The sequence below is a fragment of the Pinus tabuliformis genome, chromosome Q, assembly GCF_031772625.1.
Source record: "Pinus tabuliformis cultivar Carrire ecotype Pingquan chromosome Q, CPIR1, whole genome shotgun sequence".
Lineage (NCBI taxonomy): Eukaryota > Viridiplantae > Streptophyta > Pinopsida > Pinales > Pinaceae > Pinus > Pinus tabuliformis.
The window spans coordinates 782,788,321-782,860,409 of NC_142296.1; the positions used below are offsets into that span (position 1 = coordinate 782,788,321).

The window sequence follows — 72,089 nt, forward strand, 5'->3', positions numbered from 1 at the left end:
TATATATAATTGATGCCCTGTGTAGTTGTTGAGGCTAATGTTGCAGATGATAGTGTTGCTACTGACATATTGTTTTAGCTAACTGAGGATAGAATATTATTGTTGCTAAAACTTTGCCCATTTGAAAGTCATATATGCAGCTATAGTTTATGGACAAACCCTAGATTGCTTCTATTATAAGGAGAAACCCTAGCTCCTTGATGTTGATGTTGACAAGGTCGATGATAATGATGTAGGCTCTGTGATAATGATACGAACAAGGTCAACTTTTTGATGATGATATATGGACTCATTAATAATGTGGACTTCTTGATGGTCGAGGTCAACTACTTGATGATGTGAATGAGGTCAACTCCTTAACGATGTGGACAAATTGATGGTTGACTCTTTGATGATGATGATGTTGATGTGGCCTCCCTGTTGATGATGATATAGAGTCCCTGATGATGTGTCGTTATGAGTCTCTTGTCTTGTATATCTTGCTTGGTTGCATTTGTTCTTCCATGGCCTTCTAGTGAGGATTGCAGGTGCACAATGAATACGGCCAAGGTTGTGGCAGCAAATTAAGAAGGATGGAAGAACAAAATACTTGTGATTGGATGAGCCTTTGGACTCAGAGGGAGCAAGACAAGATCAGCTTGGTTGAAGCAAGTTTTGATCTATGTGACATCCATGATGAAGATGGCTAGAAGTTTTTTATGTTGATCTGATTGTGTTGAAAATGAGCCTGTGATGATATGTTTCTAATAAGGTCTAAGATCCTCTTTGTCCAATGTAAGAGGAAGTTGATTGAGGAATTGAAAGATTGAAAATATGGCATGAGCCCGATGAAATTTCTGAGGTTGAGGCATAATGGACTGTGTCCATGGACACTTGCTGGATGAAAAATTTGAAGAAGTTGCGAGACTCTGTTGTTGATTCTTTGATTGGCTTGTTGAACCACCCGATGCATGAAACTACTAACTGGACTTGATGAATTCTAGATGTTGTATTGGTCGAAATGACATTGATGACCCTGTTGCTTGTAACACAATTGAAGCTAGAAATGTAGCAGATTTGTGAAGTTGGTTTCTGATGTTTGCTTCTGTAAGAAGCCTTTTATTGTCTGACGAATTCGACTATGGCACACTTTTCTGTTTTCAAGCAGGGTGATGATATTTGCTTATGTGAGAAGCCACTTGTTATCTGTTGGATTGTTTGCTTCTATGAGAAGCTCCAGCTAAAGTTGAATGAATCGCTGGATGTTGTTGTTTGTTGGAATATTTGATAAAGTGCAGAAGTTTTTCGTGGATACCTTTTCTGTTGTTGAGTCATTTGTTGATTATTATGTGATTGAGCTAAGAGTATTACACATAAGGGTGTTGCTTTAGCCTAGGACCTGCCATGATTTCCTAGATGAGCAGGAAGCAGAGATCTATTGCTCTCAGTACAATCGAGGCAGAGTATATTGCAGTAGTATGGCTAGTTGTGAAGTAGTGTGATTGCGGAAGCTCCTTGCAGAGTTGTTTGATCATGTGCTAGATTTGATCTTCATATACTGTGACTGTCAAAGCAGGATCAGATTTTTAGAGAATCCAGTGTTTCATGACAGATTGAAACACATTGAGATCAAGTACCACTATATCAAAGATATGGTACAAGGAGGAGCAATGAGGCTCCAACACATCTCGACATATGAGCAGATTGCTGACATTCTCACCAAGTCGTTGCCGAAAACAAAGTTCTTATTCTTTAAAAAGCAACTTGGAGTGTAGGAGAATGTTTCCCTACTTGAGACGGAACACTACTGATCGAGAACACTAAGCATATGCTCCCCCCAGTCTCTCGACTAGCCATGGACTTGGTGAGGGGGGGTGAGCAGCAAGGCTCCTGGGTGTGAGGGTACTCCTTCGAGTCATGGACTTGGTTGACTACATGCCCCAATATGCATCCTACCCACAAGTCACCTTCGTGTCTTTATTGACCAATGGCCATGGACTTAGTTAAGCTTGCCGAGATTGCCACCCATTTGGCTAGTGGGTGAGGAGACTTAGGTGTGTGTAATCTTTACCAAAGTCAAACACGCCTACCATGGACTTGGTTAAGGTAAATTGATCTCCCTAAGTATTGGATGCGGGTGTTCTACCACTTGATCGCTAAGGATCAAGTTGGGTGAGGGTCAATCAATGGGCATATAGGGTGCGTGTGATCTTTACCAAGGTCATTTATGACTGCCATGTACTTGGTTGTGGTAAATCGATCTCCCATATTATCATTGTGGATCATTCTTCCGAGATGAGATGATGATGTAGCTATCAACTTTTCCTTATGTTGAGACATTTACATCTGAGATGAGAACTATGACATACTTTTTTAGGCCATGGAGCTTCACCTCGAGACCAATAGGGTGTGTGTGATCTTTACCAAGATCAAATGTGATTGCCATGGACTTGGTTGTGGTAAATTGATCTCCCCTATCATCCATTGTGGTTTGAGACATCACTATTCAGCCGAGATGAGATTTATGGAGCAGCCGAAAGAATACCTCCATAGCTAAGACAGAGTGATGCTATCTGCTTTCCTTATGATGAAAGAGAATGAAAATATCTCCATGGCTAAGAAAGAGTGATGAAAATTGTAGCCATGGTCGGCATATCCATCAACGAAAATAAAAGGAAGGAATTGTAAAATTTATAATTTAAATTTCTCCCTCCAAAACTTACAAGTCGGCCTCAAATTGTCTTAGGTCGGCTGGGCCCTAGGAGGCACCCATTCGACCCCCACAAAAGTCTACATAAAGGAGCCTTTCCTCCTCATTTTGGAATATTGAATTTGCCTTGTGAAACTTTGATCTAGCGAATTTCAGGAGAAGATAAGGAGGCCAAAAAAGTGGAGGGTTATGGGATTTGGCTTGGCATTCATCTCATTCTTGGGTATTGGTTTGGCTATTGACTTGATGATGTCTCTAATGTATTGATGTATCTTGAACTCTCTCTCTATCTCGCATAAGGAAGAATTTATGGGTTTTCCCCTTGTGGGTTTTGCCCTGGCCTCAGGCCTAGTTTCTGTGTCTCTTGTCTCATGGTTTCTTAGTGTTTCTACTGTGATTTTCTATTACTCTATCATGTTTATGAATGAACTTTCTTATTATTGTTTCATGACAAAAAATTTTACAAAACCTAATGCTAATGATGATTATCTGAAGTTGTTAAATGTATAAGAAAATTGTTCTAACATTTCCCTATTAAAATTAACAAGTTTCTACCAAGCATGTCTTGAGGTATATCAAAGGCACAATAGATTATGGGTTATGGTAAAAATAGTTTGATGGAGTGAGACTTGAGGGCTTCACAGATGCAGATTGGGTAGGGAGCTCCACAGATCGGAAGAGTACTTCAGGTTGCGTCTTCAGCATTGGGTCAGTAGTTGTTTCATGGTTTAGCGAGAAGCAGACATCAGTTGCACTCGGTTCAGCAGAGGTTGAATACATCGTTGCTAGCTTGGCAGCATGTGAAGCCATCTGGATGAGGAAGTTGCTTGTGGGTCTTTTCAGGCAGGGGTTGGAGCCCACCATGATTTATTGTGACAAGCAGAGTTGCATTAAGCTCTCTGAGAATCCAATTTTTTATGACCACACCAAGCACATCAAGATCAGGTACCATCATCTCAGGGACTGTGTGTAGAAAGGGATAGTAAAGCTATCAGACATTTCCACATATGAGCGGGTTGCATATATCTTGATGAAGGCCTTAGTCAAAGGCAAGTTCGTGTTTTTCAGAGATATGTTGGGAGTTGTAAAGAATCCCTTCCTTGCTAAGAGAGAGTGTTTAAAATGTAGCGAAGGAAAGTCTTCTGGCTTACAACTTAGCCAGTAAAGACCTCGAATTGTCTTTCTCTAGCATGAATGTGAATTCATAAGATAGACTTCGGTGTGATGAGTTGATTTCTAGTTCACTGGAATGGTTGCATGCATAGTGTTGGAGCTTCAATTTGATGGAGTCTTCTTCAGTTAGACTACAGGATGAGGTGGCAAAGAAAAGTCCAGTTAGGACAAGTTAAGACTACAGAAACAAGTTCAGTTAGGACGAGTTAAGACTTCGGAGAAAAGTGACGGGAGTGTTAGACATATGGTGTCATTGATGGCAAAAGCAAAGGCAAATTGATGGCAAAGGCATTGATGGGTGCTAGAAGATTGAAAAAGGAACAGAGACTTCGAAGCCATTCTCAATATAGCAGTTCATTTCAAGTGTTATTGGAAACTGCTCAGATAGATAGAGCTCTGTGTTGAATGGTGTTGTCATTAATGCCAACATACGTTAATGAACGCTCTTAATATTTGTCTGGATTGCATCAAGTTGGAATCTCATATGGAAGGATCGCTGGAAAAACCCTAGCTCTACGGTTTGAATTCCCTGGGTGATGGTCATACCCCACACTTGTTGGAAGTTTCTGAAGAGGTACATTATTAAATTTGCCTTGGAGATCCTCGCTATTGGATTCTCCTCGTCGAGCTGAATACGGTGATATGTGGCATGCCATGAGAGCCTTCAGGGTTTGTGAGTTATGCTAGTTTGAAGTTAAAGCCCCAATCCATGGGTAAAAAACCCCAAGGTGGATGATGTGGCATAAATATATTGGCTGGTCAAATGTGAAGATAAAAAGGGAATAAAATTAATTTCTTTCATGGTCATAGATTAAAGAAACATTAGTAAATGAAGGGTCAAAACTATTTTTGGGATCACTCAAATATTTATATATCAAAATATAAAGATCTTAATTTTATTGAAGTTTTAAATTTTAATTATAATCTATCTCAACTCCTTGTCAGTTTCAAATCTTTTCCCTAAAGTATGATATTTGTTTTATCCTTCAAACATTATAAATACAAGGTATATCTCTCTTCCAAACTGATACATATGAACATTATGCAAATCTAATTTGTGACCTTTGAATTATCTTCAACCTTGTGGATCATGGAGTAAATCTTTTTGGAGGTCGAGAGTATTGAACATTTCGGGTTTCTGAGGATATCTCGCTGCTCCAGTGCAAAAGATCAAATCCTCTGGCCAAGACAATATCACCTGGTCAATTCTTGTTTCTGGCCCAGTAAATGGTTGGTTCTTTGAGTATTTATTACCCTAGGGTTTCATCTATGCCGCAGAGGCTTGAAATAGTCTGAAGTCTTTTGTGTGTAATCTCTGTGACGTCATCTTTGTTTTCTGAGCATTTGTGATCAAGGCTATGTGAATTTGGGGTTAGATTTGTTGAAGACTGCATTCAGACCTCCGGCCCACAGAGCAACTAAAAGGATCCAGAAATGAGTTAATTATTGACTTGAAGAAATGCGATATGGCTCTGTGATACAAGAAAAATTCGAATTGGCTGGAGGCTTTGTGAAGGTCTGTTCAGTCAAACAGAACTATTCTAAGGCCTAAACATTGCAACCTCAGCCATTTAATTTATCTCAAGTTCGCATCTGTCACTAAAATCACTACTGCCATTTTAAGGTACAGTTCAGCTCAGGTATGAATTCTTCGTTGAAACTGATCTAGATTTGCTTGTTTAGTTTTCTTGAGAAAAGGACTTTACATTGAATATTAAAATCCTCCATTTCTTCAATGGTACTCTCTGCTTTCTGATTTTTTCATACTTTGTCCACTAAAGTTTAGACATTCATTGTTCAGCCTACTTTTGCAAATATCAGGGTTTATTAATTACTGTACTAAACTTCAATTTGTATCATATTGCACACTCAACCATATTGATAACCTTGGTCCTTTCAGCCCTGTAATTGGGCACTCTTTGGTAGACCATTGAAAAGGAATTTTGATCAGAACTAAGGTTAAAACAGTAACCCTACCATATTGAAATAAGTAACCCAGAGAAAACATGAATCCTTATTACCTCAAGATGTTTTGAATAATAGGATTTTGTCACAGAAATTCGGGACACTGACTTGTCAAGAAGTTTGATCATTCAAAGTTACATTGACGGCATCCTTTGCATTGTATGTTTCACTACTGCAATTAGCTATTCTTGTAGACGCTGTCAAATTGTTTTGGTTCAAGTATTGGCTACATTGCTCACTGTTCTGAACTGCCGATAGTATAATCCTGAGCATAAACCACTGCAAACAAAACAAGTGGACAGAATTGAAGTTTGGAGCAGGTCTCTAAATGTAGCAAGTCTTTAAGGCATCAAAATACATCTGCATCATACACGTTGAGAATTGTGTGCAGACCTTGAAGCATCACTTTTATGAAGAATCTAAGAATTTGAGTCACCTACAGCTGAACTGATAAAAGTACAAAAACAGTTATATTTTGTCAAATCTTGCAATAATTGTCATTGGATGCATATGGCACAGAGTGGAAGTTTGATAATGTGTTGATATTGTCAATTGACAACAAGCTCTAGGGTTGATCCTTTTTTTTAAACAATACATTGCCACAAAGTGCATCTCAGTAATTGATGATGCTGGTGTGAGTAGCTAAGGTTTTGATTGCGGCATCCTATGATCCAAAGCTCATCAAGGATACAACTTATTGTTGGGCATAGATCGGATTGGTGGCATCTAAGGTTGTGCTCACAGGCACAGGTTAACAGTGTTAGCAGTGGAAGTATTACAGGATTGTGATGCCAGAGCAGATATGGTGCAGGTTATTGCATTAATGATTCGACATACTTCTGATAAAGTTATTGACAGATTTATCTATACGATGAGCAGTGTTGGTTACAGTTGTGAAGCTAGGGTTTGATATGCAGTTTGGACAAAGATAGAAGTGATTGATATTGACAGCTAGAGTTTGATGAGCAGAGGAAAATTTGATTGATAGAGTTGGTGTTGCAGTTATTTTGTATTTTAGTTGTTTTGTATTGATTCAGAGCACAGGTGGATCCAGTCTGAAAATTGTGAAACATGGTTTGTCCAGTGTCGGCTGATCAGGGTGGTTGGGTGGTGCAAGGAAGTAGAGTGGAGTCTCCTTCAGGTTGGAGCCTGAGAACACTTTAGGGCGACAGAGTGGCGCTAGGGCAGGTTGGAGTATGCACAGGGCATTGGAGCATTCGTCCAATTGCAGCTGGTACACAGGGTGTTGGAGCACCTACAAGTTGGAGCTTGTAAACCAGGACGTTGGAACGTCGTCCCAGTTGCAGTTGGTAAACATGGCATTGGAGCATCATATAGGTTGGTGCCTCCTTCAGTTGGAGCCGAAAACTTGATGTAAATCTTTTGAAGACAAATATTAAGAAGCATTAGGTGGTTTTTGTGACGGAGGTGTTTCCACCTAAAAATCTATGTGTCTACTGTCTCTATTGTTATCCATTGTTGAATGGTGTTGAAAAATGTTTACGTTTATCTAATGCTAATAACAATTAATGCTCTGTAAAATTACAAATATACTAATTGATAAGAAATATTGATTCACCCCCCTCTCAGTGTTTCCAACACTTTGAAAGAGCTTTCTAGTGGTATATGGAAGTCTGCAAATAGCCTCCTAGATTAGAAGCAATTGCCAGTAAAAAATCAGAAGCCCTAAAGTCAAAGGTTGCAGCTAAAAATATGATGGTCTTAGTTGGAGTTAGTTTTGGCATTTGGCCAAACTTGGCGGAGCTCTTGGTGGAGAACATTCATTAAACCTCGAGCATGTATGAACGCAGATTGTGCACCACGCATCCCCTCTAACCAATTGGCGGAATTGTGCGAGCCCAAATGCGCCTAAGGGTTAACAACAAAGGGTAATACGCTATTGGCGATATTGCCATACCGGCAATCATAAGATCAACAACTCATATTAAAAGCAGGACCCCCTTTTACCACGAAATCACATGGGGGGTCCACGTTAAAACCACAGCGGTAAACAATATGTGGCAAGGGAAGCATGGTTGAGCAAGGTGGCATAAACAGGTGAGTTGGACCAATTAACAAAGTGTGCCAGGAGGACGTGGCTGAACAAGTGGCAGGATGAGTTGACAAGCATGGACCAACCAGAGAGATAACACATGGCATCATTTATTGGCCGACAGAGGTGAAGTGGACGTATAGGTGGAAACTCAAGTGGATGATGACATCAACATGATGTCAACAGTGATGTGGCACCTATGATGTGTGACACGTGGCATGTTTTTTTCGACATTTTCTAGTGGCCAAGTGGGCCAAACCCGGGTGACACATGTCACCATTCTAGAGCCGCCACGTGGCACATATGGCGTTAACAAGATGATGTGGCATTTGAGCCAAAGGTCGTGTTTGGTAATATTTTCCTATGTATTTGATTATCGGAGATAATTCAAAAACTTGTGCAGAAGGTCGAGACTCCAAGCTAGTCGGACCTCCAACCAGTTGAAGGTAAGTGCCAGCATGCAGTAAGGTATATAGGTTGATCTTCGACCTCTTGAACTGTGTGGAAATTCGCACCAAGGTTGGTATTGGAAAGTTTCCATTCAGAAGTCAGGGAGTTGGAGGAGAAACAAAAATTTGGCAAAGCTTTGACCCCATTCGACCGCTGACCTAATAGCAACTTGGTCACAGCTCTAAGTCATTTGGTGAAAGTGCTAAAGGACAAGCGCTCCAACAGTCGACAGAGGACACTAGCAGTTGAAGAATTTTTTAGCAATGGCATGGATAGAGTTGGCAGTATATTTGTTGATTTTGTCAAATATGGAGATAGCCAAATTTAGAAAGTCACAAATAAAGCCTAATATTTTTTCTAGAATTGAAAATTTGGACAATTAACTCAGGTTCACTCACAAAGACAACCAAGTAGAGATTGAAGACTTACAGTACACATCAAGAGAACATTCCAGAAGCAGAAAAACAAGAAGTTAATGAGATCAAAACCTCAGTGAAATTTAAGTGCAAGTTAACTAAAGTTCGAAAATTAAAAATATCAGCCCTAATTTCTACATAAGCATAATCGAATTTCCAAGGGGAGTTGTTGGTTGTATGGTGTGTTGGTGGTTCAATTATTGTTCAGAGGTGTATATTGGTGGATTGATCAGTGATCAAAGATGGTTGAAGGTGATTTTATGGTGATTGTGGTGAGTGATTGAGGTGAGAAATTTATTTGTTTATGGAAAGAAGTAGCCTTCATGATTTGGCTTTGAAAATTGTATGAAAGATGAATCATTGAGGTCAAGCAAGTGGTAGCTTGTAGATCAGGGATTGTAGCTCCTTTCAATAGTGGCTAGTAAATAGTTAGGGGTTGGAGCTCCTTTCAGTGGTAGTTGATAAACTAGGGGTTGTTGCTCCTTTTAGTAGTAGTTGATAAATTAGGGAGTAGTAGCTTCCTTATAGTTGCAGCCAGAGAACTTTGTAAAAACAAGTAGAAGTTTGTCTTCGTGAAATTAATTGAAGAAAAATTTTGAAGAATCTATGTGTGATATTTGTGCTTCTTATGTTGATTCTTGTGATGCTCATATGAACTATTGTTGAAGAGTTTATTGGTGTCCTGGTATTCTTTACAAGTGAAAGAAATTTTTAAAATTTCTACAACACCGATTCACCCCCCTCTTAGTATTGTCCTGGTTTTTAACAATTGGTATTAGAGCCAAGTTGTTTCAGGATCAGCTTAATAGCTGGAAAAAAGATCAAGGACCTTGGCAAACCAGGAAGGAGGATACGCCAATAGGGCACCGATGTTCAATGGAACAAACTATGTCTTTTGGAAAGTCAAAATGAAGACTTATATTCAATCACTTGGAGCTTATGTATGGGATGCAATGGAAGAAAAATATCAAAAGCCTCAAGCCTTGATTACTAGAGATCAGAAGATGGAATTTACATGTAATGCTAAAGCTATGAATGTCATGCTTGTTGGCCTATCTGAATCAGAACTAGTTAAGATCATGGATTGCTCTACTGTAAAAGCTATTTGGGACAAGATGAGCAGCTGCTATGAAGGTGAAAACAAGGTAAAGCAAGCCAAACTTCAAGGTTTTAGAATGCAATTTGAGTCTTTGAAGATGCATGATGATGAAGATATTGCTAAATACTTTCTAAGAGTTGATGAGGTTGTGAACACTATAAGAGGTCTTGATGAAAAGTTAGAAGAGCCAGTAGTAGTTCAAAAGGTGTTGAGATCTCTCCCTGAGAGATTTAATCCCAAGGTTTCAACCATTGAGGAGATGACAGATCTAAAGACTCTCACTTTGGATCAACTACTTGGTACTCTTACTACCTATGAGATGAGAATTTCTAATGGCAAGCCAACAACAAAGGAGTCAGCCTTCAAAGCAGATAAGAAGCCCAAGGAAGAACATGATGATTCATGTTGTGAATCAGATGAAGAGGAAGCTAAGTTCATGAGGAAGCTTAAGAGAGGCTCAGGCAAGTACAAAGGTAAGCTACCTTTTAAGTGCTTTAACTGTGGTAAAGTTGGTTAGTATGCTTCCAAGTGTCTTGAAAACAAGAAGAAAGAATATGACCCTAGAGAGAATTTTAGAAAAGTGCAAAACGATAGAAAGAAGGCTAAAAATAAAAGCTTCTACACCCAAGATGCCAGCTCCTCTGAAAGTGAAGAAACCCAATCATCAAATGAGGACAGAACTTATGAAAGTGCAAAGGAGCTTATGCTCATGTCTATAAATAATCTGGAAGGAGAAGTTGTTGATTCTAGTGGACAAGAAGCCGAAGTCGACCTAGAAGGTGAGTTGGTCAGTGCTCTTGAAGAGATTCAAAGGTTGAGGAAGAAAAATAAAACTCAAAAGGAATTGTTGATCAAGGACAAAGTTGAATCTTTAGAACATCTGCTCCTGCAAATTGAAGAAGGTAAGAAGATTCAAGAAACTTTGAATCAGCAACTCAGTGAAAAAAATAAAGCATTTGAAAGGATTGAAGGAGAAATTGTTTCTCTGAGAAAAGAGCTTGAACAAGCTAAAACTTAGCTGAACTTCAATGAGAAATTTACAAAAGGGACTAAAAGTTTAAATGAGCTTCTTGAAGCACAAAGAGTCTCCAATAACAAGTCATGTCTTGGATTTGAAGTCGAGTCAAGCTCAGTGGCTGATTTGAAGGGCAGGAAAGAGATTACTCATGTGCATGTAGCCAAAATTGGAGACAGTGCATCAACAAAAGGAGATCCAACGCAATAGCTGAGAAGAAAAATGACCTCGTAGTCTAATATACAACCAAAGGCAAATCATGTGTTGCAAAACAACAAGAGAAATTTGATTAAGCAAAACCCAAACAATGTAGCCCAACAAGACTTCAGAAATTGATTTTCTCCTAGATATGAAGACATATTTCCAGGTTATTGTTTTACATGCACAAATTATGGGCATAACACAGCAAATTGCAAGGTGAATTTATCACACATATAGCACAGGCCATGAAGAAGAATTTATCAGCCAAATAATCAATTTATCAGGCAAAGGATGAGTAGAACCAGGTACAACAATTCGTTCTCTCCTTTGAACAAATTGATTCAATGTTATGTCTGTCAGAATTTTGGCCATAGAGCAACTGATTGCAGACTTAAAAATAAAAGGCTTGATCCAATTATCAAGCAAACAAGCCAGGAACCCAAAGTTTGGAAGGAAAAGGAAAATACAGAGAACTGTAATATTGTTTTATATGCTCAGAATGAAGGAAGTCATTGGTATGTTGATAGTGGTTGTTCCAAGCACATGTCAAGAGACAAAAGTAAATTTTTGTCATGGAAACCAGTTGAGAAAGGTAATGTGACCTTTGGAAATAATGCACCTGGTAAGATTGTTGGTAAAGGAGTTGTCAATCTAGCTAATGGCAGAGGTAAAGCCAAGAATGTGTTATTTGTTGATGGGCTGAAGCATAATTTACTTAGTGTGTCTCATATGTGTGACCAAGGCTATGATGTGTTGTTCAAAGCTAAAAATTGTCAAATCAACTCTGCAGGCACAAGAAAAATAGTTGTTGAAGCTGTTAGAACAGACGGTAATGTCTATGTGCTAAAAGAGAAGACGGAGCGGTGATGTTTGTCAAAGATTGATGAGAGTTGGTTGCGGCATACAAGACTTGGACATCTGAATTTTGATCAAATTGTCAAGTTGGGAAAGAAGAATGTTGTTAGAGATCTGCCAAAGCTTTCAAAGCCTGAAAATTCTATTTGCAAGTCCTGTCAGATTGGAAAACAAGTTCGAGTACCATTCAAATCCAAGGAGAACTCATCAACCAAGCCATTGCAATTAGTACATATGGACTTATGTGGTCCTTCAAGAACTCAAACACCTTCAGGTAAATTGTATTTCATGCTTATCATCGATGATTTCAGCAGAATGATATGGGTGGCTTTTTTAAGAGAAAAATCGAAGGCCTTTAAAAAGTTTAAGGACTTTAAGGTCATGGCTGAAAATGAGACAGGTTGTAAAATCAATTGCATAAGGTTTGATAATGGAGGTGAGTTTACTTCAAAAGAATTTCATGACTTTTGCAAGCAACATGGCATCAAAAGGTAGTTTACCATAGCAAAGACTCCAAAACAGAATGGTGTAGCAAAGAGAGCCAATAGATCAGTTCAGAAGTTAGCCAAAGCCATGATGGGGGAAAGAAATATTCAACAAAGATTTTGGTTTGAAGCTATTCACACAAAGTGGTGATTCTCAACAAAGCACATTTCAAACCAAAAAGTGATAAAACCCCATATGAGCTTTGGCATGGCAGACCTGCAACAATCAAGCATTTCAAAGAGTTTGGAAACAAATGCTATATCAAAAGGAATGATGAAAAGCTTGGTAAGTTTGATGCAAGAGCCGATGAAGGTATTTTTCTTGGATATTCTCAGAATAGCAAGGGCTATAGATGCTACAACAGTAATACAAAGAGGATAGTTGATTGTATTGATATTAAAGTTGATGAACATATTGATTTTGAAGACAATCAGCGAGTAAATATCAGCTCCAATGATCCTGTCACCAATGATGAGAAGGAAGATGAGCCATTTTCAGATGCAGACATTGAAGAATCCCTCAGTCCACACTCCAAAGAACCTGCAAGGTATGTGCAAAAACACCATCCAACTGACCAAATTGTTGGTGACTTAAATGCAGGAGTTCATACAAGAAGAAGACTATTAAATCACCCTACTCAAGTTGTTAAAATTGGCAACTAGGTCCAAACTCCATGTGGGTCACCTCATTTATGGCAACTGATATTTTTCCTAGATTCCTCTTTTCGAGAGGTGTAGGATTGATTTAAAGATCATCCGATTCCAACAAGTATTTATGGAGATATGAATTTATTTGTATTTACTTGACAAATTGTCAAGGTCGGCCAGCAGTTAAATGTGTGGCACACATGCCCAGTGAATCATATAAATACAAGAGAGGTTGATTCATTTTCTCATCATCTCATCTCCACATCTCTTCTCCCTCCTAGTGATCTGGATTTAAACAAGAACGCAACAAATCACAGAGATAACCATATACACAAAGATGCAGCGGAAATAATACTTCATTACATTAATGGAAAATACTGAAATATGCTTACAACCAGAAATGGAAATAAACCAGCTAGGGCGATGGTAGCTTATCTCTGAGAAGAGATGTGATGGCTACATGCCTCTGAACTGTGTTACAATGAGGCTCGAAGGCCTATTTATTGTTGAGAAACAATGGAAAACCCTTAACATTCCAAAACCTAACCCTAGGAGATGAAACGCCAAACTGTGGGCCCCGTTTGGGGGTAAATTGGTACATCAACTTCCCGGGGTCGTAACTTTGGCATATGATCTCCGTTTGACGCGTACAATAGCTCATTAGAAAGATCTATCCGAGCACTATCATTGTTGGAACGGGCAACATCGGTCCATTCCATGGACCCATGTTGCCCCTGGATTCCCCAAAAAACGTCGTTTAGGGCCTCAAAACGGCTCCGGAAGTTCAGGACCCGAAAAACTGCTAAAAATAGTAAGTTGTGCTACAATTAAGGAAACTGAAAATGCTGAGAAAGACAATGGTGGGGGTCCAGGTGGACTTGGCAGGTGGCCACCAATATCCACCTGGATCATTCCTCCCCCCTTAGGAAGCAATGGTCCCCATTGCGTTGAGCTCCTCCATGAGATGAGGAAACTTCTGCTGAACTTGTTCCCTGGTGAGCCACTTGCCCTGCTGAAGGAGTTGGCCTGCTTTGACAACTCGATACAGTTGGATATTCTGTTGGCGAGTGTTCTTGATCTGTGTGTCCATGATCCGATCAGTTGCAGCTTGTTCCATGCAATCTGGATTTAATTCTGTGGGTTTGAGCTGTTCTGCAATGTCGGATGTGTCTAGCAATGGTGGAAAGTATGGCCGAAGGCGGTCCACATTGAACACTGGGTGCAGGCCAAGGAATGGGAGAATGCTGAGCTCAAATGCATTGTCTCCCATAGCCTTAGTAATGGTGTAAGGACCATATCGGAGTGGTCTCAATTTCCGATAGGCTCCAGTAAGGCGTTCCTTTTGCAAATGCAACCAGACTTTGTCGCCCACCTGAAACTTGTGTGGCACCCGGTGTTGATCATGTCGCTGCTTGTACTTAGCATTTGATTTCTCAAGAATGTCATGGACCTGCTGGCGAATATGTTGGATGCGCTCAATGAAGCTGGTGGCCCTATCTGTTTCGGACTGGACATGAGCTGAATTCATGTGAGTAGCTGCAAGGGGCATGGCCACATCAATGGGGCATAGTGGCTGGAATCCCAAACCCACCTGAAAAGGGCTATGGCCAGTGGAGCTGTGAAGAGCTCGGTTGTAGTTGTGCTGAACATAGGGGAGGCTCTCGTCCCATGTGCGTGGATGCTTTGAGTTATACATGCGCAGAATGTGCACAATCATCCTGTTGACAACCTCTGTCTGGCCATCAGTTTGAGGATGGAAGGTTGTGGACTTCGTGAGTTTGGTGTCCAGCATTGACCAGAGACTGGACCAAAATGTGCTGAGAAACCGACTGTCCCGATCTGAGATGATAGACTGTGGGATCCCAAAGTGCACCCACACTCGTTCAAAGAAGAGTTTAGCAGTGGCTTCTGCTGTGATATTCTTCTTGCAGGCCATCATAATGGCCATCTTCGAGAACCTGTCGACGACCACAAAAACACAGTCATTTCCATGCTTAGTGGAAGGAAGGCCTGACATGTAATCCATGGAGATGGATTCCCAAGGTCGACTAGGGGTAGGCAACGGGGTATAGAGGCCGTGCTTCTTAATGGTCGGTTTGGCAATGGCACAGGCAGTACATGACCGGATGTACTTCCCAACATCCTGTCGAAGATTCGGCCAATAGAAATAATTTTGCAGTACTGCCACTGTTTTCTCGACCCCGAAATGCCCAGCAGCCCGACTGTAGTGTGCTTCCCAAATCATCTTGGCACGCTCGCTTGAAGGAACACAAAGGTGACCGAGGTGGCATAATAGGGCGTCCTGGAGGTGAAAATCTGCAACATGCCGACCCTCCAAGAGTGTCTGGTATGTGTGGCCGAATTCTGGGTCGCTTTTGTAGAGAAGTGGCCAATCAGCAGTCTCGTGCCCACAAGAGTTGAGCACGGTGGTTAGTGCCATGATCGGTGGCTGACTGAGGCAATCTGCAACATTATTGGTGATGCCCTTTTTATACTTGATATTCAAGTGAAACTGTTGCAGGTATGTAGACCACTTCTGATGGCGATCATTCTGCAATTTCCCTTGGGTCTGTATGAACTGCAGAGGTCGGTGGTCTGTGTGGATGACCGTTTCCTTCCCCAAAATGTAATGCTTCCATTGTCGGCAGGCCTGTACAATGGAATACATCTCTTTATCATAAGTGGGGTACTTCTGGACTGTGTCTGAAAGTGTTTCACTGTGATATGCCACTGGATGTCCATGTTGAGTAAGGACTGCCCCAATAGCATAGTCAGAGGCATCTGTCTCGACCTCAAATGGTTGTTGTAAATCTGGTAACGCGAGCACTGGTGCCGTGCAGAGGCGATCCTTCAATTCCCTGAATGCCTTCTGTTGAGATTCAGACCAAAAGAATTTTGCTTTCGCCCTGCCTTGGTGACTTGACTCAAGGGCCAAGAAATATGAGAAAACCCCAACACAAACCTGCGGTAGAAGTTGGCAAGACCTAGAAAGCTGCGGAGCTCTGTTAGAGTGGTTGGAGAGGGCCAATCCCGAATGACTTGGATCTTGGCCGGATCGACATGCACCCCCTGTTCATCAATGATGTATCCCAGATACTGAACCTGGGTCATGCCAAAAGTGCATTTCTCCAAATTGGCACATAGCTTGTGTTGCCGCAGTGTTTGGAGAACCTGTCGGATGTGGTGGAGGTGCTCTTCCCAACTCTGGCTGAAGATCAGAATGTCATCCAAGTATACTACTACAAAGGAGTTGGTGAATGGCCGCAGGATGTCATCCATTAGCCTCATAAAGGTTGCAGGAGCATTCGTCAATCCGAAAGGCATGACCAACCATTCGAAGAGGCCCTCCTTGGATTTGAAGGCAGTCTTCCACACATCGGAGGGTTCGATTGGTACCTGGTGATATCTGACTTCAGATCGATCTTGCTGAAATATTTCGCCCCCTTTGGTCTAGGAGGTCATCAATCCACGGGATCGGGTACCTATTACAGACAGCGATCTTGTTCAGCGCCCGATAGTCAATACAGAGTCTCCACGTCCCATCCTTCTTCTGTACCAACACGATCGGGCTCCCACAGGGCGATGAACTCGGACGGATGTGACCTTTCTGCAGGAGCTCCTGAATCTGCCTCTTGATTTCATTGTTCTCCAGAACGGAGCGCCGATAAATTGGTCCATTGGGTAGCGGCGCACCTGGGGTCAGATCGATGGAGTGCTTGATCTGACAGTGCAGAGGAACCCCTGCCGGGGAGGTGAAGATGTCCTCGTACTCCTCCACAACCTTGTCCATCTGTAGTTGTCGTGCAGAGGGACCCCGTTTGGAGGCCGCGGCCACTGTCTTCTTCTTTCCTTGAGGGCGTATCATCAGGAAAACAAATTTCCTGGTTTTGGAAATGATCTTACTGCATTGTTTTGCAGTAATCAAAGAGATGGCGGCAGGTGGTGCTACCTCTGGTATCCTGAACAACTTATTTCCCAATGTAATAATAACAGCACGGGGCCTTGATTCATACACAGCATGTCGCTTCCACAAGTATGGTTGTCCTAGTAATACATCACAAACTTCAAGGGGAGCAATGTCACACAATACCTCATCCGTGAAGGGCTTGATGTTGTATGGAAGGCGACACTGCTGGCTCACGCGAAGATCTCGTCCTTGGTGAAGCCACCCAATGGTGTATGGTTGTGGATGTGCTGTGGTCGGTAAGCCCAACCGCTTCACGACCTCTGCCGAAATGAGGTTCTTTTGACTCCCGCTATCAACAATGAACTGTATCGGGGAGCCCTTTACCCACATCTGGGAGTGGAAGAGACGCTCCTCCTCCTCTGGATCTTCGGGTTCATTTTTCTGGATCTTTGCGGTAGCAACAGTGGCGCTGGGATCCGCATCAATGATCTGCTTCCCTTTTTCATACCCCTTATCGGGTTCTGACTCAGAGTCGGAACATGCATCTGATTCTGAAACCTTTAGCTCAGCCACCAGTGACTGCTTGGCCCGACACTCACTTGTGTTGTGAGTGGAGCTCTTATGGAACTCGCACCATTTTCCAGTGTCCTTTCTCGGCTTCGCGGCGCTGTTCTTTGCTTGCGGCTTCGGCTGGTTGTCTTGGGCTGTCCAGCCTTGGCTTTGTCCTTTGTTCTGTGGTTTAGGGGCACCTTTCCCCTGCTTTGGATTCGCAGATCCAAAGTCTCGCTTCTTTTGTTTAAACTTCTGCTCGACCTTGACGGCATATCGGTATGCTGCGCCGAGCGAGGGGATGTTTAGGAATTGTATTTCTTCCTGGATGTACTTGTGCAGGCAGCCACGGTATTTGAGTATCAAATGTTGCTCCGAATCCTTGATACCCAACTTTGTGCGAAGGGTATGGAAAAGATTGGTGAACTCCGGCACGTCTTGGTCCCTTCCCTGCCGCAGCGTGGTCCACTTTATGTATTCATCCTCATAGCTTCCGACAGGGTAGTACTGCTCCTTGATGGCATCCCGGAACGAATCCCAGGTGGGTGCGGCTGAAAATAGTGAGCCAGTACTTTCATCCTTCTGCTCGCAGTAGGTTTCCCACCAGTCCTTGACGTGGGGGGCTGCTTTGAGAAGAGCAAAAACAATCTTTTCCCGACTCGAAAATTCATGAACAGAAAAATAACCCTCTAGCAGATTTAACCATTTATCTACGGCATCTGCGTCTATCTGACCCTCGAATATGGGGATTTCAAAATTAACTTGTACCTTAAAGGGTGTGGCGTTTCCAGAGTAGCTGCTGGAAGCCGATGCGTTGCTTCTGGGTAGCCGCTGAAGGATCTGGGCAAAGCTGTCCATCATCGCGTTCCGTTGTCGCTCGAGGGCTTCTTCGAGCAAGATTTTGATGGGATCTCCTGCCCCCTCGTCTTTCTTCTCGTCCGCCATGGGAGGCCGTCGGGATTTGCGAGGCTGGTCTTGCAAAGGTTCAACCAGTTCAAGCCCTAACTCCTTATATCCCGACCTTGTTGGGGACATGCAAAGAAAAACAGAGAAAAAGCAGACCGCTCTGATACCACTGATCCGGATTTAAACAAGAACGCAACAAATCACAGAGATAACCATATACACAAAGATGCAGCGGAAATAATACTTCATTACATTAATGGAAAATACTGAAATATGCTTACAACCAGAAATGGAAATAAACCAGCTAGGGCGATGGTAGCTTATCTCTGAGAAGAGATGTGATGGCTACATGCCTCTGAACTGTGTTACAATGAGGCTCGAAGGCCTATTTATTGTTGAGCAACAATGGAAAACCCTTAACATTCCAAACCTAACCCTAGGAGATGAAACGCCAAACTGTGGGCCCCGTTTGGGGGTAAATTGGTACATCAACTTCCCGGGGTCGTAACTTTGGCATATGATCGCCGTTTGACGCGTACAATAGCTCATTAGAAAGATCTATCCGAGCACTATCATTGTTGGAACGGGCAACATCGGTCCATTCCATGGACCCATGTTGCCCCTGGATTCCCCAAAAAACGTCGTTTAGGGCCTCAAAACGGCTCCGGAAGTTCAAGACCCGAAAAACTGCTAAAAATAGTAAGTTGTGCTACAATTAAGGAAACTGAAAATGCTGAGAAAGACAATGGTGGGGGTCCAGGTGGACTTGGCAGGTGGCCACCAATATCCACCTGGATCACCTAGTCTCTTAGGTATGCATAGGAGGAAGAAGACTCTCACGTGGGAAGAAGAAAGAGGACGCAGTTAGGGCAGCAAGCTGTGACGTGAAAGGAGGAGGACGCAGAAAGGTACAGCAACACGTTTTGGGTGCTAGAGGACTACGTTGACCAACATATAGGCTCCCTTGACTGCGGATTTGTGTGGGGAGTCTTTCTCTTGCTAGCCACAGTTCAGATCAGCCTTGTTGACCTCTGTTTGACCATTGTTTTGGGGCAGCGTAGATTAGTTAGGGCTGACTACAGGAGCTGATATATTGACTGCTATTTTGACCATGTTTTGAGGACTGTTTTGGGTTGCTACTTATTGTTGTTAAAGACCGAGTTCTTCAATTTGACTAGAAGTCAATCCGGGGTTGTCTGACCAAGTTTGACTTTGTTGATCTAGGGTTTGCTACTGCTGATATAAAATTACAGAATTATGATTTTGTACTATTTCTCTCTGCTGAACTATTGAAAAAAGAAGATATGATCAAAGGGTTTCCCCGCATTGGGGTTTGTCCCTGGCTAGCCGCCACATCTTGTGTCTCTTGTCTTGGCTTGTTTTCAGTTGATCGTTTAATGTTCTATCTGCACTTTACTTAATGTATATGTGATTGCTAATTTGTGGCTAATAAATAAAAAAAGTAAACAGCTCAAAGCAGAGAACATACCATAATTTAACATGGTATCAAAGCTGAGGTGAAGACAAAGCCCAAGCAAGAGCAAGAGCAATCACCGAAGGCTGTTGAAGCAATCTTCAAGAAGTCATGGGGTCCTCAGCACACTTCCCCAATGAAGACAAACTCCGTGAGAAGTTTGACTATCACGGATGGAAGATGTCTCTCGATCTAACATTGGAAGAGCAGGAAGTGTTGGACCATGTGAGAGGCAATATTGTTGCGCCTCCATCAAATGCATCCGCTGCTGCTAGAAGCAAGTGGACTAAGGGAGAAGTCAAAGCAAGGAAGATCATATGGGACTCTATCGACAAGCGCCTGGTGGCCTATGTTTCTGAGCTGACCACCTCCAAGGAAATCTACGATAGACTGGTGAGTTTATTTAAAGTTAATGATGCAAATCAAGTTTTCTTCCTTAGAAATAAGCTAGAGGAAATTAAGAAGGGCCAAGATGAGAGTATGCAAGCATATTTCTTAAGGATCACCAAGATCAAGAATGATTTCCTATCTATTGGGGAAGTAGTTCCTGACAAGGAAAAGGACACTCACAACTCTTGGAGGACTGCCACTTGAATGGTATATATTCAAGACTACTCTTCTCAACAATAATGTAATTCCTGGATTTGAGGAATTGATGGCAAGATGCATTCAAGAAGAAACAAGGATGGATGAGCAAGAAATGCCCGCACTTAAAGACCATCCCTCTGCCTTTTCTGCTCATGCTAAAAGAAGAAACAATTCTGGGGCTAAATCCAAAGGAAAGGCTGGACCAAAAGGTGCAAGAAAAGGTCAATGTTACAATTGCAACAAAATGGACCACTATGCAAGGGAGTGCCCTGATAAAAGGGACTCACACCATGACGATGATCAAAATCACTCTCAAGGCAATCAAAGGAATGGCAGGTCCAATGGCAGAGGTAAAAGAAATGTCGGAAATCAAGGAAGAGGACAACCCTTCAAGAAGGCATGAAACTCCAGGTATGAATCTAACATTGTTAACAATAAGCAAGATGAATATTATCTACCAGCAACCCTCTCTACTACTGCTCCCCTGGACACGCTGGGAAATTGGCTTATTGATAGTGGTGCCTCAAGGCACTTCACTGGTTACAAAGAAGCTGTCTCTAATCTGATAGAGAAGGAGATCAACCTGGAAATTGTTCTTGGGGACAACACAAAATATCCCGTGAAAGGCGTACGGAATGTCACTCTTCAATTGAATTAAGAAAATACAATTCATTTACAAGAAGTATTATATGTACCTGATCTCAAAAAGAACCTAGTGTCCATTTCGGCAATGGAAGACAAAGGCTACAAGGTGGCCTTCATCGATGGCAAGGTACGTGTATGGAAAAAGAACTTTAAAGATGCTTTCACTCTTGGGTTTCGAGTTGATTCATTATATCAGGTCGGAGGAAGTCTGCTGGGTGTCATGTCTTGTGACACATCTCTTCAGTCCAAACTATGGCATCGGAGGTTTGCTCACCTTCATTATAAAGCTCTACCCAATGTGAGAAAAATGGTGACCGGGATGCCCGAGTTCAGATTAGAGCAAGAAGGTGTATGTCCGGGATGTGTCGAAGGAAAGCTCAAAAGGGGACCATTCCCCTCAAGCCAAAGCAAGACCTCCGATATATTGCAGTTGGTTCACTCAGACATATCTGGTATGATGCCTGTGAACTCCTTGGGAGGATATTTATATTACCTCACTTTTACAGATGATTATTCTCGCAAGACTTGGATATACTTCTTGAAAAAGAAGAATGAAGTGTTCTCTTGGTTTCATCACTTCAAAGCCTTGATCGAGAATCAAACCAAAAATAAGATCAAGATCTTAAGGACTGATAATGGGACTGAGTATGAATCCAATGAATTTCATGACTTTTGCAAAGAGATTAGCATTAAGAGGGAGACTAATACACCATATACTCCTGAGCAAAATGGTGTGGCAGAAAGGAAGAATCGTACGATTGTGGAAGCTGTCCGTGCTATGCTCCATGATGAAAGACTTCTAAAGTTTCTATGGGCCAAAGCTGCAAATACCGCCGTATATATACAAAACCGATGCCCTCATCAAGCATTGGGTTCCAAGACTCCCGAAGAGATGTTCACTGGTAAGAAACCTGATGTATCTCATTTTAGAAATTTTTGGAAGTCCTGTATATTTTCATGTGCCGAAGGAGAAAAGGAATAAATTGGGTGCATCTGGAAAGAAAGGAATCTTCGTGGGCTATAGCGAAAATACTAAGGGCTATAGAATCTATGTGGCTGGTCAAAGGAAAGCCGAGATTAGCCATGATGTCACCTTTGACGACGATATGGCTCTTAGCAAAGTTAATAATCTTCCTACTCTAAGGGGATCTAAAGAAGCTGACACTAGGGAACCGAAGGAAAAGGAAGATGAGACGATGCCCGATGTGGAAGAATCTATGGATCCTATTGATCCCTCTCAGTAAGAGCCCTCCTCTTCTAGGAAGAGGCCTTGATGGCTTAGGAGGACACTTGATGATGCTGAAGGGCACGTTGCACCCAGGGGAACCTTCTGGGAAAGTAAGAAGTCGACCAGGTATCAGGGATACTTGACCATCATCAGCACGATCATCCAAAATGAGCCTTCGTTATTCGCAGAACCTATCAAGCATCAAGTATGGAAGGATGCTATGACTGAGGAATATGAGTCCATCATGAAAAACGATGTCTGGGATGTGGTCCCCAGACCCCAGGACAAAGCAATTGTCACTTCGAAATGGCTTTACAAGATAAAGAATGCAGTTGATGGAAGTGCGGAAAAGTATAAGGCTCGTTTTGTCGCTCGTGGCTTCTCTCTGAAGGAAGGTATAGACTATGACAAGATATTTGCACCTGTTGCCCGATATACCACCATCTGCTCGATCATAGCCCTTGTTGCTTCGCAAGGATGGAACCTACATCAGATGGATGTCAAGACTGTGTTCTTCCATGGTTCAATCAAAGGGGAGGTCTATGTGGAGCAACCCGAAGGATTTGAGATTCATGATCGAGAATCTCATGTGTGCAGGTTGAAGAAGGCTCTCTATGGGTTGAAGCAAGCACCCCGACTGTGGTATGAGAGGATCGATAGCTACTTGATGAAGCTGGGATTCACTAGGAGTCAAGTCGACCCTAACCTTTACTTTAAGGTTGAAGATGACAATCCTCTCATATTGGTGTTGTACGTCAACGACCTCTTTCTAACAGGGGCAGACCCTCTCATTCACAAATGTAAGAGGGAGCTGGTTTTTGAGTTTGAGATGAAGGACCTAGTACTGATGCACTATTTCTTAGGACTAGAAGTGAGGCAGAAGCCAGGGGAAATTTTCCTATCTCGAGGAAAATATGTGGTGAAGATATTGGAGAGATTCGGTATGGTGGATTGCAAGCCCATAACTACCTCGATGGAGCTTGACTTCAAGAAGTTAAGCGGTAGTGCTGCCGGATCTGTTTTACGAAATGCTACCGAGTATCGTCAACTCGTCGGAGCATTGATGTTCTTGGTGAACTCCTGTCCGGATATATGCTTTGCAATCAACACGTTGAGTCAACATATGGTTGAGCCTCACCACACACATTGGATTGGTGCCAAGAATCTGTTGAGATATCTTCGTGGCACAATCACTCATGGGTTGAGATACACTGCTGGAGATGTGAGACTACTTGGATATACCGATGTTGATTGGGCAGGCAGTGTGGTGGACCGAAAGAGCACTTCCGGGTGTTGTTTCTCTTTGGGATCTGCCTCGATATCCTGGATGAGGAGGAAGCAGAAGTCAGTGGCTTTGAGCACCGCCGAGGTAGGGTACATTGCTGCTAGTATGGCCTCTTGTGAGGCGGTCTGGTTGAGAAAGCTCTTCGGTGAGTTGTTTGGATTTACATTGGATACCACCGTGATCTTGTGTGACAACCAAAGCGGGATTCGTTTATCAGAGTATCTCGTATTTCATGATCACTCCAAGCATATCGATATCAAGTACCACTATATTCGGGATATGGTGCAGCGAGGAGCAATAAGGCTCCAACATATTGGTACAGATGAACAGGTAACCGACATTTTGACGAAGCCCCTGGGAAAGGTCAAATTCTTGACTTTCCAAGAACGACTTGGTGTCGTTCAAACTTCAGAGACCCTCTTATGTGGGTCGAGTATGATGTATTGAGCTGTGGGAGATCTAGGGGGGCGCGGGGTACTTCTTGGAGCGACATGCAACCACAGGGCGACTCACCATCCCCTGGTGGTGCACTACGTACAAGGTGAAAGGTTCAACCCCTCCCTATGACACCACGTGGCGACTGTAGGACGGGATGATTAGTTCTCCTCTGGGCCAAGATGATTAGTTCTCTGTGGCAACTGTAGGACAGGATGATTAGCTCTCCTGTGGGCCAGGATGATTAGTTTGTCGTGGCGACCATGGAACAGGATGATTAGTTCTCCTGTGGGCCAGGATGATTAGTTCTCATGTGGTGACTATTGGACAGGATGATTCGTTCTCCTGTGGATAGGATGATTAGTCCTCCTATCGAGGTATCCTACCCATGCAGTCCGAGACTCATGGGAAGCACCTCTCATCTAATCAATGAGTAGGGAAATGGGGTTAGGGACAATTAGTAGTACTATCGATGAATGCATCGTTGTATCTAACGTACTCCCTATGCTAGGATGACCTCCATTGATCTGGGATCAATGATACTGATCTGAGATCAATGAGAGTGGTATGACACACTCTGAGACTGACTTCGGGTCAGTTGAGGATGGTATGATACATCCTCGATCATTTCTTCTTCTTCATAGTTCGAGCAGAGTAGAGCAGGGCCAAGCTGTGCAAGGCAGTGCATTTGATAGTTGGGATAGTAGCGACGGTCAGATGGATTGCAGATGGAGTTCTCCCTAGTTGAGAGGGAGTATTAAAATTGGCAACTAGGGCCAAACTCCATGTGGGTCACCTCATTTATGGCAGCTGATATTTTTCTTATATTCCTCTTGTCGAGAGGTGTAGGATTGATCTAAAGATCATCCGATTCCGACAAGTATTTATGGAGATATGAATTTATTTGTATTTACTTGACAAATTGTCAAGGTCGGCCAGCAGTTAAATGTGTGGCACACATGCCCAATGAATCATATAAATACAAGAGAGGTTGATTCATTTTCTCATCATCTCATCTCCACATCTCTTCTCTCTCCTAGTCTCTTGGGTATGCATAGGAGGAAGAAGACTCTCTCATGTGGGAAGAAGAAAGAGGACGCAGTTAGGGCAGCACGCTATGACGTGAAAGGAGGACGCAGAAAGGTACAGCAACACGTTTTGGGTGCTAGAGGACTGCGTTGACCAGCATATAGGCTCCCTTGACTACGGATTTGTGTGGGGAGTCTCTCTCTTGCTAGCCACAGTTCGGATCAGCCTTGTTGACCTTTGTTTGACCAATGTTTTGGGGCAGCGTTCACTGGTTAGGGCTGACTGCAGGAGCTGATATATTAACTGTTGTTTTGACCATGTTTTGAGGATTGTTTTGCGTTGCTACTTATTGCTATTGAAGGCCGAGTTCTTCAATTTGACTAGAAGTCAACCCGGGGCTGTCTGACCAAGTTTGACTTTGCTAATCTAGGGTTTGTTGTTGCTGATATAAAATTACAGAATTCTGATTTTGTACTATTTCTCTCTGTTGAACTATTGAAGATAAAAGAAAATTTGATCAAAGGGTTTCCCCGCATTGGGGTTTGTCCCTGGCTAGCCACCACATCTTGTGTCTCTTGTCTTGGCTTGTTTTCTGTTGATCGTTTAATGTTCTATCTGTACTTTACTTAATGTATATGTGATTGCTAATTTGTGGCTAATAAAAGAAAAGAAGTAAACTGCTCTAAGCATAGAACATACCATAATTTAATGGTATCCTTCATCGGCCCTTGCATCAAACTTACCAAGCTTTTCATCAAAAGGAATGATGAAAAGCTTGGTAAGTTTGATGCAAGAGCCGATGAAGGTATTTTTCTTGGATATTCTCATAATAGCAAGGGCTATAGATGCTACAACAGCAATACAAAGAGGATAGTTGATTGTATTGATGTTAAAGTTGATAAACATATTGATTTTGAAGACAATCAGCCAGTAAATATCAACTCCAATGATCTTGTCATGAATGATGAGAAGGAAGGTGAGCCATTTTCAGATGAAGACATTGAAGAATCCCTCAGTCCACACTCCAAAGAACTTGCAAGGTATGTGCAAAAACACCATCCAACTGACCAAATTGTTGGTGACTTAAATGCAGGGGTTCATACAAGAAGACTGTTAAATCCCCCTACTCAAGTGAATGTAGCCTTGTATACATGATAGAACAAAAGGATTTTTCTCAGGCCAGCCAAGATGATAATTGGATAAAAATTATGCATGAAGAGCTTGATCCGATTGAGAAAAATCAGACATGTGAGCTTGTTCCAAGACAAGAAAACAAGAATGTGATTGGCACGAAGTGGGTCTTCAAAACAAATTGAATGAACACGGTGAAGTGGTAAGAAATAAAGCAAGGTTAGTTTGCAAAAGTTATGCACAAATTGAATATTTAGATTTTGATGAGACCTTTGCACTTGTTGCTCGATTGGATGCAATTCGTATGTTCTTGGCTTTTGCTAGTTTTAAGAAATTCAAGATATATCAGATGGATGTCAAATCTTCTTTCTTGAATGGATAATTGCAGGAAGAAGTCTACATTGAGCAGTTGGATGGTCTTTAGTTGTCAGATAAGCCTAATTATGTTTGCAAGTTGAAAAATGCCTTGTATGGTCTCAAGCAAGCCCCAAGGGCTTGGTATTCCAAGTTGGATAGTTACTTGATCAAGTGTGGTTTTAAAAAAGGCAAAGTTGATAGTAATTTATATGTGAAATTGAATGATGGCAAATTATTAGTGGTGGTTGTCTATGTTGATGATATTATTTTTGCTAGTGACTCGGATCAACTAACTTGCTAGTTCATTGCTGATATGAAGGCCAAATTTGAGATGTCTATGCTTGGAGAACTTTCTTATTTTCTTGGTTTGCAGATTGCATAGTCTCCCAAAGGAATTTTTATCTCACAAGCAAGTATCTCAAGAAAGCTATGTTGCCAGGAAACGTGGGTGCGGGGACGGGGACGACATTTTTGGAAACAGGGTGCGTGGGTTCGTCGGGTAATATAATAATATTAAATTTTAATAATTATATTTTATAAATTATAAATTTATAATTAATAATATATATGAAATTTGAATTTGTATATTTTTTCAACTTTAAACAAGAAAACTTTAATGATAATCATTTAAACATGTTTAGTCTCTCCCATATAAAAACACAATTTTTTCATAGGAGATCCTTCTCAACCTGATAGTGGTCTAGACTTTTCTTGATGTCTAATCATCCACCTGCCCCATGCATGGTGTGCTCTGTGGTAAAGCAATCCCAAAAAGTTAAAACAGTGGCAACCTTACCCTTCCACAAAACACGCTTATTCATTTAGGCATATTTTCCTAGTTTTAATCTTAACATGATGTTATCAGAATGCTGTGAGAAATTGGCAGATTTTGATACTTAATTTAGCCATTTTCCAAATAGCCCTTCGCCATTTAACAGCATCAAGCTGAAGACAGCTTATGGCTGGTCTCAATCCTACTTTCTATTTGACCGAAAATGTCTGAACCTGTATGTGTGCATTTACAGTTTATAATTTGATGGTTATTAACTTATTTGGCTCGGGAATGAATGTTTCATAAATTCATTCCAAATTGATTTACAAGAATCTGCAGGCTCAAATTACAGAGTAAGAGGTCCCTTTTCCAGTTCTGGTTTTGATGCCATATAATATTAAAGGCATTGAAGATCCACAAATACAAGAGATTCATAATTTACATTGAGACTCTAACAAACCTTGGGCATAAGTTTTGAAATTGTTTTTATAAATTTATAGCATAAGACTAATGGAGAGATTGATCATAAGAGTCTCCTGCGGTAGGAAGGGACTCATGAATGTGCAAACAGCTACCCTTTTTTTCCAACTATGGTCATCACCTTATTAAATATTTCCACAAAGCTACAACCAATATGATATGATATTCTGCTTGCGGGATTGTACACCCATAATGTTCCTTTTATAATATTGAGATATCATAATCATATATGATTTCAGAATACTGTGTCGCTCATAAGTTTTGAAAAACTTATCACTGTTGATAAATTTTTACAATGATTCATTACCCTTGAGCAGCACGTCATGCCCACAGAGCAATGCTAAGGCATGTGAACAAAGACAGTCTTTGGAAACTGTAATTTTTGGAAATGATGGCAAAAAATTTCCTTGAGAAACATTCAGAAGACCTTACAACCATCTCTGAAGGACAATCCAGACCAATGACCATCAATGACTCCAAAAATGATATCATTCGTTTATGGCATGTATTCTATATTCTATGGCATATCATTCGTTTATGGCATATCATTTTTTAAATTTCAATAAAAAAAATTATTTGAAAATTAAATTTTTAATATAGTTTTTTTATGAAGAACCCGAAGAACCCAAAGAACCCAACCCGAAGAACCCGAAGAACCCAAGAACCCAAGCACACGAAGAACCCGAAGAACCCAAGAACCCAAGCACCCGAAGAACCCAAGAACCCGTTAAAGGAAAAGAACCCAATTTTTTTTTTTGAAGAACCGGGTTCTTCAGGGTTCGTCTGGGAAGAACCCGTACCCGAATCCGGTACTTGGGTGCGGGAACCCGGGACGGGTTCGAGAACCCCACCCCCGGGTGCGGGTACCCGTGCAACACAGCAAGAAAGTTTTGAAGAAATTTGGCATGGAGGAATGTTCTTTGGTAAGCACTCCAATGGTTACTGGATGCAAACTCAACAAGACTGATGAATCACTAGAGGTGGATCAGACTGTATACAAATCTATTATTGGCAGCCTCCTATATTTGACAGCGTCAAGACCAGACATCATGCAAGCAGTTGGCATTGTTGGAAGATTTCAAGCAGACCCTAGACAAAGTCATCTCCTAGCAGCCAAGAGGATTCTCAGATATTTAAGAGCCACAATTGGCTATGGACTTTGGTACCCAAGAGGTAAAGATTTTTCACTAATTGTTTTTATTGATGTTGATTGGGAAAGTGATGTAGATGATCGAAAGAGCACTAGTTGTGTTGCTTTCTTTCTTGGTGAATGTCTAGTTTCATGGTTGAGCAAGAAGCAAGCTTCAATTTCTCTCTCTATTGCTGAAGCTGAATACATAGCAACAGCTTCTTGTTGCACTTAGCTCTTATGGATGAAGCAGACTTTACAAGATGTACAAGTATCATAAGATCAGCCTATCCCTATCATTTGTGATAATACAAGTGACATCAGCATGTTAAAGAACCCTGTCTTCCATTCAACGACAAAGTATATTCCAGTCAAGTACCATTTCCTCCGAGAGCAAGTTGCAAATCAAATTGTCAAGCTGGAGTAAGTACCTACAAAGAAGCAGGAAGTTTATATATTCATTAAACCTCTCCCAAGAGATCAATTTGAGTATTTAAAGCAAAGATTGGGAGTAGTTCATCTCGGCTCCCTCCACTAGATCTTCTTCACGAGGTAGAAAGGCAACCAATAAGCACTCGGCATATCAGATGAAAGTTGCAAGGTTCACAAGATTAACAAGACAGGAGGAGATTGTTTGCAGGGGGAGCACTTTAATTACTTTGCCGCTGATGTTAAAGGGGGAGAAGTACCTCAAACAAAAAGGAAAAGGAGAAGTATGAGAAGTACACCAAAGGAGAAGTGCATCATAGGGGGACCAACATCCATAGGGGGTGAAGAAAGAGAAGTAAGAAGTACACTTTGTTTTTGCTTTTATGCTTTTGTGGTGTTGCCATATGTTTGTTGCTTATAATGTTGCCATCAATGACAGGGGGGGGCGGGGGGGGAATGTTAGAAATATGTCGTCATTGATGGCAAAGGCAAAGGCATTGATGGGTGCAAGAAGATTGATAAAGGAATAGAGACTTTAAAGCCATTCTCAATACAGCAGTTCATCTCAAGTGTTTTTGAAAACTGCTCAGATAGATAGAACTTTGAAAGAGCTTTCCAGTGGTATATGGAAGTTTGCAAATGGCCCCCTGGATTAGAAGTAATTGCCAATCAAAGATTAGAAGCCTTAAATTCAAAGGTTGCAGTTAGAAATATGGTGATAATCTTAGTTGGAGTTAGTTTTGGCATTTGGCCAAACTTGGCGGAGCTCTTGGCAGAGGACAGTCGTTAAACTTCAAGCATGTATGAAGGCGGATTGTGTGCCACACGTCCCCTCTAACACATCGGCGAAATTGCACGAGCCCAAGCACGCCTAAGAGTTAATGACAAAAGGGGGGATCTGCTATTGGCGGTATTGCCATACCAGTACCTACAAAGAAGCAGGAAGTTTATATATTCATTAAACCTCTCCCAAGAGATCAATTTGAGTATTTAAAGCAAAGATTGGGAGTAGTTCATCTCGGCTCCCTCCACTAGATCTTCTTCACGAGGTAGAAAGGCAACCAATAAGCACTCGGCATATCAGATGAAAGTTGCAAGGTTCACAAGATTAACAAGACAGGAGGAGATTGTTTGCAGGGGGAGCACTTTAATTACTTTGCCGCTGATGTTAAAGGGGGAGAAGTACCTCAAACAAAAAGGAAAAGGAGAAGTATGAGAAGTACACCAAAGGAGAAGTGCATCATAGGGGGACCAACATCCATAGGGGGTGAAGAAAGAGAAGTAAGAAGTACACTTTGTTTTTGCTTTTATGCTTTTGTGGTGTTGCCATATGTTTGTTGCTTATAATGTTGCCATCAATGACAGGGGGGGGGGAATGTTAGAAATATGTCGTCATTGATGGCAAAGGCAAAGGCATTGATGGGTGCAAGAAGATTGATAAAGGAATAGAGACTTTAAAGCCATTCTCAATACAGCAGTTCATCTCAAGTGTTTTTGAAAACTGCTCAGATAGATAGAACTTTGAAAGAGCTTTCCAGTGGTATATGGAAGTTTGCAAATGGCCCCCTGGATTAGAAGTAATTGCCAATCAAAGATTAGAAGCCTTAAATTCAAAGGTTGCAGTTAGAAATATGGTGATAATCTTAGTTGGAGTTAGTTTTGGCATTTGGCCAAACTTGGCGGAGCTCTTGGCAGAGGACAGTCGTTAAACTTCAAGCATGTATGAAGGCGGATTGTGTGCCACACGTCCCCTCTAACACATCGGCGAAATTGCACGAGCCCAAGCACGCCTAAGAGTTAATGACAAAAGGGGGGATCTGCTATTGGCGGTATTGCCATACCAGTACCTACAAAGAAGCAGGAAGTTTATATATTCATTAAACCTCTCCCAAGAGATCAATTTGAGTATTTAAAGCAAAGATTGGGAGTAGTTCATCTCGGCTCCCTCCACTAGATCTTCTTCACGAGGTAGAAAGGCAACCAATAAGCACTCGGCATATCAGATGAAAGTTGCAAGGTTCACAAGATTAACAAGACAGGAGGAGATTGTTTGCAGGGGGAGCACTTTAATTACTTTGCCGCTGATGTTAAAGGGGGAGAAGTACCTCAAACAAAAAGGAAAAGGAGAAGTATGAGAAGTACACCAAAGGAGAAGTGCATCATAGGGGGACCAACATCCATAGGGGGTGAAGAAAGAGAAGTAAGAAGTACACTTTGTTTTTGCTTTTATGCTTTTGTGGTGTTGCCATATGTTTGTTGCTTATAATGTTGCCATCAATGACAGGGGGGGGGGGGAATGTTAGAAATATGTCGTCATTGATGGCAAAGGCAAAGGCATTGATGGGTGCAAGAAGATTGATAAAGGAATAGAGACTTTAAAGCCATTCTCAATACAGCAGTTCATCTCAAGTGTTTTTGAAAACTGCTCAGATAGATAGAACTTTGAAAGAGCTTTCCAGTGGTATATGGAAGTTTGCAAATGGCCCCCTGGATTAGAAGTAATTGCCAATCAAAGATTAGAAGCCTTAAATTCAAAGGTTGCAGTTAGAAATATGGTGATAATCTTAGTTGGAGTTAGTTTTGGCATTTGGCCAAACTTGGCGGAGCTCTTGGCAGAGGACAGTCGTTAAACTTCAAGCATGTATGAAGGCGGATTGTGTGCCACACGTCCCCTCTAACACATCGGCGAAATTGCACGAGCCCAAGCACGCCTAAGAGTTAATGACAAAAGGGGGGATCTGCTATTGGCGGTATTGCCATACCAGCGACCGTAAGATCAACAGCTTATATTAAAAGCGAGACCCCACCCCTTTTTTACCACAAACCACATAGGGGGGTTCGCATTAAAACCACGGCGGTAACGATATGTGGCACAGGGAAGCGTGGTTGAGCGAGGTGGTGTAGACAGGTGAGCTGGACCAATTAACAAAGCATGCCAGGAGGACGTGGCCCGACAGGTGGCGGGATGAGTTGACAGCGTGGACCAACCAAAGAGACAACACATGGCATTATTTTATTGACCGATAGTGGTGACATCAATGCACAGGTGGAGACACAAGTGGATGATGATGTCAGCAGTGATGCAGCACCTATGAAGGTGTGACAGGTGGCATGTGTTTTTTAGCATTTTCATGTGGCCAAGTGGGCCAAATTCGAGTGACACATGACTCAATACTCACCACATGGCACAGATGACGTCAGCAAGATGATGTGGCAATCGGGCCAAAGGTGGTGTATGACAAGATTTTCATGTGTATTTGATTATCGAAAAAAATCCAAAAACTCGTGCATAAGGTCATGACTCCAGGCTAGTCAAACCTCCAGCCAGTCGGAGGTAAATGTCAGCACACAACAGGGTATACAGGTCGATCTTTGACCTCCCAACCTGCGTTAAAATTCGCGTCGAAGTAAGTATTGCAAAGTTTCCATTCAGAAGTCCAATGGTCGGTGGAGAAACGGAAAATTGGTAGAGCTCCAACCCCATTTAGCCCTCAACCTAATAGCAGCGTGGTCACAACTCCAAGTCATATGGTGAAAGTACTAAAGGACAAGCGCTCTAGCAGCCAGCGAAGGACACTAGCAGTCAAAGAATTTTTTAGTAGTGGCATGGACAGAGTTGGCAGTATATTTGTTGATTTTTCCAAATATGGAGATAGCCAAATTTAGAAAGTCACAAATAAAGCCTGATGTTTTTTCCAAAATTGCAAATTTGGACAATTAACTCAGCTTCACTCACAGAGACAACGAAGCAGAGATTGAAGACTTATGGTACACATTAAGAGAGCATTCCAAAAGCAGAAAAAACAAGTTAATGAGATCAAAACCTCTGATAAGTGAAATTTAAATGCAACTGTGCAAGTTAACTAAAGTTTGAAAACTAAAAAAATCAGTCCTAATTTCTCCATAAGCATAATTGAATTTGCAAGCGGAGATGTTGGTTGTATGGTGTGTTGGTGGTTCATTTATTGTTCAAAGGTGTATGCTGGTGGATTGGTCAGTGATCAAAGATTGTTGAAAACGATTTTATGGTGTTTGTGGTGGGTGATTGAGGTGAGAAATTTATTTGTTTACGAAAGGAAGTGGCCTTCATGATTTGAGTTTAAAAATTGTATGAGAGATGAATCATTAAGGTCAAGCAAGTGGTAGCTTGCAGATCAGGGGTTGTATCTCCTTCCAATAGTGGTTGGTAAACAATTAAGGGTTGGAGCTCCTTTCAGTGGTAGTTGATAAACTAGGGGTTGTTGCTCCTTTCGGTAGTAGCAGATAAATTAGGGAGTAGTAGCTTCCTTTTGGTTGCAACTAGAGAACTTTGTAACAACAAGTAGAAGCTTGCCTTTATGAAATTAATTGAAGAAAAAGTTTGAAGAATCTGTGTGATATTTGTGTTTCTTATGTTGATTATTGTGATGCTCATGTGAACTACTGTTGAAGAGTTTATTGCTATCCTAGTATTCTTTACTAGTGAAAGAAATTTTTAAAATTCCAACACTGATTCAACCCCCCCCCCTAGTATTGTCCTAGTTTCTAATGGAGAGGATGGATTAAGTTCTCAGTTAACTCAGTTCACAACTCGAGAAAAACAAGGAACAACTCGAGCCAATTAACTGAGAGCTATTCCAAGTGTAACTGAGACTTGCTCCTGTTAACTGGTAAAAGGAACTCATTGCACTTGTGTGAACACAAATTCAAACTTGGCCTCCTTGCATGAATCAAAGATCTATTAAGGCAAGAGTAGGATGAAAGCACAGATGGGTGATTCTTTATTGTTGGCAAAGCGCATTGGTTGAGGAGCGAAGATCAATAATTCAAAGAGAGGAGTCGAGCCTAGTTTCAACCGGAAACAATTGTGCTTAGGCCGAGATCAAGAGGCACGGTCGAGAGAATCTTCTCAAGGTCGAGACCAAGAGGTGTTGGAGAAGATGTAACTAGGTTCGTTCTTCATATATGTAATTTTGATATTTGAACTTATTCAAGAAAGAGAAATTATTTTTTGTATTATTTGTCAATGAGTTTCTTGCTCATTGAAAATAGGTTAAACACATTTTGAAGTGCTTCTAGAGAGTCAAAGTCAAAATGTAATTATGAAAAGACCCTTTGAGGGCATGTTACATCATGTAAGTCATCATACAAGGTCAAGGAAATAACTCCAAGCATAGTCAAATCCTCTCCTAGCTCCAACAAAGTCTACAAGCAGCAAAAAACGATGAATAAATGTGAAATATAATGCAACTGTCAAGTCGGCCTAGAAGATAGTCAAGTCGGCCTAATGGACAGTCATGTCGGCTTGAGAGAGGAGGGATAGACCTCTATAAATAGAGGTTGTACACTCCTCATTTGGACACATACACTCAAGCTCTGAAATCCGCAAGAAATGAGGTGACAAAAGGGAAAAAGGATAGCCAAGTAAAGGTGGATAAGAAGTATGTTAGGGCAGCGAAGGAACAAGGTAGAACAGCGAAGTTAAGGGGCTACTTTCTAGGGTTTCTGCAGCCACACGTGCGAAGAAACTAAGGATAGTCTGTGGCCATATCAACATGGGTATATTCTTTGTGCTTTGGGCTAGCTATTCGGTCAACAAAGGTTTCTCACTCCAGCATTGAAAGCAACCTCACAAGCGAAGGATAAGGGACTGGTTTTAGGGTCATACACAGTCACACATGCGGTAATCTGAAGTTGTTCCTGTGGCTAGGGCAGCAGAAAACTACAGTTACACATCCACCCTTGGTTGAGGCTAAAACTACGCCTACAAGGCCTACTACACTAGCGTAGAAGAAAGACCTTCAAGTGAGGAAGAAGGGCACTCCAACAAAGAAGAAAAGGAGGCTACAACAGTCACACGTGCGCGGTGCAGGAAGGGCTTGACAGCAGTTTAGGGCAGCAGCATAAGAGACCTATTTCGGATCAGCAATTGGGTCTACAAGGTCTCCTAAGGAGAGCAAAGAAGAATCTCCTTATAATGAAGAAGAGGAGCCCTAATATTCTTGGGTATCCTAACATAGAAGACAGTGCCACCAGAAGTACCGGAAGATGCGTCAGAAGTGACAGTGCAGAAAGAGGAAGGATTTCACTCATGCTTGGAGGAGATCTTAGTCAAGGGTCTAGGGTTTGGCAGTTGTTCAAATAAGAAGCTTCAATAAGAGAAAACGTACAAAGGGTTTCCCTCTCGATAGTGGAGAGGGTTTGTCCCTGGCAGACAGCCAAATGTTGTGTTCTTGTTATTTTGTTTTCGTAGCAGTTTGATGAAGCACACACATATGCACTAATAAGAAGAAGAAGAAGTATAAGCTAAGTAAGAAAAGGTAAAAAGACTTCACAAATTGTTATCAAGTCTCAGAGAATCATCACAACACTACTTTGCCCTAGATTCTCTAACAAGAGGCGGGGTTGGAGAATCTTCTCAAGGTCGAGATCAAGAGGCAAGGTCAAAAGAATCTTCTCAAGGCCGAGAGCAATGATCCTGGAGTACACTGAGAGTAATTGTGGAGCTGAGATTAATTTCTCAGAGGATATTTGTTGGCTGCAGTAACAACATACTGAATTTGTAAAAGATCTATTTGTTCAAAGAACAATCCATAAAAAGCCCACAACAAAGAAAGCAGGTTTTCCCATTTGAGTTTCCTGGGTAAAACACTAGCGTCAAATTTATGTTTGTGCATGTGTTTTTATCTCAAGTATTTTCTGTTGCATGTTGAATGTTAATACACTTTGTATCTTGGTGGAAGTTAAACTTGGTTTCAGTTTTCAATTGCCTTGATTTTTCAGTAAATTCATCTAAGTTGTTGCAGAGTTTCAAGAAAATTAACAGAGTTTAAGGATTTCATTTGAATAGAAAAGCCCCAAATCCTCCTACTCCGGGAGATGAAATTGGAGGCTTCAAAAGCTATTTCATCATGCACAAAGCACTGGCAAGTTAGCAAAGGCATTGTTGTTAGCTTGCGAAAGAGCCTCAAGAGGGCTCTGCACTATAAGGAACAGCTCGGCCCTGAAGTCGGTAAACTCCTTCAATACCCAACATTGGATACTTACTAGCTTTACTCATATTCAGTCAGGAAAGAAATTTAATTTGGTTAATGTTTACATGCCAATGGCCTATAGAGGAAAATAATTCTACTAGGACTCACTCTTGTCCCTCCAAAATTTGGAAGAATACTAGAATAGCATAATAGGAAATGACATTAATGTCACACTCAAGGTTACTTGGGAGCAGGAGCGAAAATGGGGAGCGGAAGCAAAAACAGGAGCGGCAGCGATATTTTCAGAAGCTCCCGGTTTGGGAGCAAATCCCGAAGCGTTTTTTATATAATATATATTTTTTAATATTTTTTATATTTGATGCATACATGACAACAAAAACATGTAGAATGATGAATTAGATATAAAAAAATGTTAAAATTGGCAACTAGGGCCAAACACCGTGAGGATCACCTTATTCATGGTTGATAATATTTTATCTAGATTCCTCTCGTCGAGAGGTGTAGGATTGATCTAAAGATCATCCGATTCCGATAAGTATTTATGGAGATATGAATTTATTTTGATTATGGACAAATTGTCAAAGTCGGCCAGCAACTTATGTAGGCTCAGAAGCCCAACGGACACATCTATTCATCATCAACGTTTGCATATAAATACAGGATGTCTCCTCCTCATTTGGACACACACTTCTCATCCATCTCTCTCTCTCTCTTCTGCGCAGAAAAGAGTCTCTCTCTCTCCTGCGCAGATAGGTCTCTCTCTCACATGTGGGAAGGAAGGATGCAGTTTTCTAAGGGTTTACAAATTGCAGATTGGAACTTTGACCAGCGTTCTCTCTCTCTTGACTGCGCAGTAGGTGAAGTTGACTCTCCTTGGAAATCCGCAATTTTTGGCACAGGAATCGAGGTGATCTTACCTCCGGTTTGGAAGATATTGACTGCCCTAGTTTAGGGCTGATGCCGCTGATGTCGATGATGCTGATGCCGATGTCGTTGATGCCAATGATGTTGATGCCGTTGATGCCAATGATACTGATGCCGCTGATGCCAATGATATTGATGCCACTGATGCCAATGATGTTGATGTTGTTGATCTAGGGTTTGTTGCTGCTGACTATGTCATAGGGTTCGCCGAATTTGAACCTTTAGGTTCGAAATTCGGCGAACCACAAAAATATTTTCAAATTCGCATGAGGCTCGATCATGTTCAGTTCAAGTTCGCTTTTTCATTTGCGTTATTTTACGGTACTGGGCCTGTCGTCTGCCATATTTTAATTTTGAAGTTCCTATCGATTATTTATATTCAAGTTGCCCCACTAACTCGATTTGAGTCATCAAGCGTGTAGATGAAGGGTAACTTTGTTAGGGTCGTTAAACGCATAGACAATGGTTTTTGTGACAGTGCATAAGGTAATTTATATTAAATTTTACCATCACGATGAAAATGTGCACAAAGATAACCGTATGCTATATGAGGGCCATCACGCGTCCAAGAGCCAACGATTTTACATATAATATATGCTAAGAAACCATCGTTGGAGTTGCACTCGCACAGAGAGGAATAACACTTTGATAGGTTACGCAGAGGAAGACGCTTCGGTAGGTTAGGGAATAAGCTTTAACGTTTTTTTTAATTTGAATCACATCAGTATAGTTTATAATTTGTTGTAGATACATGTTGTTTTATATATTTTCAAAAATTAATATATTAATATTATAATAAATTATTTATTAAATTTAACTTAATTTAATTGCTTTTAAATTTAATATCTTATAGAAAGATAATTTTATAAATAATTTGTTATATATTGTTTCATATATATTAAACATAATATTTTAATATTATAATGAGTTATATATTAAATTTAATAAAATTTTATGTTTTATATATATGTGTGGGGACAAGGGAATTTCATTTATATTATATAATATAAGCATTAAAAATTTAATGAATAAATATTATATTGGGTTATATTTTAAATTTAGGAAAATATATATATATATATACTCGAATTTAATGGCGAACCTCATTCGAACCTTATCATAAAATTCAAATTTGAATCGAACTTAATCACTGTCGAACTCGAACCCGAACCCGAACCATGTGACATTGGCTGCTGATATAAATCAATTTTTTGTACTATTTCTCTCCGCTGAATTATTGAAGATAAAAGAAGATTTGATCAAAGGGTTTCCCCATATTGGGGTTTGTCCCTGGCTAGCCACCACATCTTGTGTCTCTTGTCTTGGCTTGTTTTTTGTTGATCATTTAATGTTCTATCTGCACTTTACTTATGTACATGTGATTGCTAATCTATGGATAATAATAAGAAAGATAAGTAAACTGCTCTAAGCATAGAACATACCATAATTTAACATGGTATCAGAGCTGAGGTGAAGACAAAGCCCAAGCAAGAGCAAGAGCAATCACCGAAGAGAAGGTTGGCAAGGCTATCTAAAAAGAACTATGGGGTCCTCAACACTCTTCCCCACCGAAGACAAGCTCCGTGAAAAGTCTGACTATCACGGATGGAAGATGTCTCTCGATCTGACTTTAGAAGATCAAAGTGTTGGACCATGTGAGAGGCAATATTGTTGAGCCTCCATTAAATGCATCTGCTGCTGCCAAGAACAAATGGAAATCCGGAGAAGTCAAAGCAAAGAAGATCATCCGGGACTCTATCGACAAGCGCTTGGTGGCCTATGTTTCTGAACTGAACACCTCCAAGGAAATCTACGATAGACTGGTGAGTTTATTTAAAGTTAATGATGCAAATCAAGTTCTGTTTCTTAAAAATATGCTGAAGGACACACTGCACCCTGAGGAACCTCCCGTGAAAGGTGTAGGCAATATCTCTCTTAAATTGAATCAAGGTAATACAATCCACCTACAGCATGTATTATATGTACTTGATCTCAAAAAGAACCTAGTGTCCATATTGGAAATGGAAGACAAAGGCTACAAGGTGGCTTTCAGCGATGGCAAGGTACGTGTATGGAAAAACAATATTAAAGATGCCTTCACTCTTGGGTTACGAGTTGATTCATTATATCAGGTCGAAGGAAGTCCACTAGGTGTCATGTCTTGTGACACATCTCTTCAGTCCGAACTATGGCATCGGAGGTTTGCTCACCTTCATTATAAAGCTCTACCTGATGTAAGAAAAATGGTGACCGGGATGCCCGAGTTCAGAATAGAGCAAGAAGGTGTATGTCCCGGATGTGCTGAAGGAAAGCTAAAAAGGGGACCATTCCCCTCAAGCTAAAGCAAGACCTCCGATATATTACAATTAGTTCACTCACACATATTTGGTATGATGCCTGTGAACTCCTTTGGAGGATATCCATATTACCTCAATCTTACAGATGACTGTTCTCGCAAGACTTGGATATACTTCTTGAAAAAAAAAGGATGAAGTGTTCTCCTGGTTTTGACACTTCAAAGCCTTGATCGAGAATCAAACCGAAAAGAAGATCAAGATCTTAAGGACTGATAATGGGACTGAATATGAATCTAACGAGTTTCATGACTTTTGTAAAGAGGTTGGCATTAAGAGGGAGACTACTACACCATACACTCCTAAACAAAATGGTGTGGCGGAAAGGAAGAATCGTAAGATTATGGAAGTTGTCCGTGCTATGCTTCATGATCAAAGACTTCCGAAGTTTCTATGGGCTGAAGCTGCAAACATCGCCGTATATATAGAAATTTCAAAACCAATGCCCCCATCAAGCATTGGGTTCCAAAACTCCTGAAGAAATGTTCACTAGTAAGAAACCTGATGTATCTCATTTTAGAATTTTTGGAAGCCCTGTATATTTTCATATGCCGAAAGAGAAAAGGAATAAATTGGGTGCATCTGGAAAGAAAGGAATCTTCGTGGGCTATAATGAAAATACTAAGGGCTATAGAATCTATGTAGTCGGTCAAAGGGAAGTTGTGATTAGTCATGATGTCACCTTTGACGAAGATATGGCTCTTAGCAAGGTGAACAATCTTCCTACTGTGAGGAGCTCTCAAGAAGCTGAAACCAGGGAACCGAAAGAAAAAGATGATGAAACAATGCCCGATGTGGAAGAAGTTAGAACCCATGGATCCTATTGATCCTCCTCCACCTGAGCCTTCCTCCTCTAGGGAGAGGCCTTCATGGCTTAGGGGGACACTTGATGATGGAAGTAGGAAAAGTATAAGGCTGGTTTTTGTCGCTCGTGGCTTCTCCCAGGAGGAAGGTATAGACTATGACAAGATATTTGCACCTGTTGCCAGATATACCACCATCCGCTTGATCATAGCCCTTGCGGCTTCACAAGGATGGAAACTACATCAGATGGATGTCAAGACCGCGTCCTTGCATGGTTTGATCAAAGAAGAGGTCTACGTGGAGCAACCTGAAGGATTTGAGATTTATGATCGAAAATCTCATGTGTGCAGGTTGAAGAAGGCCCTCTATGGGTTGAAGCAAGCACCCCGAGCATGGTATGAGAGGATCGTTAGCTACTTGATGAAGCTGGGATTCACTAGGAGTGAAGCTGATCCCAACCTTTACTTTAAGGTTGAAGATGACAAACCTCTCATACTGGTGTTGTATGTTGACGACCTCTTTCTAATAGGTGCAGACCCTCTCATTCACAAATGTAAGAGGGAGTTGGCTTTGAATTTGAAATGAAGGACCTAGGACTGATGCACTATTACCTAGGACTTGAAGTTTGGCAGAAGCCAGGAGAAATTTTCCTATCTCAAGGAAAATATGTGGTGAAGATATTGGAAAGATTCAGTATGGTGGACTGCAAGCTTGTAACTACCCCGATGGAGCTTGACTTCAAAAATTTAAGCGGTAGTGCTACTGGACCTGTTTTACGAAATGCCACTGAGTATCGTCAACTCATCGGAGCATTAATGTTCTTAGTGAACTCCCGTCCAGATATATGCTTTGCAGTCAACACGTTGAGTCAACATATGGTTGAACCTCACCACATACATTGGATTGGTGCCAAGAATCTATTGAGATATCTTCGCGGCACAATTACTTATGAGTTAAGATACATTGCTGGAGATGTGAGACTACTTGGGTATACTGATGTTGATTGGGCAGGCAGTGTGGTGGACCAAAAGAGCACTTCCGGGTGTTGTTTCTCTTTGGGATCTGCTTTGATATCCTAGATGAGTAGGAAGCAGAAGTCGGTGGCTTTGAGCACCGCCGAGGCAGAGTATATTGCTGCTAGCATGGCCTCCTGTGAGGCAATCTAGTTGCGAAAGCTCTTCAGTGAGCTATTTGGATTTACATTGGATACCACCGTGATTCTATGTGACAACCAGAGCGAGATCCATTTATCAGAAAATCATGTATTTCATGATCGCTCCAAGCATATCGATATCAGGTACCACTATATTCGAGATATGGTGCAGCGAGGAGCAATAAGGATCCATCATATCGGTACAAATGAACAGGCCGCCGACATTCTGACAAAGCCCCTAGGAAAGGTCAAATTCCTGACTTTCCGAAAACGACTTGGTGTCATTCAAAGACCCTCTGATGAGGGTCAAGTATGATGTACTGAGCCCTGGGAGCTCCAGGGGGGCGCAGGGTACTTCTTGGAGCGACATATGACCACAGGGTGACTCACCATCCCCTGTTGGTGCACTTTGTACATGGTAAAAGGTTCAACCTTCCCTTGTGACACCTCGTGGCGACTATGGAACAGGATGATTAGTTCTCTTGTGGGCCAGGATGATTCGTTCTCCGTGGCGACTATGGAACAGGATGATTAGTTCTCCTATGGGCCAGGATGATTCGTTCTCCGTGGCGACTATGGAACAAGATGATTCGTTCTCCTGTAGGCTTGGATGATGTGTTCTACATGGCGATTATGGAACAGGATGATTAGTTCTCCTATGGGCTAGGATGATTCATTCTTCGTGGCGACTATGGAACAGGATGATTAGTTCTCCTGTGGGCCTGGATGATGTGTTCTCCATGGCGATAGTGGAATAGGATGATTCGTTCTCCTCTAGGTCGGGATGATTAGTTCTTTGTGGCATCCACTGGACAGGATGTTTCGCTCTCCTGTGGGATAGGATGATTCACTCTCTTGTGGACAGGATGCTTTGCTCTCCTGTGGACAAGATGATTCGCTCTCTTGTGGGACAGGATGATTCGCTCTCCTGTGGACAGGATGATTCGCTCTCCTGTGGACAAGATGATGCGCTCTCTTGTGGGACAGGATGATTCGCTCTCCTATGGACAGGATGATTAGTTCCCCTGTCAAGGAATCCTACCCATGCAGTCTGGGACTCATGGGAAGTACCTCTCATCTGATCAATGAGCAGGGAAATGAGGATAGGGACCATAGTAGTACCGATGGATGCATCGTTGTATCTACCGTACTCACTATGCTAGGATGACCTTCATTGATCTGGGATCAATGATACTGGCCTGGGACTAGTGAGAGTGGTACCCACTATGACACTGACTTCGGGTCAGTAGAGGACTGGTTTGGGACCAGTGGTACACACTCTGAGATTGACTTCGGGCCAGTGGAGGATGGTATGATACATCCTCGATCACTTCTTCTTCTTCTTCATAGTTCGAGCAGAGCAGAACAGAGCAAAGCATAGCAAGGCAAAGCAGAGCATAGCAGAGAAGGGGTCAAGCTATTCAGGGCAGTGCATTTGATGGATGAATAGTAGCGACAGTCAAACGAATTACAGATGGAGTTCTCCCTAGTGTGTTAAAATTGGCAACTAGGGCCAAACTCCATGAGGATCACCTTATTCATGGTTGATAATATTTTATCTAGATTCCTCTCGTCGAGAGGTGTAGGATTGATCTAAAGATCATCCGATTCCGATAAGTATTTATGGAGATATGAATTTATTTTGATTATGGACAAATTGTCAAAGTCGGCTAGCAACTTATGTAGGCTCAGAAGCCCAACAGACACATCTATTCATCATCAACGCTTGCATATAAATACAGGATGTCTCCTCCTCATTTGGACACACACTTTTCATCCAACTCTCTCTCTCTCTTCTGCGCAGAAAAGAGTCTCTCTCTCTCTCCTGCGCAGATAGGTCTCTCTCACACGTGGGAAGGACGCAGTTTTCTAAGGGTTTACAAACGGAAAATTGGAACTTTGACCAGCATTCTCTCTCTCTTGACTGCGCAGCAGGTGAAGCTGACTCTCCTTGGAAATCCGCAATTTTTGGCACAGGAATCGAGGTGATCTGACCTCCAATTTGGAAGATATTGACTGCCCTAGTTTAGGGCTGATGCCGATGATACTGATGCCACTGATGCCAATGATGCTGATGCCGATGATGCTGATGCCGATGCCATTGATGCCGATGATACTGATGCCAATGCCGTTGATCTAGGGTTTGTTGTTGTTGATATAAATCAGATTTGTGTACTATTTCTCTCTGCTGAATTATTGAAGATAAAAGAAGATTTGATCAAAGGGTTTCCCCATATTGGGGTTTGTCCTTGGCTAGCCGCCACATCTTGTGTCTCTTGTCTTGGCTTGTTTTTTGTTGATCGTTTAATGTTCTATCTGCAATTTACTTATGTACATGTGATTGCTAATCTGTGGATAATAATAAGAAAGATAAGTAAACTGCTCTAAGCATAGAACATACCATAATTTAACAAAAACATTAAAAACATAGATTGAACCATATAACAACAATCATCTAGAAGTTATAATCTTCATTAACCACGTCCACAAGTTAGTAACATAGTAACATACAACATATTGATTCGCATGATTCATCAATCTTAAAGTTTCAAGCTTTCAAAATTCAATATATAACATTTATCATCGTCGATCACCAAAGTTGTACTTGTAAGCTAAGTGTAACCATTACAACAAATAATATCTAATATGAAATGAAATGAAATGAAACAACTTTCAACTTTCATGAAGCATCATATTCATACTTCATTAATAATGAGTTATAATTGCCAACTTCAAACTTTAAACTTAAATTGTCATATATTGCTTAAAAAAATATCATAATAAAAGCTACTAGAACTACAAAAGACAAGTAAATCTATTATCTATTGCTTATGCTTGGGCCTCTTGCCACCACGAGAAAAGTCTAATTTTTTAGTCTTGTTGGAAAATCAGGATATTTGTCATTAATATCACCCTCTAAGCATTAATATCCAAAGGTATCTTTGTCATTACCTCTCGATCTGTATAGGGATCTTTGTCATTAATATCACCCTCTAAGCATTAACATAAGATAGAAAAAGCAAGGCATGTCAAGTCAAGATTTTGTTTGAGTGATGCATACATTTTTAGGAGGGTCATGATAAAGGAGTTTGACAACCAATGTCACTAACATCAAGGTACATAGAGGGATTGGTGCTCTTGATTAAGTACGAATTCCATACCCTAATACATGACAAAATTCAATGGAAACATTGCAATCCCCTAATCCTGATATCCTGAAAAATTGATAAGTCTGTTGGATTTTGAATGAAATCTAAAATTCTACTTTCTCCATATGAAATCCAATGAGGTCGGAACCACTCTCAAACATCCTAATTCATTTCATGGTAATGTTAAAAATTTAAGTAAAAGGATGATTAATGAAGATTAATCATCCTTTTACTTTAAGAATTTAACATTACCATGAATTACATATCAATACTAGGTCCATAGGCTTGATCATTACGCTGCCCCACTCAAAACTTATTTGTTTCTTTGAAAAAATTGCATTTGGAACATTACTGCAAAAAAAAATTGCAAAATAGCTAAATGCTCCCGAAAAGGCAGGGAGCATTTTTTTTAGGGAGCGCGCTCCCGAAAAGGCAGGGAGCGTCCTCGAAGCGTTTTTGGGAGCGCGCTCCCGAGGCGGTCCGGAGCGGCTCCCGCTCAGAGCGCGAAATGGGAGCGGGAGCGAGAGGGGGGGGTGCTCCCTCACAACCCTAGTCACACTGAACAATAAGGAGAAAAGAGGGGCAGCATTGTATGTGACTTTTTTCATGAAAAGCTGGAGGACCTAGTGGTTGAATGTGGCCTTATGGATATCAAACCCTTTAAAGGTAAGTTTACCTAGTCTAAGAAAGGGATTCAGTTGAGGCACACAGCAGCAAAGCTAGACCATTTTTTGGTACACGGTGATATTTTATCTCAAGACTTCCTCATCTCTTCAAAAATTATTCCCTCCACCATATCTGATCATAAACCAATCTTGCTTGTTCTTGAGGAATCCCCTTACTATGGCCCCCTTCCTCTCAAATTTAACCCCTTGTGGCTACGGGGTGAAGAGGAAATGAAAGTAATCTCAAAGGCTTGGAGCACATGGATTGTGAGCTCCCCTGTCTACATTTGGGAGCAGAAACTGAAATGAGTGAAAGAGGCACTTAAATCTTAGGTTAAATACTCATATCTATCTCCACTTTCAGAAAAGGAGTCTCTCCTCTCTCAACTCAATCTAGTTTAGGACCAACGATAAGAGCATCAACGGACAAAAGATTTACAATAAAAAGAAATTTGTCAAAATCTGCATAAGAAACCAAGAGTGGAGGAGGAAACCTAGAGACTTGAGCCAAGGGACCTTTGGTTAAAATGAGGGGATCACAATACTACCTTCTTTCATCGCCAAGCCAAAGCGAGAATACAAAGGAACAATGTCAAAGAAATTGCCTTGGAGGAAGGCCACAAATTTTCTAGAAATAGAGAAAACAACCAAATTGTTTTTCCAAAATCTATACTCAGAACAAGAGGAAGCAGACCCCGAAGCCACATTTGATCTGCTAAGCAGCATTCCTTCGCTAGTTTCCCCAAAGGGAAACATAAAACTCTTTATGAAGCAGTTTAGAGTCTAGATCCAAAGTTCCAAACAAGGCTCCAAATCTGGACTCTGAATGGTTTCACCATCCATCTTTTTCGAGCATGTTGAGACTTGATCAAATATGAGCTGATTCGAATGTTAAGACTTGATCAAATATGAACTGATTCGAATGTTGAGATTTGATCAAATATGAACTGATTCGAATGTTGAGATTTGATCAAATATACAGGCCAGGGGGCAACACAAACTCTTCTTTCCTAGCTCTGCTCCCAAAGGAGGCAAATCCATCTCCATTCGCCATATTCAAACCCATCTCTCTATACAATGCATCCTACAAAATAATGACGAAGATCATGGAAAACAAACTTACAAAGTGGTTCCAAAGATAATCTCAAAAAGATCAAGGGGTCATTATGCATTAAAATAAAAAATCAAAAAAATGTAGATAATATTATTTTAATCCAACAGGCAATTCACACCAGTAGAGCAAATAAAAAGAAAGTCATGGAAATCAAAATAGGCATGGAAAATGCCTTTGAATGGGTGAGGCATTCATTTCTTTTTTACCTCATGCATAAATTTGGCTTCAGTCCCCTGGTCATTAGATGGATTGTTGCATGCGTTAGAATATCTTGGATCACCCCACTAGTGAATGGCAAGCCACTTCCTTTCTTTCAGATTAGTAGAGAGCTTAGGCAAGGTTGCCCCTTCTCCCCTCTGTTGTATACTCTTATTGCAGAAGCTCTCAGTGAGAAGTTGGAAGTGATATATGAAAGACAAACAGTCAATCTCCTGAGGATAAACATTGTAAGAGGCATAAAGAGTATAAATCATTCGTGGTTTGCAGATGATACCATCTTGATTGGGGGAGCCTCCCTTACTACTGCTTTCAAATTTAGGTGGATGTTGGATGCTTTAATAAGCGCTTCAGGCAGCAAAGCAAAAGAGCCAAATCTATGGAAGAAATGCAAGCTCACAGCTCCTTTAGCACATCTCCAGAATCATGCAATTTTCATGTAAAGATCAGCGGACTTCCTTTAAGTATCTTGGCACGCCTCTTTCATTAAGTAACCCCTCAGCTCAGTCTTGGCAACACATATTGGACAGATCAAAGGAAAGTTTCAATAGTGGGGCATGCAGTGGTTAAATCCAGTTGGATGCATTGTGCTGCCTTACTTGTCTTCCAATGCTCAGTAATGCTAGCACAGATTGGAGTCATGCAAAGAATTGCCCAAGATTTGCAAAGGTTATTATGGCAAGGAGGGAAATCGGACACCAAGAAATACCACTTGGTTATTTGGTCAGTGGTAAGAGGCCTGAGCATAAGAGATCCTACTCTTCTTAACCTAGCTTGGGGAGGGAAATTGTCTAGCTATTGATAACTGGGAAACTTGATTGGTAGAAAAAAGCTCTTTGGAAGAAATGCCTCAGGACAAGAAGGAAAAGATATATAGAACTGGAGAGACAACCAAAGGGGATCCCATATTTAGAAATTAATTAAAACTGCAATCCCCTTGATTCGAGCAAAACTCTCTTGGATTCTGGGAAATGGTAGAGACATAAACATATGGAAAGACAGTATAATGGAGCATCAGCCTTTGCATAATTGCTCAGAACTTTCACCCATTAAGAATTAGCTAAATGAAAGAAACAAATACACTCCCTTTGCATATCTAATTGGTCCCAGACTTTGGGAGACTGGCTGCGCTGGAAATTTTGATGAGCCTCCACCTCCCTTGCGCCCTCTCCTCTCTTCTCTCACTTCTCTTTTCAGTGGTTGTGCGCCTCAAAACATCAGGATGCCAAATCAGAATGGATGGCGCCCTTCAGGATTTTCTATCAAAGATGGTTATAATCACCAACCATAATTCTCCCACTGCCTTAATGATCTACAATCTGGAACAAGTGTTAAAATTGGCAACTAGGGCCAAACTCCATGTGGGTCATCTTATTTATGGCAGCTGATATTTTTCTGGGATTCCTCTCTCCAAGAGGTGTAGGATTGATCTAAAGATCATCCAAATCCGACTTGTATTTATGGAGATACGAATTTATTTGTATTATTTGACAATTTGTCAAGGTCGGCCAGCAAGTTAATTACACACACTTCTCTCATGATCTCTCTCCACTCGTTTGGGTTTGGTGGCAAGAGAGGTCAAGAGGGAGAAGCCCTAGCCGCAGGTGAAGAGGAGACTGAGGGAGAAGCCCTAGCCGCAGTTCAGATGTGCCCTAGACGCAGTCAAAGAGAAGGCTCCCATACGCAGTCAAGGAGGAAGCTAGCTGCTGTCCTAAAGAAGATCAAGCCGCAGTGAAGAGAGGCTCCTATCCGCAGTCTAAAGGAGGCCCTAAGCTGCTGACTAGAGGAGACACCTAATACGCAGTCAATGAAGACATCTAGCTGCAGAAAAAGGAGATATCTAGTCGCAATTTGATGAGAGATCTATCCGCTGTCTAAGGGAGCTTCAATATGCTGCAAAGGAAGCCCTAAAGAGCCCTGGCCGCAGCATAAAGGAGCCATATATCAGCGTGAAGAAGTCTGGAAAGAGCAGCGTGGAAATCCCTGTGACAGCATGTTAAATACTGCTGTTCTAGGGCATGGTTTAGGTACATTTGGAAGCCGCAGTCACAAGGTTAGTAATCGTTGAAGACAGAGCTTAATTTGAATGTATTTGGGTGCTGGCAAGTGCAGTTAACTAGGCCAAGTTTGTGAAGAAGGCAACACTGCTATTTAGAACTTGTTTGGGCCTGTTGAAGGAGACCACAGCTACAGCTAGCTGCTTTGCTAGGCTGCAAGCCATAGCAAGCAGCTAAGGCTGTTCCAAGGCAGCCTTGAGGTGTACATTGCTTGCTGGAGGCAGTGTGGATAAAAGGGAGACTCTCCTTGGTGGACCACAGCCCTAGAAGGGCTTAGTTGGCTAATAGAGTGAAAGGTTAAGGGCTGCATTTTGTGCCCTAACCAGAATTGCAGGAGCAGCAAGCAATCAGAGGAATGTTGCAGCAGTGTTATATGGAGGGCCACTAGTTTGATGATCTCCTCAAAGGATTTGCTTCAGCACTCTTTGTGATTGGATTCAGGGCTGCATCTTTGAACAGTCATCATTAGCAGAATGATGGACTTTCTTCTGCGGTCATAAATATCAGTTTTGTATATTTGTACTATCTCTCTCTCTTCTGAACTATTGAAGAATATAAGAAGATTTGATCAAGGGTTTCCCCACATTGGGTTTTTCCTGGCTGGTGCCACATCTTGTGTCCTCTTACCTTGGCTTGTCTTCTACTGTTTATGTTTATGTTCTATCTGCACTTTACTATCATGTTGATGTGATTGCTAATCTGAATATTGACATTGGGCTAATATGAAAAATTGAAGTAAATTGCTCTAAGCATAGAACATACCAAAATTTAACAAGAAGGTATGGTCTCCTGATGGTCTGCTGGCTACTTATGCACAGAAGAATATTTGTCATTGACAGCTAATAAACTCCAGAAAAGAGGGATCCGAGGCCTAAGCTGGTGTTTCTTGTGTAAGAAAGAAGATGAATCTCACAGACACCTATTTCTAGAGTGTTCTTTTTCAGCACAGGTTTAGGAAAACGTATTTTCAGGCTTATCCCATAGATTCCACAGGCCAACAAGCAGGAACCATGTGGGAACCATGTATTCACTCGCTAGACTAGATTATATAGGGGGTCCTTCAAAGATAGACAGCTTTTCAGATGGATCTGGGCAACCTTGCTAAAAAAATTATTATGGAAGTTATGGCTAGCCACGAACAGAGATATATTCAATCAATGTTTCGAACCTCTGGCCTCAGTGGTAAATAAAGCCAAAAGTCTCATGATAGAAACACTGCGGACAAAGAGCTTATCCCTTCAAAATAAGCAACCTCCTGACAGAGAAGAAATGGAATGGAAGGGACAATATCGAGAACTCTCAATGATTGCAAGAGTTAAGATACATTCAGTGCTCTTTAGTTGGCAAATCAAACTTGGGGAGCATGAATTCGAGAAGTAGCACAAAAGGAAGAGATCACATATTATTTTCTTTGATGAAACATCAAAAAGTAATGCAGAGTTAGCTGGAGCAGGAAGGGTCATCTCTGACCCGGATGGAAACCAAGAATCCAGCTTATGCTTGGGGGGCTCAGAATGGCAACAAACAACCAAGCTGAAGCTTATGCTCTATATCAAGATTTAAATATTGCCACTAGCTTGGGAATAAGAGAATTGGTAGTCATTGGAGACTCCAGGATAGTTCTAAAATCTTTAACACATCAAGAACTTCTGAACGACTTCCAGTTAGGCTCAATATTCTCCATAACCACAAAGATCACTCAACAGTTAGCCAAAATCTATCCTTTCATGTCCTATGGGACCACAATGGCAATGCAGAGGGTTTGGCCAATGAAGCCTCTGGTTTGTCTCAAGGAATTTTGAAAGAAAAAAATGGGGTTATGTATTCTTCCATTATCCCCTAATCTCACCCTTCAAGATTACAGATTAAGGTGTTCTATTCAGCATATAAGCAAGGAACCTCTTTCAGAGTTCACGTCCCAGCAGACTTCAAGATATTTGGAGGAAAAGTAAAAGAGGAGGATACTGAGCAGTAGCCCAAGGATCCAATGGAAGTAGATCAGCCTTCCATCCACCCAGAGACAAATCTGCAACAGCAAACTTTTGATAAAGTTTTGTAAATCAATATGTATTTTGAATGATTTTTACAGGCAGTATACCTGCAACGCTAGTGTTTCTGTAGCAGCAGCAAGACTGGAAAAGCGCTTAAAAGTTTTAGAAGATAGGAATTTTTTATGGTGTCACTGACAAAACTCTCTGAAACAGCATATCAGCCTTCTCGGTAACATATTGCCATTTTTGGCCACCTTTAATAGAAATGTTCTCCAGTCCCAGCTTTATATATATAGACATTGTGGCAAGCAATGCTGCCAACCCAACTAAACTGACCTGAGCGTAGTTGTAAGAATATCTTCCCAACCGGTGATCAAACAAGAATAGGCCAACCATAATACATAGCCAGCAACAAACAACCGAGTCACTAACTCTATGCCACAGACCACTAAAAGTTGATGAGATACTGGGGTTTAGGGCTCAGAGCAGATTTGGTTTCACTATCGTATCGATTCGAAAGATGATTTCAAGACATTTGTGATTTGGAAGATGATATCATTCTATGCAACCTTTTAGAAACTAAAATGCATTATTATGTTCTGAGTGATGCATAAATTAAAAATATGGCAATGTTATCAACAAAGTATGTCGACAATTTTGCTAGCATCTAACACAACCACATAGAATACCACAACATCGTCGCTTAGAAACTATTAAAAAACTAATCGAAATGGCCCTAACTTAAATGTTCAGAAACTTCAGAGATTGTTCACAGTAAACCCAATTATAAAAAAAATTAGACATATTTGGCGTGTATAGCACTTACGTAACCCAACGCTAATGGTTACCCAGTACCCACCCCCGCAAGAGAAACGAGGCCTCAATACTCTGCCGAGCTTTACTCTATGTTTTCCATGATAATCTTGGGTTAAAAAACATTCAAAATAATAAGAAAATTGGATAACATAAGCTAATTAGCCCTGCATTTTCAGAGAAAAAACTTTACGCATTTTCCGTGAACGCTTCTTTGAAGTATTTATGACTTACCGCAATGCCCAAGCCCCATAGAGTTTCTTAAACCTGAGATGATATGATCAAGGGAGAAGAAGACACAGGAGCTTTATGTTTATTTCTAAGTGGCATAAAATCTTCTGCGGGCTCCAACCACGCCTGGGATTTGACATCCACCACTGCTTGTCAAATGAAATAATCACCGGCGGTTATATGTTTCTGGCTGACTTCTTCAGAGTGTCCATGTTTTTGGCATGGTTAAAGAAAAATCCCATATTAAGATTTGATTTGCGCTGGAAAGTGCTCTCAACCCAATAACATTTTATTGCAATAACATTAGACTCACATTGAATTTATGTTGTTTTATGCCCTAACAACATAATTCATAATTACAAGAATTATCAATTCCAAACTTGAAATTCTAACTTTTAGTTTGAGAGAGAGCGTGAACGCTCATAATCATGAAGGGGTTTGTCTCATCTAATGAATGGAGTCGACACAGCTAACTGAAAATTTTTGTGTGAAGCTCCAAACAAGTTCTACGTTATCCTTAAAATCTTTTATTAAACTTTAGATATTGGGTTATTACATTTATATTGTTATATTGTTGTGTTGTTTAAAAACTTTCATTATTCACACACACACCAAGGAGACCTGTATTTAAAATCATCAAATCTTATTTTATACATTATCTTCATTGTAAAAGGAGGGTTTTTCCTCAAAGTCAACTATAATTATTGGTTTTTTATCATTTTTAAGACGCATGGTTCATAACATATGGTATCAAAGCATACGAACCTAGGCTTTTGCCGCTTCAAATGAGCCATCGTGACATTTTCATTATAACTTTTTTTGGGGGTATGATTCAGACTATGAAATTTGGAGACGATTGAGGAGAGATCTCAATGTACATATGGTCAAAATTTCATATTTCAGTTTTTTATTTCAAAGATGCATTGTAAGTTACGGTTAGTGAATGGTCCTGAAATCAATTTCAAAAGAGTGATCCTAGAATTTTCATTGTAACTCTTTTTCTAGAAAGTTTTAATGGTGAAATTTTGAGCATATTGAGAAAAGATATCACTGAAATCTAGTAAAAATATCAAATTCCATTTCCCTATAGTTTCATAGATATACCGTGTAGAAGTTAGGGTTTATGAATGGTCCTCGAATCAGTTTCAAACAAGTAATCTTGGAATTTTTGTCATAAATTTCCTTTTGTAACACCTCAGAGTATGAATTTTATAGAGATCTATAGAGACATGCCAAAGTATTTAAAGGAGAAATTTTATAGTCAATTTCCAAAAATTGGAAACATGGCACATTGTATAAGTTCACTCTTGAGAAGAAGCAAAAAACAACAATTTTTGTGAAAGTCACTATAACTTTCATGTGGCATGTCAAATTTTGATATATTAAGATAAAAGTCAGTCAACCAGATAGTCCCCAAATTAAGGCTTTAAAGGTATGTAAATTACAATTGACAATTTGATATTAGAATATCTATTTTTTTATGATTCAAAATTTGCAATAAAGAGAGAAAAAAAAAAGGAGCATAATTATTGTTCTCACATGGCTTCTAAGGGTGCTTCAACATATATACTACACCAACTAAACCCCCAGAGAGCTCTATTATGACTCAAGAACAAAGAGAAGAAATGTCCACTATGTTGAAGAAGTGGAAAATAAATTGGAAAACAAAATGGATGAAATGGAAAAGAAGATGAATGAAAACAAGGAAGAAATACAAAATCCATAAATTCCATGGAAAGCTTATCTTGGAGAGACTTCCTAAAAGGGATATGGAGATGCAACAAAATCATAAAAATAAGGAAAATGATTCTGTTAGAACTCAATCACTTATGGAGAGTATTTTATCACAATGGAAGAGCCCAAAGAATAAATCACGGAACCATAATCATGATTTTTCACTCCAAAATCCACATCATCAGGGCTTTAAGTCAACATTAAGGAAATATTTCATTTTGAAGATAAATGCGAGGAAGTTTGATTGTTCGATACTATTGTTACTTTTTTTGCAACTAGGGTCAAATTCCACATTGGACAGCTTATATGATCGAGATGATGCTTGTATTAAATTCCTCTTTTCGAGAGGACCAAAATCGACCTAAAGATCACCCTATTTGGTAAAGCAAAAGTTGAGTTTTGAATTATTTTATTCATACATGTATTATGGAATGGGTCGGCCCTAAGCACATGTGAAACTGGTTAGGTCGGCCTCAACCTCAAGTCGACCCTCAAGAAAGCCTATAAATAGAAAACACCTCAAGCTCATTTCATCACATTGATCAAGCCATCTTCTATTCTTCTCTTTTATCTTGGTTTGCACAGGCTTGGTGGAAGGAGTTCGCGCAAGGGTCTGAAATCATAGGGGCGAAGCTCGCTCTAATCTAGGGATTTCTAGTTCCTGGATGCTGGCAAAAAACTAGGCATTTTAGTCCCTAGACGTTAGCACATAGTGGTCAAGACAGCGTCTAGAGACCCCTAGACGTTGGCACAGGAGCTTAAGGGAGCGTCCAAGGTTTCAGAAGCAGATCTGAAGGTGTCGGTCAATAGACGCTCACACAGAGTGGTCATGAGAGCGTCCAGGCAGTCTCGGATTCATGCACAGAGTGCTACTAAGAGCATCCGAGCAGTCATAGACGCCATCACACAGTGCCCAAGAGAGCGTCCGGAAAGTTTCGAATGCACGCAATCAGTTTTGCTGACAGCATCTAGGGTTTTGATTTTGGGTTTGACAATTGGCTTCAGTAACTAGTATATATGGGTTTCTCTCTGTTGTTATATAGATCTATAGATCTATTTTATAAACCTCCACTGCAAATATATGCATTGGGCTCGTTGTACTCTTTGCTGAAAACTTTTTATGACAATTTATTAAAGAAGAAGATTTGAAAGGGTTTCCCCCTTATGGGGTTTTTCCCTGGTCTTGGACCAATCTGTTGGTTGTGTTTTTGTCTTCTTTGTCATTGCATATATTGTCTATATTCAGCTACAGTTTATGATTGGTTACATTGTTATTAATTGGATTCATTGTTAATGAAGAAGTAAGTTGGACTAAAGTAACCGATACAACATGGAACAATCAAAAAAATTAACATGGTATCAGAGTGAGGTTAAGGACAAGCCCAAAAGAAGACAAGTATTGAAGCCTTCATTATCAGAAAGAAGATTGCCTAGTCAAGGTCAAGATGTCTTCCTCTACCTTCAAAGAGCGTGAAAAGTTTGGTGATGCATCAAACTTTGTTGCATGGAAAGTTAGATTGGAGATCATAGATGACAACAATGATGTGTCGGAATACATCCAGGGAAGGATGCTTGAGCCTCTAGAAAATGCTTCTGCTTCCCTTAAGAACAAGTACAAGAAAGGTGAGTCCAAAGCAAAGAAAATTATAGTTGATGGTTTACAAGATCATTTACTTGCATATGTTGGGAATTTAACAAATTCTAAAGATATGTATGACAAGATAGTCGGCATGTATGAAATCAAAAACTTGAATGAGATGACCACCTTGAAAAATCAACTCAAGGAAACCAAGATGAACAAAGGAGAAGTTTTTCAATCCTACATTATGAGGATCTCTCGCCTTAGAGATCAATTGCAGAGAGTTGGAGAAAATGTGCCTGATAAGGAACTAGTAGTTGTGACTCTTAGAGGTCTCCCTCCTATTTGGGAAACCTTCATTACCACAATCAGCAACAACAATGTCCTTTCATCATTTGATGAAATTGTTGGGAAGCTTACTCAAGAAGAATCGAGGATGATATCAAGAGGAAGGATTCAAAATCATGAAGAGGGAGAGCCCGTTGCATATATCACTCATGACAAAATGAAGAAGGCAAAAGGAGGTCCATCAAGGAAGCCTCCTTCTCAAAATACAAAAGGAAGGAATGACAGATCGTTATCTCATATTGAATGCTACAATTGCCACAAGAAATGTCATTATGCTCGAGATTGTCCCGAGAAGAGAAAAAGGCCATGTTACAACACCAGAAGCAACAACAATAATAAAATAAGAAAAGACAATCAAAGGAATAATCGTGATAGAAGATATGAAAGAAGAAGAAGAGACTCCTCAAGTGACCGTGAAGAGGATCATCCTCCTCAAAATAAATGAAGGGCTCGCAGGTATGAAAGTAATGTTGTAAATAAATCTAAATATATTCTTATTTATGCCCTTACTAGTTCTTCTCCACCATATTCGTGGGATAGTTGGTTGGTTGATTGTGGGACCACTCATCATTTCTTTGGATACAAGGAAGTCCTCTCTAATCTGGTAGAGAGGGAGACTAAGTTGAATATCATTCTTGGAGACAACTCCACTCATCCTGTGAAAGGTTTTGGGTCCGTCAAATTTCAATTGAATTATGGGGAATCAATTTTGTTGCGTGATGTTATGTATGTACTGGGGTTAATGAAGAATCTGGTATCTATATCCGCATTGGAAGATAAAGGGACGAGGGTTGCCTTCATCAAAGGAAAACTTTTTACTTGGCCTGATGATTCACCTATGAGAGATTCATTCACGTTGGATCGAGATTTGAAGGACCCTATAGAGTCACTAGAAGGCCACTTCTAGCATTGGTTCATAATACCAATCATATGTGCGAGTTATGGCACCGCGGACGGGCTCATCTACACTATGATGCACTTCCAAAGTTGAATAAATTGGCCTTAGGTATCCCCGATGTTCAAGCTCATCATGGTGGTGTTTGTCTAGGTTGTGTGAATGGAAAGAAAACGAGGGGACCATTCCCCTCTTGTAAGAACAAGACAAATGACATCCTCCATCTCATTCATTCCAATATATGTGTTCTGATGTGTAACATCCTCGGAGCTAAATGTGCATATAAACAACATAATAGGAACATAAATACAATAAACATATCAGCGATAAAAATCCATATATATATCAGTACATTTTCACATGAAAATCAAGGGAATGAGATTTTCATTAATAAATGCAATGAACCAACCAGTGATGGGACTACCACGTTCCATCCGACCATAGATTGACTAAGCCAAGTCTCTCTTCAGCCAATCACCTCCGTGCCATATTCCAAGCATGAATGTGGGACTCATAGAACACATCAAAAAACACCAATCAATGTGGATGCCACTGGAGTTCTCCACCTACACTGTGGGGAATTTGAATGCCTCCTAGTCTCTCGGGCTTTACTGTGCATCCGCAGTCTAATCTAGGGATCACTAGGCCTTACATCGAGACATACTCTCCAAGCTTTATTGTGCATTCCATCCCAGAATCATTAGGCCCAACGGAGAGAAAATCCACCTCTTGGCTTTACCGTATATCCCGCCATTCACCGGCAAGGATTCCTAGGTCCACCGAGGCACACAATCTGGATTTACTGCAACCCACAGTCTAGTTCAGGGGTTACTAGGCCAATGGCTTCGTGCATCCTCAGTCTGGTTTAGGGACCACTACCACCATGTGTTTATCAATTGGAGATTCACCCCACTCAGCTTCGAATCCAATCCGGCCATCCCCCACAAACGCATGAGAGAACCCATCTCATCAAAGCTATCAGGAAATGGCAAGGCTAGGCTGAAAATATTGTCACACTTGGAAAAACCCATGCCATGGTAGAAAAAGAAACACATGCAATCCCATGCATGCCAAATCTAGCAAGGAAAATACACATGCAATCCCATGCATGCCAAATCTAGCAAGGAAAATACACATGCAAGTTGATACCTGCAATGAAGCCTATTGTAGCTGCTTGATCCTGCCTTTCCCTGCTTGATCTTTGCTTCCTCTTGCCTTCTTTGCCTTTCTTGCTCCAATGCCAAAGTGCTCCAAGAAAACTCTAAGTAACCAAGAGTATGAGAGAGAGAGAGAGAATAATGAGAGAGCTCCAAAACTAAATTGACCAAGTCTTGCCCACTGATCCTCATAAGCCTTTTTATTAATGAGGCCTCTATTTTCTTCATTTTCCATTATTTTCCTTCATTTTCCTCCTCACATGCAACCTGTGACCTTTCACCTACTTTTTCTCCTAATTTCCATTATTTTCATAAATAAATGTGCCAAAATTCCTTTTAATGCCTTAGCCATTGCCTTTGCCAATTTCCTTAGCCATAAACAACCAAATGAACACCCCCTAGGATGTCTTGCCCACCATTTAGCTTGGAATACGTGTCCCATCATCCGTGGTATTTATATATTTTTACATGGAATTTTCACCAGGGCTGTTACGTGATGCATGTTCATTCTATTGATGGTCATCTCTACTACATCACCTTCATTGATGATTTCGCAAGAAACACATGGATATACTACCTTAAACACAAAGATGAAGCCTTTGAAATCTTCAAGGAATTCAAAGCCTTGATCGAAAATCAAACAAGAAAGAGAATCAAAGTCTTCAGGTCCGACAATGGAGGGGTATACATGTCAAACGAATTCATATCATTTTACAAGAAATAAGGGATCAAGAAGGAAACAATTGTGCCATATACTCCTGAACATAATGGTTTAGCTTAAAGGAAGAACAAGTCTATAGTAGTTTTTACTCGTGCCATGATCCATGATCAAAAGGTGCAAAAGTTCCTTTGGGTAGAATCCACATCTACTTATGTATATGTTTAAAACAGGGTGCCTCATCAAGCGTTAGAAAACAAGACCCCCGAAGAAATATTCACAGGTGGCATGCTTGATATTAGCCATCTTCATGTATTTGGATGCCTTGTATATTTTCATGTGCTGAAGGATAAAAGGAACAAATTGGAAGCTACAGGAAGAAAAGGTACGTTTGTGGGTTATTGTGAAAATTCTAGAGCATATAGAATATATATTCCTGGTCAGAGGAAGGTCGAAATTAGCAGGGACGTAACTTTCGATGAAGATGCAGCTCTTGGAAAAGCAAGATATATTCCTCCACCTCCTCCTCCCAAGGAAGAGAATGATGGCTGGGATATTCTAGATGGTCCATCCATGCCCAAGTCCGATATGGCTGATGATCCCATGGAGTATATGGATCCATTAGATCCTCCTCCAAGTGATCTTCCTACTAGGAAGAGACCACTTTGGATCCATGATACTCTACAAAATGTTGAAAGAAATGTTCCCATTTGTAGATCATTCAGAGAAATGAAGAAACCATGCAAGTATTAGGGATATGTTGCAGCCGTGAGCACTATGATTCAAGTTGAATTGTCCTCATTCAAAGAAGTAGTAAAAGGACAAGTTTGGAAGGATGATATGGTTGAGGAATATGAATCAATTGTGAAAAATGATGTATGGGATGTTGTGCCAAGACCAAATGGGAAATATGTTGTGACTTCAAAATGGCTATTCAAAATCAAACATGGAATGATGGCAGCATTGAGAAATACAAAGCAAGGTTCATAGCTTAAGGATTCCCTCACAAAGAGGGAGAAGATTATGATGACATATTTTCTCCGGTAGCTCAGTATACAACCATTCGTTTGGTAGTTTCCCTTGCATCCGGTCAAGGATGGACTCTTCATCAGATGGACGTAAAGACCTCTTTCATGCATGGCATGTTACAGGAAGAAGTATATGTTGAACAACCATGGGGATTTGAAGTGGAAGATCAAAGAACACATGTTTGCAGGTTGAAGAAGGCATTGTATGGATTGAAGCAAGCTACCTGAGCTTGGTATGCATGCATTGACAGTTACTTAGAGAAGTTGGGATTCACAAGAAGCAATGTCGATCCCGACCTCTACTTCAAGGTAGTCCAAGGTATGTCATTGATTTTGGTTTTATATGTTGACGATCTATTCTTGGCAGGTAGTGAGCCTCTAATGATCAAGTGTAAGAGGGAGTTAGCCTCTGAATTTGATATGAAGGACCTTGGTCTCATGCACTAATTTCTAGGCCTTGAGGTGTGACAAAGGCCTGGTGATATTTTCCTTTCACAAGGAAAATATGTTGTGAAGCTACTGGAAAAATTTGGGATGACTAAATGCAAATCCATGATTACACCGATGGAAATGAGCTTCAAGAAATTATGTGGAGACGCTGCAGGACCCGATTTGGAAAATCCATCTGAATATATACAATTGATTGGGGCTCTGATGTTCCTTGTGAACACTCGTCCAGATATATGCTATGTAGTAAACATATTGATTCAATTCATGACAAAGCCCCTCCATGCACATTAGATAGCTGCCAAACACATATTGAGATATTTGCATGGGTCAATGACACTTGGCCCGAGATATTATGCTGGAGATGTTCAACTTCATGGATACGCTGATGTTGACTGGACAGGAAATGTTATTGATGGAAAGAGTACATTTGGATGTTGTTTTAGCCTTGGATATGCCATGATATCTTGTATGAGCAGGAAACAAAAGTCTGTAAAATTAAGCATTGCCGAAGTAAAATACATTGCCACTAGCATGGCTAGTTGTGAAGCAGTTTGGTTAAGGAGCTCTCTGGAGAGTTATTTGAGCAGGTCCTAGAGACCACAGTGATATATTGTGACAACAAGAGTGGGATCCATTTGGAAGAGAATATCATGTTCCATGACAAGTCCAAGCACATTGGATTTGATATCACTTTATTTGAGACATGGTGCAGATAGGAGTTGTAAGACTCCATCACATATCGACAGATGAACAAATTGCAGATATTCTCACCAAGGCATTACCGAAAGGAAATTTCTTGGTCTTTAGAGAGAAGCTTGGACTCATGGATGTGGCCACTCCGGATAAGGGGCAACGTTGATCAAGGACACTGAGCCAACTCTTCCTACCCTCATTGAGCTCCCTGGGTGAGGAATTGAGATAGAGGGCTCCTGGGTTTGAGGGATCTCTGGACAATAGGGTACTCCTATATATGTTACCCATAGGGTTGAAGATGTTTCTCTCCTATCTTCATAGGGTCAGGGAATGTTGCTCCCATATTTAGTCTTTTCATAGTATACCCTAGTTGGCATCATACCCATAGGCAGGGCTTGTCGGGAATACCGCTCCTCATTTGGCCAATGAGTTGAGAGTGTCCTTGGGGTGTACAACTCAAGTCGATTATGATGCAGGTGTTCTTACCACATGACTATTAAGAGTCATTGATAGGAATATCGGTAGGAAATATGATTGGGTTGATAGTTTCTCCCCTTTTGATGTTTTGGGTTGAGGATGAGCTCCCCGATGAGATTCCAGGGTCGAACATGTGCTCCCCTGTATGATGAGTTATCCTATTGCTTGGTATGGGTGGAAGTTATTGCTCCCTGATTCTTCTTCTTTTAGATCCGAGAAATTTTCAATAGATAGAGTTGAGCAGAGACAGTCAAAGCATGACCACAACATGACAGGATGATATGAAGATCAACTGATAGATATTGGTAGGTGGAATTCTTCCTAGTTGAGAGGGGCTGTTAATTTTTTGCAACTAGGGTAAAATTCCACATTGGACAACTAATATTACTGAGATGATGCTTGCATTAAATTCTTCTTTTCAAGAGGACCAAATCGACCTAAAGATCACCCTATTTGGTCAAGCAGAAGTTGAGTTTTGAATTATTTTATTCATATATGTATTATGGAATGGTTCGGCTCTAAGCACATGTGAAACTGGATAGGTCGGCCTCAACCCCAAGTGGACCCTCAGGAAATCCTATAAATAGAAGACACCTCAAGCTCATTTCATCACATTGATCAAGCCATCTTCTATTCTTCTCTTTTGTCTTGGTTCACACAGGTCTAATGGAAGGAGTTCGCGCAAGGGTTCTAAATCACAGGGGCGAAGCTTACTCTGATCTAGGGTTTTTTTGTTCCTATACGTTGGCACAAAACTGGGAATTTTAGTCCCTGGATGCTGGCACACAATGGTCAAGACAACGTCTAGAGACCCCTAGATGCTGGCACAAAAGCTTAAGGGAGTGTCCAGGGTTTCAGAAGTAGATCTGAAGGTGTCGGTCGCCAGACACTCGCATAGAGTGGTCCTGAGAGCATCCAGGCAGTCTCGGATGCATGCATAAGAACTAAAAGGGGCGTTAGAGGGTTTGGAGCAAATATGGGTGAGTTTGACCCCGGACGCATGCGAAGAGTCTTCCTGAGAGCGTTTGAGCAGTCAAAGACGCCCTCACACAGTGTCCAAGAGAGCGTCTGGAAAGTTTTGGACGCATGCAGTCAGTTTTTCTGAGACTGTCCAGGGTTTTGACTTTGGGTTTGACATTTGGATTCAGTTGGCTTCAATGATCTGGTAGATCTGGGTTTCTCTCTATTGTTATATAGATATGTAGATCTGTTTAGTAAATCTCTGCTGCAATTATATGTATTGGGCTCATTGTACTCTCTGTTGAAAACTTTTTATGATGACCTATTAAAGAAGAATATTTGGAAGGGGTTCCCCGTTGTGGGGTTTTTCCCTAGTCTTGGACCAATCTGCTGGTTGTGTTGTTGTCTTCTTTGTCATTGCATATATTTTTCTATCTTCAGTTACAGTTTATGATTGGTTACATTGTTATTAATTGGATGCATTGTTAATGAAGAAGAAAAAATGGACTATAGTAATTGATACATCATAGAATAATCAGAAAAATTAACACCTATAACATGGATATTCTAGATGGAGCAATACATTCATATACACCAAGTGATAGCTTTAAAACTTGTAAATATTGCATCCATGTATTTAAAACAAGATCAAATTGTATGGTATTAATGGCTTTGCGAAAGGAAAAATGATTATATCCTATATTGGTCCATTTGTGTGGAAGAATTGATAGCACTTCATGGGGATATTAAGAGCAAGACATTTCTTAGTCAATTGGTAAATATTCAACAAAAAGGTCCAATTACACAACATGTTCAACAATTCCAAAAGCTAAGTCTCAAGGTAAAGAACATTTCAAAGGATAATTTGTTATACCTCTTTGTGGGAACTTTAATGGAAAGCAATCAAAATGACGTGCGTATTTTTTAACCTAAATCCCTAGGGCATGTTTCTGGTCTAGCAAGGAAAGTTGGAAGCATAAATATGGCTACTAGAAAATTAGACACTAACAATTATAAAGAACATCATGCTCCCTGTCCTAAACTAACAAGGATGACACCTTAGCAAATGGATGAAAAAAGAGAAAAGGGACTATGTTTCAATTGTGACAACAAGTATAGTAAGGGGCATAAATGCGGTGAGGAGAAATTACTGTACATAGACTATCAAGATGAAGAAGAACAAGAATTGGATCTGTCACAATATCTAGAGCTAGAAGAGACTGCTCCAATAATATCTTGTCATGCGTTGGCTAACATCAATACTCCACAAACCCTTAAGATAGAAAGATATATCAAAAAGGAAAAGGTAACAATGGTGATTGATTTAGGTAGTACCCATAACTTCATGAATTATAAATTAGCAAAACTTCTTAATTTTTTTGTATTATGAGCACCATAATTTCAAGTAATGATTACAAATGGAGGGAACACAAATTGTTCAGGGAAGTGCCATAATATAAGGCTAAATATGGGGGAGTATTTATTGGATAGTCCCATGATTGCAATCCAAATGGACGATGTTGATGTTGTATTAGGGGTTCTATGGTTACAATCATTAGGAATGGTGACCCTTAATTTTCAAGATATGTTCATGAGATTTTCCTCATAATAAAAGAAAGTTGAGATTATAAATGTCTAAGGGAAACCATTTAAAGTGATATGCTCTAATAGCATGACAAAATTACTCAAAAATAGACACCATGGAGTAATTGCATAATTTTGTTTATTAGATGTTGAAATATCTATATCCTTTACTCCATTAGATCTCCAAAAAGCTATAAACAATCATTCCAAGGTATCTGGAGAGATGCCTAAGGGTCTTCCACTTGCTCGGGATCATGACCATGCTATTCATTTGCAACCTAGAAGTAAAGCACCTAACATTATGTTTTAAATGTAACAATTTTCATAAAAGAGTGAGATTAAGTGTTTGATTCAAGAAATGTTAGAGGGCAACATCATTCAATCTAGCCAAAATGCATAATGAACAAGGTCATGAATGTATGCTTTTCATGGTTTTAGATATTGTAGATGGGCCTTTAAGCATACAATACTAAGATGGTTTCCCATTCCTAGGAAAATGTACCTTTTCTAGTCTTCTTGATCCTTTAGTTGCTGCTCTTTCATCTCCTTGGTAGTTTGCCTAACACCCCATGCTATATACTATGGTAGCTCTTCTGGTTGATAAAATCCTATAGTATTTTCTATCCTCTAACATTCTGTTGGTTCCAGAATGTACCATCCCTTAGAAGTTTTCTTCAGGGGTTCTCAAAGCCAAAGAGGGCCTAAGAGAATCCAAAGGTCCAAGGCCAAGATGCTAGAAAAAATGGGTTTTAAGGTCAGGTTCATGTGGTGTCAATGAAAAAAAGTATGCCTGCCCACACCAATGATGCATGCGTCAGTGGGCATGTGGTGACAATAGGTGTTGGAACGATGGACACAAAAAAGTTATGGGCACACAAGCCAATCCGACGATCCATGTTTCCCCGCACCATCGAGGTGCATGACCATTCACCTAGTTGATGGGTGCGGAAGGGGCCATGTGACGATCTCTCGTGCATCCTGCACCCCTCTGAAACTTTCAAATTCAAGTTTCAGGGGCATATAGAAGTGCCACGGAGCCCTCCACATTGGCAGTCCACACATGCCAAACCGCCACCCAACCCACTAGGTTGACCTAATCACCATACCAACCATTCCACATCGGCCTCCTGCCACACCGGGCCCTGTGACATCTGATCCATACCACATCAACACCTGACATGTGGGCCAACCCTTGTCATGCTCACATCAACCCTAAAAATTCTCAATAATTTGTTGGAAATAGCAACAAGAAATGCTAAAAATGAAAGTGCTAAAAATAGCGTTCCTATAAATAGCATTTCGGGATACATTCCAATTTTAATTAGTCCCTAAATTAAAATTCGAATTTGAGCTCAGCAACAGTTTGTAATTTTTTTTAATTAATTCATCTTGAGTTAATTAGTTAGAGAAAATCAAACATGAAGTCTATGTGAAGACATGCAACAGTTATCCCTTTGATTGAGGAAGTTATCCCTTAATTAAGGAGACCAGGATGAGTTGTACTTTGAGTTGTAATTAGTTAGCTCAGTTAATTGAGTTAAGTCCAGTTAGATTAGTTCCAATAATTTGTGGAACTAATTGTGAGTTCAGTTAGTCAATGCATGCATGCATGCAACTAGTGTACTTCAGATAACTGAATATTCTCTCATAAATAACTCATGCATGTCAGTTCAGACAGAGACCCAGTTGAGATCAAAGGATGGGATAGTGTACTATCAGTTGCAGCAGTATTCCCTTGAGGATATCTCTTGCATGAAGAAGGAATTATCTCCTTCAGGATTGCGTAGTTATTCAAGAGGTCAGTATTGTGTGTGAGGTGAGAATCACACAGGTTGCAGCTGGAGGACCCAGGAGACACTGCGCAAGAAAATAAGAGGCTTAGAGGACTGAAGGAAGGCATATGTGTTGTCTATTCTGTCCATGAACAACATTGAGGGATTGTACTGAGAGCTAGATAGCTTGTGAGCTAAAGCTTTGTGTAATCTGGAGATATTTCCACTTGTATGATAATACAGAGATCGAGGTTTTTGGCTGAGGCTTTCCCCAGAGTATTCTTCTGTGTTCATGTGTGATTGATTTCTTCTTCAAATGTTATATGTTTTCTATTTGATCTTGATCAAAATAGATTAAGCTTCCGCAAGTTTGTTTGTAGAAGTAGATCGAGTATTTTGCTCTAGTATATTGCATTATCAGGTGATCTATGGTGAAATTTCTACATGGTATCAGATCAAAGGTGATCAAAGTGGAGAACAGTATACAAAGAAGGGAGAAGTTCGAAGTTTGAAGTTATTGATTATAGAAATCGAATTTTTATCACATCTCAAATTTCACCAATGGTGTTCAACGGTTTGAGACTCGAGTATGCCTTGGATGGCAGCTCGAATTATATAGCCTGGAAGGATCGCATGGAAGCGGTACTAGAGGACAATGGTTTGAAGGACTTCATTGATCAAGAAGTCCCAAAGCCAGCAGCAGCTAATACCCAAGTGAAGCGAACAAAGTTCCTTCTAAAAATTAATTACTCCAAAAGACATGGAATATAAAATTATCCATTGAGGATATAAATATTATATTAAATATGAATAAGAATAAGAATGATAATGAATTACAATGAGAATGAGAGGCTTGCTTATATACCACGCAAGTGTCTCTTCATGAAGAGTCATGTCTTATTAGACATGCCTCTTCAACCTAATTACTAGCTTAACTAATTATTATTTATGATTTATCTTTATTATTTATATTTATATTATTTAGATATATTTTATTCGTTACATTGCCTCCTTCCTCAAAGAGCTTTGTCCTCAAAGCTTGTCAATGAAAAAGGCTTGATCTCTTTTTCGGCTCGAAAGTCTTTCTGTCTTGGAACAGTCATCTTCGTTGATACAAGCTAATATGATCTTCTAAGTGACAAACAAAATTGTCGCAACAAGAAGGGATCAGACCATCCGAGATTAATCTTCTGTATAGCATTCTGATCACTGGAATTTTGTAATGACTTGTCCTCGTAGCACTAGGTTGAGGTTACATTACTCTTTTCTGGAACATTAGTTTGATGTTTCGGTTTTGACTGGTTCAAATATGTAGCATGGTTGATTCGTCTGTTCTCATGATTCAGATGCCGATATGGAACCTTTTTTGTTTGATTTTTCCTTACTGGGCATGTGCCAATTTTTATATTTTCTTCAGGCGAAGATGTTGTTGAGTTGGTTATGAAACATTCACTAGGGATGTTAATTGTTTGAACTGCAACATTCAAGCGCGTGTTTTCTTCAACTTGCTAGTCTTCTTCTTGAGTTGTGACATTCACTGAATCGATATTTGTTGTTTTGTCATCAACTTGAATTCCTACATTTGATGCTTCCTTCTTGATAAGTTGTTGTACCTGGCTTTCTAATGACTTCTTATTCTTCTTAAGTTTCTTAATTTGTGTCAGCAATTTTTCACTATGGTTTTTAAGTCGAGAAACTTCTTCATTTTTGTCAATAGTGATTTTATTAATTTCGTTTTCAATATTTTGTAATATTTTTTTACCTTCTTGAGAAATTACTTTTGAAATATCTGGGATATCTTCTAGCGTTACTGAGTTTGGTTCCAGTGTAAAATCTTGGAGCGTTATTTTCTTTTTTCTTGTAAGAAACATAATGTCAATTTTTTTATTTTTTATTTTTTTGTATTTAGAATAAAGGAACCTAGCGTTTCCATCCAAGGTAACCCCAAAAAATGTCATTATCAATGTCACTATCGTAAAAACGTAAGGTTTTCACAGTGAATTTTGAGGTAAAAGTATAATCTCCAATATTTAGGTGTAAATTGCTTATATCATATTGTTTGCCACAAATATTTGTTTCAACTATATTTGATTCAGGAATCACCAACTGGTTAGCACATTGAGGACTAACATAATTACTTCTTTCAATAGGACAGATAGAGATTATGATGTCTCTTCCTGCAAGTGATCCTTTGATTTGAAATAATGTAGCAACATATTTACCAAAGGTTTCAGGAAACCTTTCATTACTAGTCTCCATTTTACTCTTTAAATATTAAATACCTTTTTAAATCACTCCTTTTTTTATAATAATTTTTTTTATATAAAACTTTTTTTTATTTTATTTATAATTTTATATATTGCCTTAATTAATAAAATATATTTTCACTCCTCTCTTATAGAATTTAATATATATATATATATATATATATATATATATATATAATATTCTCTTCTTCTTCTTCTTCTATTTTTTTACTCTTTTTAATAAATTATATATATATATATATATATATATATATATATATATATATATATTATATATTATATTATATATAATTTATATTTTTTTGAGACCCACTTTTCCTTTTATATGTAACTATATAAGGCTTATATAGTATCCTTTTTTATAATTATAATAATATTTTTTTCTCAGAAAATTTGGATGAAATGTGACTCTTGGTACGGTCACAATCTTTAGATTTGAACGATTAAAATTATTTAGATCACACTTTTTTTCTCCAATGTTATCAAAATATCTTTTACTTTTAAAATACCATAGGCTATTACCATGGGTTGTTTTTAAAAACTCTGTTAAAATGTTCTCCATGTAAAAAGTAAAATGTATTTCTTTTGTTTTTTGTTTTTCTTTTAACTTTTTAAAATACCATAGGCAATTACCATGGGTTGTTTTTAAAACCACGGGCTTCTCTACGTAAAAAGTTTTAAATATACTTGGTATGAGATTTTGTATCCGTTTTGTTTTTTCTTTTACTTTTATATTTTTTTTGGTTAATTTTTTTTTTTTTTTTTATGGCCAAAGGCCTAGAAAAACGGAGAAAAGGAAAAACTCTCAAATATTGAGCAAAATGCTTCAATTATACAACAACAAGGTTGACAAATTTCGATAGTCAAAGACTTGGACAAGAGAATGAGCTTTGTGCACCGGTTAAGCAACCTAGAGGCCCGAACTGCTCTGATACCAAATGAAGCGAACAAAGTTTCTTCTAAAAATTAATTACTCCAAAAGACATGGAATATAAAATTATCCATTGAGGATAGAAATATTATTATTAAATATGAATAAGAATAAGAATGATAATGAACTACAATGAGAACGAGAGGCTTGCTTATATACCACGTAAGTGTCTCTTCATGAAGAGTCATGTCTTATTAGACATGCCTCTTCAGCCTAATTACTAGCTTAACTAATTATTATTTATGATTTATCTTTATTATTTATATTTATATTATTTATATATATTTTATTCATTACATTGCCTCCTTCCTCAAAGAGCTTTGTCCTCAAAGCTTGTCAATGAAAAAGGCTTGATCTCTTTTTCGGCTTCGAAAGTCTTTCTGTCTTGGAACAATCATCTTCGTTGATACAAGCTAATATGATCTTCTAAGTGACAAACAAAATTGTCGCACCAAGAAGGGATCAGACCATCCGAGATTAATCTTCTGTATAGCATTCTGATCACTGGAATTTTGTAACGACTTGTCCTCGTAGCACTGGGTTGAGGTTACATTACTCTTTTTTGGAACATTAGTTTGATGCTTCGGTTCTGACTGGTTCAAATATGTAGCATGGTTGATTCGTCTGTTCTCATGATTCAGATGCCGATATGGAACCTTTTTTGTTTGATTTTTCCTTACTGGGCATGTGCCAATTTTTATATTTTCTTCTGGCGAAGATGTTGTTGAGTTGGTTATGAAACATTCACTAGGGATGTCCATTGTTTGAACTGCAACATTCAAGCGCGTGTTTTCTTCAACTTGCTTGTCTTCTTCCTGAGTTGTGACATTCACTGAATCGATATTTGTTGTTTTGTCATCAACTTGAATTTCTACATTTGATGCTTCCTTCCTGATAAGTTGTTGTACCTGTCTTTCTAATGATTCCTTATTCTTCTCAAGTTTCTTAATTTGTGTCAGCAATTTTTCACTATGGTTTTTAAGTCGAGAAACTTCTTCATTTTTGTCAACAACGATTTTATTAATTTCGTTTTGCATATTTTGTAATACTTTTTTACCTTCTTGAGAAATTACTTTTGAAATCTCTGAGATATCTTCTGGCGTTACTAAGTTTGGTTCCAGTGTAAAATCTTGGAGCGTTATTTTCTTCTTCTTGTAAGAAAATGTCAAAAACTTTTTTTTTTTTTGTATTTAGAATAAAGGAACCTAGAGTTTCCATCCAAGGTAACCCCAAAACAATGTCACTATCAATGTCACTATCGTAAAAACGTAAGGTTTTCACAGTGAATTTTGAGGTAAAAGTATAATCTCCAATATTTAGGTGTAAATTGCTTATATCATATTGTTCGCCACAAATATTTGTTTCAACTATATTTGATTCAGGAATCACCAATTGGTTAGCACATTTAGGACTAACATAATTACTTCTTTCAATAGGACAGATAGAGATTATGATGTCTCTTCCTGCAAGCGATCCTTTGATTTGAAATAATGTAGCAACATATTTACCAAAGGTTTCAAGAAACCTTTCATTACTAGTCTCCATTTTACTCTTTAAATATTAAATACCTTTTTAAATCACTCCTTTTTTTATAATAATTTTTTTTTTTTTTAAACGTTTTTTATTTTATATAATTTTATATATTCTCTTAATTTATAAAATATATTTTCACTTTTCTCTTATAAGAATTTATATATATATATATATATATATATATATCAAATATTCTCTTCTTCTTCCTCTTCTATTTTTCACTCTTTTAATAAAAATTTTTATATAATAATAATATTTTTTTTATATAATTATAAATTATATATATTATATAATTTTAATTTATATATATTATAAAATTATATTTATATAAAATTTATATATAATGAGACCTACTTTTCCTTTTATATGTAACGATATAAGGCTTATATAGTATCATTTTTTATGATTATAATAATATTTTTTTCTCAGAAAATTTGGATGAGACGTGACTCTTGGTACGGTCACAATCTTTAGATTTGAACAATTAAAATTATTTAGATCACACCTTTTTTCTCCAATGTTATCAAAATATCTTTTACTTTTAAAATACCATGGGCTATTACCATAGGTTGTTTTTAAAACCTCCTGTAAAAGTAGTATTTACTTTTCACATAAGTGCTTTTGTATCCTTGTTTTTTCTTTAACTTTTAAAATACCATGGGCTATTACCATGGGTTGTTTTTAAAAACTCCGTTAAAATGTTCTCCACGTAAAAAGTAAAATGTATTCCTTTTGTTTTTTGTTTTTCTTTTAACTTTTTAAAATATCATAGGCAATTACCATGGGTTGTTTTTAAAACCACGGGCTTCTCTACGTAAAAAGTTTTAAATATACTTGGTATGAGATTTTGTATCCTTTTTGTTTTTTCTTTTACTTTTATATTTTTTTTGGGTTAATTATTTATTATTATTATTATTTTATTATTATTTTTATTTATTTTTTTTTATGGCCAAAGGCCTAGAAAAATGGAGAAAAGGAGAAACTCTCAAATATTGAGCAAAATGCTTCAATTATACGACAACAAGGTTGACAAATTTCAATAGTCAAAGACTTAGACAAGAGAATGAGCTTTGTGCACCGGTTAATCAACCTAGAGGACCGAACTGCTCTGATACCAAATGAAGCGAACAAAGTTCCTTCTAAAAATTAATTACTCCAAAAGACATGGAATATAAAATTATCCATTGAGGATATAAATATTATATTAAATATGAATAAGAATAAGAATGATAATGAATTACAATGAGAACTAGAGGCTTGCTTATATACCACGTAAGTGTCTCTTCATGAAGAGTCATGTCTTATTAGACATGCCTCTTCAGCCTAATTACTAGCTTAACTAATTATTATTTATGATTTATCTTTATTATTTATATTTATATTATTTATATATATTTTATTCGTTACACCAAGAATTGGCGGAATGGAAGAAATGTGTGGCTAGAGCGAGGAGGATACTTTTGGAGGGAGTTCGAGACCACGTTGTCTCAAGCCTCCATGGGAAGGAGACACCGTTTTCAATGTGGAAAACATTGAAGGATCTATATCAGAACAACAATGATCAGAGGAAGTTGGTGCTGAAAGACAAGCTTCGGAATATCAAGTATGAAAAGGGCGACACGATCTCTACATATCTGAACAAGCTCACCACCTGCAGGGATGAGCTTGGAAGTGTAGGAATCACGACAGCCGATGATGACATGGTGAGTCTTGCTCTCCTCGGTCTTCCTAAGAGCTGGCATAGCTATCAAGACTTAGTAAATGGAAGAGAGAAACTGCTAGATTGGGAAAAACTATGGTCGGATTTGGTGCAGGAGGAGATCAAGGGAAGCACCAGAGATGGTTCTTCACCCAAGGAGGATGAAGAAAATTTCGCCTTAGCGAGTAAGGCAAGGAAAGGGAAGGAGAAGGATTCTCATCCCAAATCGAGTTTTTCTCAAGGTGGGAAGAAGATTGACAAATCTAAAGTGAGATGCTTTAATTGTCATGAGGTGTGCCATTATGCAACTAATTGTCCATTGAAGAAATCCAAGAAGGGATCCTCGGAAGGATCTGACGGTGAGGCATTGGCCTCTCAAATCAAATTGGATTTTACCCTCATCGCATGCATGGTTTCATCGATGATGGGTTGTGGTTGGTTTCTTGACAGTGGAGCCTCATTCCACATGACCGACAATAAGAGTTT

General features: G+C 39.8%; 1 long non-coding RNA gene across 2 annotated transcripts; it reads right to left on the reverse strand.

Annotated features, from left to right (window-relative positions):
* Positions 1 to 5,816: 5,816 nt before the first annotated feature.
* Positions 5,817 to 52,297, reverse strand: LOC149221815 (uncharacterized). Of its 2 annotated transcripts, XR_016249389.1 has the most exons (3): positions 51,842 to 52,266; positions 51,621 to 51,697; positions 5,817 to 6,106 (listed from the first exon to the last, which is right to left on the reverse strand). It is a non-coding gene; the product is annotated as an uncharacterized LOC149221815 (long non-coding RNA). The 2 variants fall into 2 exon arrangements; XR_016249388.1 differs by lacking the exon at positions 51,621 to 51,697 and having other exon boundaries at positions 51,842 to 52,297.
* Between the last annotated feature and the right edge of the window lie 19,792 nt (positions 52,298 to 72,089).